The sequence below is a fragment of the Agelaius tricolor genome, unplaced genomic scaffold, assembly GCF_023055355.1.
Source record: "Agelaius tricolor isolate 1412-34295 unplaced genomic scaffold, bAgeTri1.0.p SCAF_23, whole genome shotgun sequence".
Classification (NCBI taxonomy): domain Eukaryota; kingdom Metazoa; phylum Chordata; class Aves; order Passeriformes; family Icteridae; genus Agelaius; species Agelaius tricolor.
The window spans coordinates 3374470-3446558 of NW_027269283.1; positions in this window are offsets into that span (position 1 = coordinate 3374470).

Here is a 72089-nt window from a genome sequence, read left to right on the forward strand (position 1 = left end):
GTTCCTGATGTCCTGCTTGGCCTTCTCTTCCATGGCTTTGCACTCTGGCTCCTCACAGGGAGCTTTGTGTCCAATTCCTCCTCAGCCCCCACTGCCTGGAGGGTCTGTGGAAGAGAACAGGCCCCAGGCTACAAACTGGTGGATACAGCCTGGTAGTTGCTGTCCTGCTTGGGTTGGGACCAGCTTTGCACATGGTGCACATGTCCAGCACTACTGAGGGACGCTGTTTGCATCTTCTGTGCTCCGAATATTCCCGTACTGGAAAACCATTTGCAAAACAACAAAAAGTGGAGAACTCTGAACGGGATCATTTACCCCATTGCTGCCCTCCCCATCCCCTTCAGACCCCCACAAGCTGCTGTGACTCTTTTTGGGGTAAGGAGAGAAGAAACAATATTGGAATGTGGGTGTGAAGTTCAGCAAGTGTCAGCAATCCTTGTTCTACTGCAGGGGTGTAGAGTTAACAGATAAACCAGCTCAGGCCCTGGGAGGAGGAACAGGACTGGGGCAGGCTGGAGCACCCAGGCCCTCGTGGAGCAGGACACAGTGGCTCTGTTCTGGCTGGCAGCAGGGGTGTCCTTGGGAGCTGTGGTGCTGCCATGGCATTGGTGACTCAGCCCATCTCTTGTGTTCAGCACCTCATCAGATCAGCCTTGGAATGGAACATTGCTGGTTGCTCACTGCTGCAGGTGCTGTGCTCTGCTCTGGAGAGCACATTATGGGAATTCCATGGCTCCCAAACCTGCTCCAGGGGATAAGTGGATGCTTGGCAGGGATCAGAGCACTGGGACTTAGATGCATATAAAGGATTCAATGTGTTTTTTTGTGAATCTGATCCTGAAAGTGAGGGATTGATGGCATTGGTTAGAAATGGTAAAACTTTGTTCCTCATCCTATCCTTCTGTAAGTTGATTTAATGTCCTGCTGGATTGCTGTGCCTCTGCTAGAAGGACTTTGACAGTTGTGCTGAATTGCAGGACTGCCAGGGGAATGTGGCTTTGGCCAAATGTCCACTAAGCACTAGGGCAAAATTGTCAGACTTGGTCTTGCTTTTATGAACTACTCTAAATTGTGGGTCCAGCTCAAAAGTCAGCAGTAGGAAATAGTGTGGCAGATCACAGAGCCATTCATTTTTCTGTTTAGAAAATGCTTACTGTTGATGAATTGTCTGTATTGAATGACCAGTTTGAGGTGGGTTTTGGCTGATTCCTGAGTAAATTTCCACCTACCTTTGGTACCTGCAGATCAATCTTGAACTTGCAGCTTTTCCTTGAAACTTGCCCAATCAGTTTTGCTATCTACTGTTGCATGTGGATCTACATGTATAGGGGAATATTCTCCTCCTCCAGGAGGAAATTTGGAATTGGTATGTTTGTTAAACCAAAGAATTTTAATAAGTGTGAAACTGCAGGCAAAAGGATTTGGCAAGATTACCTTGTACATCAAGAAAAAGGAAGATTAGGAGAGAATTGTGGGTGCCTTTTTTTCTGTGGATATTTTCCTTTCAAATGAATCTTTCCTGGGATGTAAATGTTTAGTGCAGGGCTCAGTTTTGTAACTTGCTACATGTCTTATTAAAGTATATATTGTGCCTTCATGAATATTTAACACAAGCACTTAGTAAAGGTTTCATAATAGCCTCTAGTATGCTTTTATGAACCATTAACAATGGCACAATGAACTAATTTGTGTGGTTTCAGGAGGGAACCAAATGCAAGATGGGAAGGTGCAGAATCCTGGTGGGATAAGCAAACAATTAATCGATTATTAATTGCCAGCAGGTTTGTAATGTCTGCTTCAGCTCAGTTTGATTTAGCAGCCATGTAAACCAGGGAGGGAGAACCCACCTAGTAAAGCCTTATTGCTGAGCCCATGGGAAGAAGATTGGGCCTTTGGGTGTTTTTAGGGCAGAGCTTAGAGGTGGCTTTATTAGCTGGCTGTGAATGCAGCTGCTCAGAGTGACTGACTCCCAGACAGAGCCTCCTTGCCTGGCTGGAGTCCTGCTCCTGTATGAGGAGGTGCAGAATTAGAAAGGAGGTGGCAAAAGGAGACTTTTAGCACCTTCTGCAGTGGAATTTGGAAATAAGAAAAAAAGTTTTTTTGGGTAACAGATGGACCAGAAATGGATGATGGGTTATTTTATTGCTTAACAAATAGATTCTTTGTAAAAGATTGGGGTCAGGAGGAAATGCACATGAACTGAACCAGCTTTCCACATTTTACAGGCTGGGTGTAATGTGCAGTCTATTTTCTTTATTAAAGGGGAGGAGTGTTTTGGCAATTGCTTTAAAGCAATCTATATAGAAATATTTATGTAAAGGTCTGTTTTGGATGGTGAAGACAACACATCTTACCTGCAGAGTGTTTGGCAACATGGTTTGTATTCTCAAACAAAATACAAGCCCTGATGAATGTTTCACTTGTTAACAACTCCTAAGAACATTTAACAAAACCTCTATTTCTTTTCTTTCTTCCAAAAGGATTTTTGGAATAGCTTTTCTGGGTTGGTTCGCTCTTGAAGCGAATCTGGTTGATGATTGTATTTAGGGATTATTCTCTGTGAATGCCTTGCAGAAGGTGAAACTCTTGTCTGAAAGGCAAATCAGCTGGGATAGACTTGTAAGTCTTCCAAAAAGTCCATCTGCATCATTATTACAGTGTAAGAAAAAAGCCAAGATGTGCAACACTGGATACGTACATGAGATCCTGCTTTGATGAGCCAGTGGGACGTTCAGAATTTTTAAAGTATGTTTTTAAACAAAGTAGTATTAACACTTTTGGGGGTTTTTCCTATCCTTGCTTTCTCCAGCCTTATGGAACAAGGTGCTCAGCATTAAAGCTGACAAGACAAGAAGTGTAGGCAGGATTGTTTCCTTCAGAAATAAAATGTATATTTATTGTGCCTTGCCATCACATTAGTCACTTTAGATGGCCACAAACCAATGACTGAAAGTTGAACATACAGAAAATTACAGTCAACCAGCACCAAAACCAGGTTTTCTTCAGGTGGTTGTTGCAGGGGAGTCAGAAGCTCCTCTCTGATACAGACCTGGTGGGTGGCAATGTGGAGGGAGGGAGACTGGAAAGAGGTAATGGAGGGAAAAGAAATCTTACCTTGGCTTCACCAGTGGCAACATGAGCATATGCAATTATAAGATAGCTGGCAGATGACAGAGTTAGTTAATGTAACAAGCCCTGTAAAGCATTTAGCCACATTCTAGTGTTTAATCAGCTGTGTAAAGTGCAATATCTATCTTTCAATTTTATGCCATTAAGGGAGACAAGATTTTGATTAGGTACTTAATCTGGGCAAGAGGAAAACAGGCCCAGAGCAAGCCCACAATAGGCAGCAAAAGGGACATTCGACGAAGGATTCGATAAAGGAGAAAGACAGAAATTTAACATAAAAGAGAATTAGTGCAGCTCCTTTCAATTTAGTGCACAGATTTTTATGGACTAATCAATTAGAGGCTGTGGCTGTGCTGCTGGGAAGTGGTGCTGTGTTAGAGGCTTTGCCATATTAATTCTGTTCATTACCCCGGGGTCAGACGGAGTGCTTCGGAGAAGCCCCTGCTCCCAGCAGGTCACGCTGTGGCTTCCTCCCTTTGTTCACAGGGGTAAATGGGCAAAGCCAGAGAGGCAGCTGTTCGTGTGGCAGCTCTGTGTGAGTGCCTTTCTCCCAGTGTTGCCTCTGAATGCTGATTTCTTGAGATCTCCCTCTTTTGAGGAAGCGCTCTTCGTGCAGAGAAAATAAGATCTCGTGGTAGGATGCTAGAGGAGCACTGGAAGGGCATGGGTGCACTTTGCAGATGGCTGAAGTCTTCCCTCTGACCTTGAACAAATTGTCCCAGCTGCTAACTTGAACATTAGCTCAGCTAAAAGCAATGAAGTTAACTCCATGTCCCAGTGGAGATGGGAAAGGAAAGCACCTGTGAGTTACAGGTAACCCAGAGCTGGGCACCCATTCCACCTTGCAATTAAGGTGCATTCAGGTGTGCCAGAGGCACTGCTTTTATTGCAGACTCGAGTCTAGGGCTGGAAACCTGTGGGTTTGGGTCAGGATGGTACCAGTGTGGGCTTTCTGTAAAAATGGAATTATAATCAGAGTGGGATCTCGCATACTTTATTTCTCTCGAGGAGGATGTGTCACACTTTGGGGTAGGGATGGCAGAGATGTGTTTTTCCAAGGAGAGAGCACTTGGATAACTCAAGGATTTGGGTACCTGTAGCAATTTGAGACCTGACCTGTGATAGTTTAGAGCAAGTCCCAGTAAAGGGGAATTTGTCCCATAGGAGCATGGGCAGAGCAAACAGAGCCAATAAAGGCAGAGAGCAGCTCTGGCACCAGGTCAGCTCTGACTTCCTTCTCAGGGTTTCCCAGTACAGACCTGCTTTCTTCATGGGAGAGCTTTTCATAGTGTAATACAGTGGAAAAATAGAGAAGTATTTTTGGCCTGAGAATGGGTAACAAACCTCCAGTTGCCAGTTTGGGGGTTCTTCAGTGTTTCTCTTGCTCTGCACTTTTCCAGGCAGGTGCTGCCAATCCATAATCCAGCCTGTGTCCCTGGCAGAGCTTGTGCTTTTGATTCACCCATGAGCAGTTCAGAGAGCAGCATTTGGGACAGTATCAACTCCACAGTGTTTGTATGGTCCTGATGAGGCTGGAGGACAGAGAATATCTTAGGAAAAATACTTATTTTGTTCAGCTGAGTCTTGTTTGTGGAGTAGCCTCCAGGACTTGCACCTTACTGTGCTTTCTGCATTGATTTCAGACCAGCAGAAGCCTATAAAGATCAAGGGGGAAGAGACTGCAGATGTAAGAAGAGAATCTTGCCTGATCTGTTCAATGCAGATTTTAAAGTAGTTCATTTCTTCCTCAAGAGCTTTTTTTCCCTGCTCCCCCCCTTTCAGAAGGCAGTGCATGCTCTGGGGCTGACCCACCACACTGAGAGACTCCCAGTGTGATGCTCTCTGTTTCATGTGGAAATCTATCAGTTATTCTGGGTACCACTATGTAAAACAGGTGAATTCTTGTAGGGTATGAGCTGATGAGTCCATGGTCTCTAGAAGAGTTTAAAATAGAATTACCTCTTAGCTCTCTGTCTTTAGTGTGGCGTGTGGTTTGGGAATTTTTTCGTCACCTTCCATCTAATCTCCATCTGTGTTTGGCTGCTGATGGCTCCCTCTAATTCTATTAAACCCTAGAATCACTTTTGCTGTTCTAAATACAGTGGCTCCTTCAAATCCCTGTCTTCTGAGGATGATATGACTGAGCACATTAGTTTATGGTAAGCTGCAAAAAACTTGAACTCCCTGACTGTTCAATTCCTGCAGAGCTATGACAGGTTATGCCTCCAGGCTACAAGTTAGGGAAATTATTTTCTGTTCAAACATTTCATTTCTCTGCAACTCTATAATTCTATTTCTCTTTTCTTTTTCTCTTTTTTTTTTTTTTTTTTTTTTGTTTCTTTGCAAGGGAAGTGCTGTGATAAAAAACACTTTGGCTCTGGCTGCTCCTTCCCCCATCTAGAGGTGGGGATGAGGAAAATAAGATGCATTTATTTCTTTAATCATATAGCCATCTTGTTTGCTAACCAAAATGATTTTATGGAAGTCACAGCTGAAAATATAACATGCAAAGGGAAAGGAACATGTTTTTTTGTTAATCTCACTAAGTCTGTAAAAACCTGACTATTGGAAAATACTGCTGTGAAATGGGATAAAAGAGGGTGAATTTTAAATTATCAGGAACCCTCAGTCTTGTACAACTGGGATCAATAGTTGTTTTTTCATGGGGTATGGTGAGAGAGAAGTCAGATTTTATTTCATAAAAAAGGGGGAGAAGGGAGAACAAAAATACAAGGATAACCTTTTTAAACTCTCCATTAGGAATAAAATGGGCAAATCCACCTGCTTGCACTTGTTCTTCTGCTGACAGTCTTTTAGCTCTTCTAAAACTGTGAGCAAGGGTTTGGACCAGCAGCTCAAATGCTGTGGCCATGCACTGGGAATGATTCCCTGGTAGGGGAATAAAAAGCTGAAAGGAAAAGCTGTCCTGAGAGTAAGGGACAAGTCAAAACAGAGGCACAGGTACCTGGAGCAAGGCTCTAAGCATCCCATCACAGCCAGAACTTGTTTTGTCCTTGAGGAGCTGCAGGTTTCCTGGCTTATCCTCTCTGTGGCCATGAACTAAGCCAGGATCTGATTTGAACTAGGATATAAATGTACTTCAGGCAGAAAAATCCCTGTTGGCAGTTCCCATAAAACAATAAAATCATGTCAAATTTGACTAATTCTTGGGATGCATTGCCAGCAGAAAGCTGACAGTCTGAATTTGTCATCACTGGAGAGAAAAGTGTGTGTGTTTGTCTGTGTCTGTGCATGGGAGTGGGGAATGGACTGGGGGAGAACAAGGCAACTATTAACAAAATGGAGACAGCATGGTACTCCATTAATGTTATTAATAACCCTATCAGATTTTATTGAAAAGATGCTCTCTGTATCTGAATTTGCCTCTATTTCAGCCCATTTATTAAAGCTGAAATAGCTGGAGTCGCTTCAGACCATATTTATTATTATTATTTGCTGAATGAATGCTGTGATTATGGGTCCCATGAGAATTAGAAGAGATAAAGTGTCATCTTTCAGTCTTTTCTCACCTTCCCCAGGGAGCAGTGGAGAGAATGTCTTCCTCTCTGTCTTTTTCTATTAGACTTCCCTCTAATTTCTATTAATAGGGTTCTGAGACCTGCTGTAATGCTTGGAAATTTATCTCTTACATTTGGAATGGTGATATTTAACAATAATGGTATGCTCAGAGGAGTATTTTTCTTTTATGTTTCCTCCTTTGCCTTCCTGAGCTGGCCATTGATTCCTAGAATTTTACTGATGGTTCAGGGATCTTTCTGGATGTCTCCAAAATAACCTGTGGGCTCATTCTTGCATAATTTTAATAGGAGATTAAAAGCAGTTTCTGCTTTTAGACACAAAGCTGTGGTGGGATGGGGGAAAGGCCCCTGACCAACAGAGGTCTCCTATGAAGTCATCCAGAGATGTGGGTCCCCTTCTGTGGTTTCAGGCTCCAGGTTATTCATGCTCAAACCTTGCTCTGACCATATGGAATTAGGTATGGAAATTATATCACTGTGGAAAACAGTTGGAATTGGTCTGAGATGAGGTCATCCCTTGTGAGAACAAAGGACATGGATGATGCTCAGGGAAATGGTGGGGTGTGAATATCAGCTCTGGTGCAGCTGGGACAGGCAGCAGCTCTGTGAGAGGGGAGATGGTGGTGCCAGCCCTTTCCTTGAGGGGAAACTGGGGGAGGAAAGGTCTGCTGGGGATCCATCCAGTGCTGGGGGCTCAGGTCAGCTGCACTTGGGCTCTGGGTGCGAGCCCCAGGAGAGAGGCTGAGAATTGCTGAGCCTTGGCACAGCAGAGGGCACAGGGACCTGGGGCACAGCACAGGAGGGACACCCAGGGACACAGAACTGTGACATTGCCACAAGGAGGGATGCTCAAGGACTCCAGAATTTGGTACCCTTGGACTGTAAGGGTGTAAAAGCCTATGGTACCACAGACCTGTGGCACTGCCACAAGGAGGGATACTCAGGGACACAGACCTGTGGCATTGTCAGGGGAGGGACACCCAGGGATACAGAACTGTGACATTGCCACAAGGAGGGACACCCAGGGACACAGACCTGTGACACTGCCAGGGGAGGGACACCCAGGGATACAGAACTGTGACATTGCCACAAGGAGGGACACTCAGGGACACAGACCTGTGGCACAGCCAGGGGAGGTACATGGCAGGAGCTGCGGACTCCAGAATTTGGTACCCTTGGGCTGTGAAGCTGTAAAAGCCCATGGTCTCCTTTGTGTGGGGTTCCTGCTCAGAGGCACCTCCAGCTGTTATTTTGCTGTTGCACCATGATTAAATTATTTTAAGGATCAAGATCTCTGAGCCTGTGCTCTGTGGTCAAGCTGGCTGTTGCCTGTGAGTGCTGGGCTTTGTAGGTGTGCAGGGGCCTCAGTCCCAGTGCAGATAGTCTGAGTGTGGCTGCAAATTGCTCCTGGATGGTCAGGGAAGTTTCCTTGGAACTCCTTTTCTGTGAAAAAAAACCAAGAGTGCTAGCTTGAAGGTTGAGGCTTCAAGGCTTTCACTGAGAGGGGTGATGTGGCAAGGATTTTTGAGGATTAGGAGCCTTCAGGTCTACTTAGTTTATTCCCATTTTTATGTATGTATGAACTCCTTTATTTGATTTCAAAAGAAAACCTGGAAGAAGACTCTTCTTTCTATCAGAAAAGTTGACTTGTTTGTAGTTAGCTAGTTGGAAGCCATTCTGGCCCTTTTTTGGGAAGCTGCAGGTTTCTTTTATTTGATTGCACACAGCACCTAAACCTCTATGTTAGTTGGCATACCTCTCCTTGGAGGTAGAACCTCTCCTGGTTAGAACTTTGCTCCTGGAAATATCCCCATCATTTGCATATACAAATTATTGCATCACCAAGTTAATACTGGAAATGTGGATAAAAGCTGAGTAACTACAGATCTAGAAATGTATCTACACACAGCTATAGTCACACACAGATAATGGCTGCTTTCACCACCCTGCAGGAAATTGTGTTTTTTAATGTCAGACCCCATGAGTAATTTTGACTCTGAGGCAGAGGGTGGTGAATTAGGAATTCCCTGATTTCTCTGAGTTATCCATATATTTGAAGTGTGTGTTGGAGCTGGGCTGGAGCAGCAATCACAGGGAACAGCTGAAGGACTCCTGAGCAGAGCTGTTCTGATGTGATTTAATGGCACTGGAGTGATTGCAGCACAGTGTTTGGGGTGCACTGACTTCTCTGAACCACATCTGTCCCCTCATTCACTAATGTGGAAATAGAACAAAAACAAGGGCACTTGGGCTTAATCCAAAAGTGCACATGTTACACCTGCAACTTGTTTGGGCATCTTGGGGTCAAGGTTGACTCCTCAAGAGTGCTGAAAGCAAAGCCTCTGTTTGCTCCATTACGCTGTCTTTGTATTTTCCACTCCCTGAAATCTCTCTCCTCTTAGGGGAGAGTTTAAATTTCATCATCAGAGATGAGGGAAAACAACCACTGTGCAAACAGAATGAACAACGGTAAGGGAAAACAAATATATAGTAGGAGCCTGGAAAAGTGTTTTCCTGCCTTCCTGTGCAGGAACAATACCAAAAGGAATAAAGACAGCAACCTGATGCCAAAACAGGGTTGAAAAACAAGTGTACAGTCAGCTGGATGTCCTGAGAACATATCAGAGAAAACTGAACTGAGGCAAGAGACAGCACGGAGAAAACACGAGAGCAGCACCTTGTTTCCCCTGCCTAAAGAAAAAGGCTCTCTCCATCTCAATCTCTGTTCTCACATTCAGCAGCCTTGCTGTTTGCAGAAATGTTTTTCATGCCCACAAAGCAGAGAATGCCCTCTGAAATCACCAGTGCTGTTGGATGCTTTAATGGGACACCATTAACTGCATCTTCTTGGGGTCTGCTTTTCCCAAAACCATCTGGAGAGACAGGGTGAGGAAGAGCTCTTTAAATGTACTGCCTCTCTTCCCCCACATCTCAAAAAGCTTGGCTTGATTAAATTTTGGCATTACATTTGTTGCATGAAAGACAGGAACTCCTCTGATTATTTGGATTGTAGAGTCAGGTAAATCAAAGGAACAGATCAAAAGAAGAGGAAATATTAATGAAAATCTATATTCTTTGGTCAGCATTTTTAATAGCTCTTGTAGAAAATCAAAAAGGAGAATCAGCTGTACCTCAGGAACTTGTCTGATAAGGATGATATAATGCAGGGCATTAATGCAAACTTCAGTACTACATACAGCTGGAAACAAAACCCAAAAATGATGTTCTAAATAATAAAGCAATATTTGACTGTTTAAAAGCCTCACAGTATGAAATTTGTCAAATTTTGACTCTTAGGATTGGCCTGGGGAGGCAGAGCATAGTAATAAAGCCCAAATCTGAGAGGCTGATGCTCTTGCATCAGAATAAGTGGAAGAATTAATCACTCCACTTGCATTTTCTTTATGACAGCTGCTGAGTGGAATATGGGGAAAGTGGTTTTTAATTTTTAGATTCTTTTGGCTTCTCCCCTTTAAGCTGTGCCTGAAATTGCACAGCAAAGTGGAGAACTGGGATCAGCAGTGCTGGGTGGATTGGACTGCAAAAATTCATCTGGAAATTCTGCTTGGCATAAACCAAGCTCCATGATGTGATTTGACTTTGGGCTTTCTGCACTGGGGGATTTCCTCATCTCAAGGATGGTCATGAATGGCAGGGGACAAAAAAGTTGAATCTGTGGGCTAAAACTGAACTCCTGGCAAGTTTTGCATCTTGGGATGAGGTGGTGTCAGCTCTGCACCCCTCTTAGAAGCCCTATAACAGGAAAGACAGTTTGTCTATGCCAAGCTGAAGGAGTCAATCCTCTGGAAATGTGAACCGAGTCTCGTGACTGATTTGTGTGACACAGCCTGAGCATCCCTAATTTGCTTTCAGTTTGGAAGCTGCAGAGTGTGCTCAGCCTGTGTCTGCACCTCCTGTGCACAGCTAGGGGAGTCCAGGACACTTGAAAATGAACATGTTTCTCGTGTTACTGGGTTTAGGTGAGGGGGTGTTTTGGCCTCAGTTGGGAGCATCCAGGAAAAATTGCTGATTGTTGTAGGAATCTAAATGGTATGATGCCAATTCCTTTGCTTACCTGTGCTACTCTGAGGAATGAGGTTGGAAGAAGAGGCTTTGAGCCCTTCACTGTGGCCCCTGAGCTGAGAACCTCCAGCTCTTTAAATGCTTTGTTAACAAAGATGAAGAGGCAGCAAAAGACCTGTAGGGGAGAACCAAAATGGGACTAGATGTGCTTAAACACTGCTTTGAAAAGATGCAAAAGAAATATTTGGACTTGGAAGATAACCTTCAATCTTTAAGAAGAACCTCAGCTCCTTCCCACTGGTCACCCAAATTTTTGAATCGTTTTACTGGATTTTAATAGGGTGGGTTTTGGAGGCTGGTTCAGTTAGACATGGAACTATAAAACATTTTCAGCAATAGTATGTGGAATTTGGACAATCTGGGACCTCGGAGCACAGGATTGTGAAAGCAAGTTTCCAAAACAGTGGGTTTGGAGTGAATGGTTTCCTGAAATGTACTTCAAAAAGAAGCACCCACCAGCTATCTTTTGGGATCATTGTCCCATTCTGGTCTTCAAGCCTTTTTTTTCCTTCTGCAACTCCAAGAACAAAAGAAAGCTGTCAGGATGAGCTCATGTGACTGTCAGCACCACGGTCCCAAGCTCAGGCCTAGTTTGCTTTTATGAGGTAAAGCTGGACTGAAGCAACAACAGCAGCAAAGCACCAGAGCACTTGAATTTCCCCCAAGGCCCTGCCTGGGCTGGATTAGGCAGTGGTGGGGCTCATTAACTTCCACAACAGCTCTGTGCTCAATGTTGAGAGCAGTTTCTGACCTACTGGGACTGATTTATTTTTTGCAGACCAAACTGGTTGTCCACCCAAACTCCAGAGAAATCTCTTGCCCCGTGGTGCCCATGGGTGGCTGGCATCTCTGTCCATACCTCAGCTTTGTGTGTGGATGGCAGTGGAAGGTGGCTCTGGTGGACATCTGACACCATGATGTGAAACCCAGTGGGGATAAGAACTTGTTCCAGGCATTTATCTACAGCTGGTAACTTTTGGCTGAAGGGAAGAGTGTTGGTGGTGCCAAAAATTGGATTTGGCCCCACTGGTGCTCTGACCTGGGCTAACCACCAGGTTTATTTGTGCTTTCACCCTCATAGTTACTCTTGTTTACAAATTGCTGGTGGAGTTTCCAGTGCAGAGAGGAAAGAGGTGCTTGTAGCAGCTGCATTCCTGCTGGATCCGTGCAGAGTGCTGAATTCAACAAAGGAACAGAAAATGAGTGTGTTACAAGGTGGAGCTCGCTGTGGGGCTGGAGGCTCCATCCTCTTGCAAGAGCCAATTTAAACACCTTTATGGGGTAGAGCATTGCTCCAGTTTTGGTTTAAAACTGTGATCAGACGTGGAGGTGCCAGAAATCTCAGAGCATTTCCATGCTAGCCCTGCAGCTGTTAGAGGGCACAGACTTGGGATAAGGCTCAAATAAACATCCAATTTTTTTTTTCCCCTATTGAATGTTTAAATGAATGAAGGGTGAGCTCCTAACCTTCTGAGATTTCCACCTTATTAAACCTAGGAAATGCAATAGAGTGCTTCACTCACTGTTTTTCTGTGTTTTGCCTCCCAAATTTCCCTGGATTGCCATGTCTCCTTCCCATCTCTGCTGTGTGATCCTGCCTGCCTATTACTACTGGAGACAAACTGGAGAAAGATTCTTTCTTCATAAGAGAGCCCAATATTAGACATATAAATAATGCATCCCTCAGCATTATTTATAATGCAGTAGCATCACTGTGCTGTATCATATGCAATTTCATGTTGCTGCTTTTTAACTGCTTTCCTGCCAGGCCCACCCTTCAGAAAGTTCTAAAGCAGCACCAGCTGCTTGTTTGATATTTCCCTTTCTGGTATTGCTGCTAGTTATGCTGAGGAGTTTTCATACACAGGGCATAGACAAGGTTTAAATTACAATACCAGTCAGTACAATGCTGTGTAAAATACCATTGATGTGATAGTGAAAAACGATGTGCATAAGAAAAATGGCCAGCATGCCTCTAGTAGGGTGAAATAACTGTTTTAGCCTTGTTTTTTGGTGTTAATTCTGTGCTTGGAGTGACTTTTAAGTTATTACAGAGTGATAATAGCAGAATATACTGTTCCATTGCTCAATTGCCCATGTAGGCCTGTTTGCTTTGGTTTTATTTTCTTTTTTCATTTGTGAGAGAGAATGCTTTTGTGTCCTGCACACACACACAAAATCCGGAATAACAATACTGAGCCTTATCTCTGCAAGATCAAATGAAAGCCGTGGTTGAATGTTCCATTTGTTTCTTAATGAGTAGTGTCAGGCTGTGCCCCATGCTTAACAAAAGCATATGTGCAGATATTGTTCTGTTATGATTACAGTACAATTATATCGTGTCTGTAATAGATTACTACATCTGGCCTTTTCTTGGTGTAGGAAATCGAGAAGGAGATTAGTTGATTAACTTCTGAGAATGCACCTAAATAATTAAAGAAAAAAAAATCCTTTCTGTGTTAGCCACATTCCTGTACAGTCAGGCTTGGGAGAACAGTTCTTTAAGGTTTTGAATGGGAAGTTGGTTCTGGTTTTATATTTAATTTTTTTTCCCCTCAGGGAAATGGGGTATTTCACGGCTTTTTTTTTTCCTTTAATGAAGACAACACTTAATTATTCAGCTGTGTATAATCCTGTTTTTATTTTGGAACAAATCTAACAACAGTGACAAAATAAAATAGGAGTTTAGGAAAATACAGTAGTTTATTTCATATTTGGCAATATGCTATATTACAATAATTTCATCTTTCACTATCATCTCTGTGTGCAGCAGTTGTTCTTTTCTACCCAATAATTTAATGCAAGAGCTTCCCCTTGAGAGGAAAATGGGGCATGTGAAATGCAACAGTGGCTTTTCAGACATAAATTTGTCTTTATTTAATACACCAAAATCTCAAAGCCTTGTGTGGGTAGGAGGGATCAGCTTTATTTGCTGCTCAGCTCACTTCACAACATACATCTGTTTTCTCTAACCACATGAAGACACATCCCATTTTCCCAGAGATGGGGCAGTCAAAATGGGGGTTAGGAATGAGTGGCTGCTCCTAGCCTGTGCTGGAACTGAGCTCTGGGGCTGCTGTAGGAGCTGGAGATGTGGGAAGAGCTCACCTGCTGTATCAGTGAGTATTCACCATCTCAGCAGGCTCTGAGCTTTTATTTTTGGTTTCAGCTCCATTTTATGACCAGAAGCTGGTATTTGTTTATTTCTGGGGTTTAACTTTGGCAGGAGATAATGATGTTGAGGAATGCTGAAGCTTTGCTTTGTTGCCTGGGGGCTGTCATGGGTGAAGTGCAGTTCCCAACACATTTGTGCCCTGGCTTCTCAGAGCGAGGGGATGATGTTGGTGTTCTAATGAAACATTGAAAGTTTGGGCCTCTTTAACAAACTTGGTGTTAGAACTTTCCTGCCTGTTTTAAAATTATTTTAACTGTTGTAAAGTCAAAGGACTGTGCTGGAAAGGACCTTCCAGGAGTCCTCTTGATCCATATCTTGACTCAAACTGGACCTGGCTGCTCAGTGTTGTCTCTGCGGGCTCTGCACCACAACAGCTGCAAGTTGTCCACTTTCTTTCACATCTTCTCCTTGGGTTTGGCTCCCAATATTCTGATCACTTATTACTGACTCTTAATCCTCACCCAGCCTCTCTTAAAAACCTTCCTCATCTGAGCTGTGCAGGTAATTTGATGGCAGAGGACTAAAGCCATCACCCCATGCATTCTTTTATTTCTGTGCAGTTGTTTCCTTTTCATTGCCCTGGATTTTGATTTTGGGCAGACCATGTTCTGGCAGTGTTTGCTGAACTATGTCTTGATGTGTGATTAATGCCCTTAGGTGCTATGGTAATACAAATAATTAATGAGGGGCTCTTTAATTATTTTTCATAATAAATGTTATGTGGCATGTTTGAAATACAGCTAAGATGGAGCCATGTGCACCAAAGTAGGCATATCTGTAGTTATTCTGGTGTATTAAAATGCACCCTTTTATTATCAGTAACCTTCTATGCCCTGCAGGCTTTTAAAATCCTACCATCCTGAGCAGGAATGAGAAAATAAGAGTTGCCAAAAATAAGCTTCCTTCATGCCAAAAACCTGAATTGTAGTATGGGGAGGCCTCCACAGAGCTTCTCTGTTCTTCTGGCCCCCACTCTGAAGTTAACATGAGAGTTCTCCAACCTTCTGCAGAAGCTGAGTGTGGAGCTCCTGTGTGTCCCCTCCCCTGTGCTGGACCAGCAAGGGGGGATTTAGTTCATGGCTCTGGCTTGGAGCTGCATTTCAGCAGCTTGTTCTGAGGCACAGAGCACCAGAGCTCATAACAAAACCCAGGGCCCAGGAGTTCAGGTGCTCTTTTCTGTCTGCTTTCAAGCTCTTATGATAAAAGCTTGTGTACAAGGTACAGTTCCAGGCTAGGGCTTAAAGGGGATTTTGTGGAGTGCCAAACCTAGTGAGGATACTTGATTTATACATTTTTATGTGTAAAGCTGGGGAAGGTTTTTGCAGCTACAGGTTTCTCAAGCCTTACTTCTCCTCTGAGTGTGAGCAGGTGATAACAAACTGTTTGGCTTGCACAGATAAGAGATTATTTCCCTCTCTGTTAAGGAACATTTCAATTCCAGCAATGCTGGTGTGATGTGATGCTCTGCACTGACTTTAGTTTGTGCTGAGCAAGAGCACTGGGCTGTTTCAGAGTGTTTTAGAGCAGGGTAGCTGCTGGGGTGTGATTCTGGCAGTCACTGGAGTAGGGAAGAGGAAGCAAAATCACATTGCAAAGCCTTGTTACCTTCATGAGGAGGGCTGGTTGGTGTGACCTGAAAGGTACCTCCAGAGACAGAGAGAAAAAGCAGAATTGTCTTTCACTTGAGGTATCTTAACTCAATTTCTCCTTGAATGTACCCACAATTTTGTTGATTTTAGCTGCTAACTACCTTAAAAAAAAAAATAGACACATCATTTGACACAAGAGACTGTTGTATTTCTTGGCTTGTGGCGTGACCTGGAGGATCTCACCATTGCCCTGTGGGATGGGACTGGGCCATGGTTTCTCTTGTTCCTGAGGAGGGTGAAGGCATCACCCTGGGTAGGGAGCAGCACAGGCTGCAGCAGGTTCCTGCTGAGCCCTTAACATCATTCTTTCCCTTGTCCTTCAACTCAGCTACACGGCATGCATTTGTTTTTCTTTGGTTCCTGGAGAAAACAAACAGCAGAGTCCAAAAAAGACAGGATTTTCTAATCTCCCATAAAAGGGCTCTGGAAATTTGGAAGGAAAGGAAGGCGATACTATCGCCTGCACTGAGATGGCAATTATGGGTCGTGGGAGGAAGTGTATAAAGCCTTATTGAGTGGAGATAGCTGAGGTGGCTGCAGGGGCCTGCATGGTGCGAGGAAAAGGCTGGAGGAAACCCTTATCAGACCTGTTATCCTGTCTCTGTCATTCCCATACAGATTAATGAGCTCCAGGATGCCCTCCGCCATGTTCAGACCGGGGTCTGTTTATCCCAAAATAGAAGGTTCTGTCTTGTGCCAGAGTGTCATATTCCCAGGCCAGCAGCAGCATTGTGTTTTATTACCCCATTGTATTCAGGGGTTATGTCCAAACTTGTCCTCTTAGCTCCTTAATCACTGTTTTGATGGATGAGCTCCATGAGAAAAGCTACTGCAGGGCTGCAGTCTCTGCCGAGGACTCAGCACAGATCAAAATGGTGCTTGGCACTTGTTGGGGCTTGGCTTCCTAATTGCTCCTGCACCAGCTCTAGGCCAAGCAAGGTGGAGGTCTCACCCTTTGCTGCACAAGCCCCTGAGGAAGGAGTGGGCTGGGGAGCAGAGGAGCAGCAGCTGCCTTTGCTCTGCCCCTCGCGGGGCTGTGCTGCCCTGCCAGACCATCCTCAAGGACATTTATGGGATGGCACTGGGGAGGGTGGCAGCCAGATTGGTGTGTTTGGGATCATCCCCTGCCCTGCTGAACCCCAGCTGTCCTTCCCAGGCTGGTGTGGGGCCTGACAGCAGCTCCATGACCCCGCAGTCGTTAACGCCGCGGGACGCGCGCCTCCCGCCCAGGGCTCTGCCATTCCCCCCGTGCAATCCCGGGGAATTATCCATATCTCTGACAAGAGAATAGGTTACTAATGCACCAACACAGCTGTTTTGACACTTTTGATGAATAACATTCAATACTATTAATTGGAACAATTGCTTTTCATTTAACTAAATCACTAGAATTGCTAAACTAAATTGAAACGGAATGTAATTTTGCCTCGCTCTCCTTTAATATGGGCCTCTAAATGTCTTCTCCCTGAAGAATTAGTAACTTAATCACCTACCAGTGATAACTGTTTCATAGCCCTCAGCTGGAAGGCTTTCCTGCTAAGCAGTATTGCCTGGGAGTAGAGTGTTACAGCAGGGAACAAATCCCATCTCTTTCCTTTCTCCCCCTCTCTGCTGCAATATTAATCATATTAAAAATGATTCTCTTCCTCTTTCTCTGTTCCAGAAAGATCTTTATGGATCATCATAATTTCACCCCACTCCTTTTTGCATTGTATCAATCACTTGGCATGTCTAACAGGGTGCACAACAATTATATCTGTCTGTTATGTTAGAGATGGATTTTTGCTGTCAGTGGCTGGGAGAGGGGCTCTTGTTCATTTTCCAATAAACTTGTCATCCAGAGCACACAACACCAACACCATAGGATAATGCAGGCACCACCCTGACCAAAACCCTTGGAAAATATGGCTACAAAGCAAGTGTTTAGCTGCCTTTATTTATTTATTAAAATAACCCTCAACCAATCAGAGCAGAAATAAAACCAGCCTGAAATGCATTTGCATTACCTTAAATTTATAAGCTAAAGAGCAGGTCCTCTGGCCAGGAGCTTCTGCACTCTCCAGACAAAAGAGAGTGGGGAAAACTAAGGCAAATTAAATCAAAGTCAAATAGATATAATTCAGAGCACGCTAGATCCCCAATTAGGCTTTGCTTTTTTTGCATCTGGTGGAACAAAGTGGTCTTGGTTGCAGATTAATTCACCCACCTGTTTTTCAGGTTACAGAATGAACTCAAATCTGCTGCTGGGGTTTTGCCAACATTTCCCTTCAACACTTTTAAGCTATTAATGACAAAAGGCCTTTCCTAAAAGCAGAGCTGTGCAGATTCCTGCAGGGTTCAAGGCTGTTGTCTGAGGATGAGATTCTCTGTGTGTGTTCCCTCTGCAATTGAACCTGTGTATGTCACAGTCACATTCCACTGAATCAAAGAGTTGTTTTTTGGTTAATGAGTCTGGCAAATTTACATGTCTCTAATGCATGATGCACGGAACTGTGATGTTTCTGTGGTGCTTGAACACTATTTTCTGTTTGTCTCAAAAAATTTAGGGTTCTATAGCAAAATGGCTTGCTATAATTAGTTGTCTCTTGTTCTTATTTTTCCATGTACACATCTGAAAAATCATCTGCATCTGTAGTCTTTTGGTTTTAAGGCATGTGAGTAGTTAATTTACTTCTCTGGGTGTTGGTTCTGTTTCCTGTCAGAAAAAATGCTTCCAGAAAATTAACATGGACTCTGTTCACAAATTGCTGGTGAATACCTGCAGTTGTACTAACTGTGAATAATTAAAAAGGGTACTTCAAAGTGGAGTGGGAGTAAATATTCATTGACATCAGAGAATGAATGTTAGACTAAGGCACCTAACAGGAAAAAAATGTGAAGAAGCAGCTACTTTATTAGGTGTTTGCTTTAATCAAACTGCTGGAATTTCTGGTGCTGCTCCTGCTTTCCTCTTAGCAGAGTTGGATGAGCAGATCATCCTTGCTGTGGAGTGGAGACTGAAATACTGATTTACTGCCTGCAGGACAGAGCTGCACCTTAGCTGTCCAGCTGGGCATCCAGTTCATCTAAAATAGTATTTCTGCCCTGTTTTGAATGCTCTTTTTCTTATACCCCACTCCCATAGCCTGATTATACCTGTGCTGGGTTTCCTCCATGCTGTACAGCATGCCACAGTCCTGAGGGTTATTTGAGAGAGGGAATCATGGCTAGAAGTGGCCTAAGAAGAAAGCTCACTAAAGCCTGAAATTCTTCTGCATATGGCAGTGATTTACAGAGATTCATTGACTCACAGTCTGGCCACTCACAAGGTATTTCTAAACATAACTGAGTTTAGACCAGCATCTGGGAGGGGAAAGGGAAGTGTGATAAAGCAAATGATGGAAACTTGCAGCTAGAAGTGTTTTGGCAGCTGAGGCTGGAGCAGTGCTGCTTGAAAGATGAGCACTCTGTGAATTGAGGGCATCTCAGGAGAAGTAAATCTGCCTTCTCCAACACAGACTGAGCACTGGCCCAAAGACCCCGGGTAAATAAGAATCAAACTTCACTACAGGACATTTATGTGGTCATGATTTATTGGTGCTCTCAAAGCCTTTGAACCTTTGCAGCCCTTTGGGGGAAATGGTGTGTTACAGGGGCTTAAATAAATAAATAAAAAATAAGAAGAAATACATGCCTATAGCTACAGGAAAAACCTATTGTGCCATTTGTTCCAAAAGCCTTGACACGTTCAGGGCTTTTTCCTGAATTTGACTTTTTTTCTTTTCTATTTTTTTTATAGGATTTTGGTCAGTCAGCCAGTGCTGTAGGAAATAAAACAACTCTTTGACAGATTCTTGTTTCTCAGTCCCTTTCCCAGCAACTTCCCCCTCTGGTAAAGTGAACTGAGCTGCAGGATTCTGATGGAAAAATCAAACAAACTGGCCGAGCATGGCTGAGAAGTAATAGAAAACTACTTGGATCTCAAGGCCCTGCCAGTACAAGTTTAACCTAGTGTTGTTCCTTCAGCAAATGTCAAAAATCCTCTTCCATTTTCTGCAATGCATCGTGTCCTTGGCTCATCCTCCTGTGAGCAGCATTTGCTCAGGATGTGGCAGTCACCTCTGAGCAGAGGCTTCCTCTGTACAGCCCACCTTGCTGCCATGGAATCACAGACTGCTTTAGGCTGGAAGGGACCTTAAAACTCCCCCAATCCCACCCCTGCCACGGCAGGGACACCTTCCACTGTCCCAGGCTGCTCCAAGCCCTGTCCAGCCTGGCCTTGGGCCCTTCCAGTGATGGGGCAGCCACAGCTGCTCTGGGCACCAGGGCCTCAGCACCCTCACAGGGAAGGACTTCCTTCTAACATCCAATCTAAATCTCTTCTCCCTTCTTTTAGTCCTTTAAACACTCTCCCCTTGTCCTATCACTATCTGCCTCTGTAGAAAGTTCCCCTCCAGATCTCTTGTGGCCTCTTTAAGCACTGAAAAGGCTTCAAGGTCTCTCTGAAGCTTTGTCTTCTCCAAGTAACCCATTGCTCTCAGCCTGTCTCCAAGGCAGAGGTGCTCCAGCTCTCTGATCACCTTTGTGGCTTCCTCTGGACTCGCTCCTGTGCTCCAGGAGGGCACAAAGGCACTTGGCATAAAATGAAAAATATTAATATTACTGTGGGAGTATTTTAGATCTATTTTTAACATCATTTTGACATCAGCTGAAGTTTGCAAACTTCTGAGAGAAATGTTGGAACAGTTGAGGCAGAGGAAGAAGTTTCTTGTGTAAGGGGCTCAGCATGGCTCCTATATCCACCCTTCTGTGCCTCTGCCAGGAGTCTTCCTCTCCATGTTTTCTCAGTCCTTGGTGTGTTCTGCCTCCTCTAGTTGTTCTGAGGAGCTGACAGTGGATGTGAGCAGGGCTGGCTTGCCTCTCCCTGGGGATGCAGAGCTGGCTGAGCACTCTGCAGATGGGGTGTAGCTGGCTCAGAGCAGTGTGTGTGTGTGTCTGTATGGGGCTGGGAGCTTGCTGTGAGTCTTTCCTTTTGGATCCTCAGAGAGCCTCCCCCGTGTGCAGCTCTGGAGCACATCCCCCTGCCCTCAGAACACCAGTGTGTGCAGGCAGTTAATGAGAAACGCTGCAAGCTGAGTCCCAGGGGATGATTAAACCCCACGAGCCAATTAAAAGAAGTGTAATTACACAGCAGGGACAAGTTGTTAAACAAGCTAGAGGTTATTGTCCTACAAGTCAACATACTGGAACAGCAAAGAAAAGCCTACCAGGAAAAACTGGCAGGGCAGTTTTGCTTGGCCTAAGGCTTCATTTGGGGAGGAATGGGCTAATAGAGCATTTTGCCTTTTGTCTGTGCTCCTGTGTGATAAATGCTCAGGGCAGAGTCAGCCAGCTGAGCTGCCCCTAGACTGGTGTAGGGAAAGCTAAGCTGAAATGCTTCCCTGGGTATGAATTCCCTCTGCTGGGGGAAAGGTGTGGGCAGATCAGCCAGCCCAGAGTGTGGCTGGCACAAGCTGGAGTGAGGCTGAGGCTGTGGAGTTGTTCCCAGCTGTGCTCTGAGAGGAATTTCTCAGAGAGAGCACACTTGGGGATAATTTATGGAGTCTGATGAGTTCTGTGCTTTTCTCAGCTCCTGAGTGTCTGCAGAACTTGCAGCATGATGATAGCACTGCTGGTGGTTGAAAAAGGTTGGTTTAACTTTTTTGGCTTGACTTGAGTACAGAGAAGAAGGAGTTTGGAGTTAGCAGTTGCTGGTGTTGGAGGAAATGAGTCACATCCCACTGTTTCTGCCCAAATCCCATCACAGGAGTGTGTAAAGCTAAATTTACCTCATCCTGGCATGGAATGGTCCTTATTTGATAAGGACCTTGGGAAGTATCAGCAGGTACCTCCAGCTCGTGGAGGAATTAGCAGAAAATGTTAAATGCCTGTCAGTCCCTTGTGTCCTGACCACTAGGTGACATCGCACACTCAGAGTATTTTGTGAGCACTTGCAGTGGGAATGTTCACACCTGACTTGCAAGCTTGCTTTTGCTCATGCAAGGCACGAGTCCATTTTTTCAGCCATGTTTTCACTTGAACTCTGTGTGATAATAAAAAACCCTGAAAAGTGTGCGGATTTTAGCATAGAGCAAATGAAAGTTCTGAAGACGAGATGGTTTGCTCAGTTCTGGTCCACTATTGGTCAAATTGGTGGAAAACCACAGAAATGCTGCACGGATTTGGCCAAGTTCTGTTCTCAAATGCTCATCTATGATGACTAAAATCCTCTTTTTGTCAAGATGATTTCGTCAAGATTGTAAGCAACAGTTTTTGAAATGCCCATTGGAGGGAAAGGGTGAGGCTGAGCCTCACAGCTCCTCTTACAAAATCAGGGTGGCTAAAGGATTTTGCAATTAATTTTTTACCATGCCACAGGGCATGTTTGTTTGCCTGTGTATTCAGGCCTCAGCCTGTAGTTAAGGAAACAAATGCAAACTTATCAATAGGGCAAATGTCTCCAGAGGACAAAAGTTTCCCTCAGCTGTGAGAAGTGACAGCTGGGGACCCAAACTCAGCTGGGGAAATCACTTGTAACCTGCTAATGTCCAGGGGCGGGCTGGGCCCACTGTGGGGTTTTAGTCCCAGCATCCTGACTGAAAAACCAGCTGCCCCTGTTGGAAAATCCCCATGGATCAGCTTCTCAGTCAAGGTCAAATCCCCATCTCTTGTACTTTTCTTGGCCGTTATTTCAGGTGATAGATGCGCTATTGACTGGCAGCAGTGACAGAGCTTGGAATGATGGGGGAACTGAGGCATATTCAACACACTGGCACACAGCTAACTCATGCTAATGTTCAATAATCCTATCCTGCTGCTACACTCTAATGGCTGTGGGCTTGATAGAGCCCCCTCATTGAACTGGTGTATTTCTTATGGGCCTGCCCGCCCATCCTTCATGAATTTTTATTAAACAAAACTGTAAGCGGATTGATTTTGTACTCCTTTATTGCATTTTTATTTAATTCCTTTCAATGGTGGAGGCTCCATCATGTTATCTCGACGTAAATCATGCTGGGGCAGCATGCCAAAAAAATAAAAAGACTACAGGATCATACTTGCATCCAGCGTAAATTTTACTCCTATAACCTTTATTAGTGTAGATTCATTGATTTTTCCCAACTCTCCCCTTCTCCTCCCCATCCCTCCTTTTGGTTAGACTTAGGTCAGAACCTGACAGCTCTCTTTTTAAATAGGGGAGGACGGACTCTAATTTTTAATGTTAAATAATAAAAAAAGTAGTTTGAGTTGATTAAGCAAGACCAATTTTTTTTTCCCTCCTTCCATTTTATGCTCAACCAAGAAAGTAATCATGATGCCAGTAGGATCATGGGCAGTCCTGGCTGTGGGATTGCAGGAGGAGCTGTGTTCTGGAGAGCAGCATGCAGAGATTTGCTCTCACATAATCTCTTGAGGGGTGTGTGTGAGGTGGTTTGGCTTCCCTGCCCTTCCTGTGGCAGATTTGCATTAGTACTGAGCAGCATTTTCTGTCCTGAATTCCTTCGTGTTGCTTCTCACTGTCTTTGTGGGGTCTTGAAGCTGTCAGCAGTAATAATTAATTATCTTTTAAGGTTTTATTTTGTTAAACAGGGAGATCCTGTGTTATGGACTGAACCTCGTGTCTTTCCACTTAAGTCTACCAAAAAATGAGTTTGAACAGTATCCATAAATGCTCCACATTTATGTGGCCTTCTATAAAATACAGTTGGTAGATAAAGAAGGCACCAGTAGGTGGCATGGGAGAATTTACAGCGTAGTTCCAGCTGCAATTTTGGTAGACTATAAATTGCTAACTTTAATTTTTAAACCATGACAGTGTCTCCCATAATGCCTTTTTGATTCACTGGCACTCCTAAGCACTGCAGGAAGGGACTCCACCATCCATTGACTTGTTTGACTATGGATAACAAAGCAGAATGTGAAAGCTGGCCCCTGTGTCTCGTGTTGCAGGGGAACATCTCTTGCTGCCCCTTGTTTCTGGTTAGTTGTTGCCATGCACATTTCAGATCTAGAAGCAGTTCTAGGTGGGATTCATGTTGCTTCTTTAAGCTATAGGTGCTTCACATAGTTGCAAACATAAAATATGGTCAAAAGGAGATGATGTTCCAGAGGAAAACCAGTTGAAATGGAAACAGGAGGTCCCTGGCTTTTCTGAGTTAATGTCACTTGGTTGGTTTGGGTTAAGGCTCACTAGCCTAGAGAGGGGTTTCTGACCTAAACTGTCCTGTAGCCCAGAGGCTTTGTCCATGAAAACAAGGCACAATCAGCAGAGAAGCATTTTATTGCTTCATTTCTTCCCGCTAAGATTAAACAAATAAACAAACAAAAATATTTGAAAGCTAGTAATCTTTGTGTCTTAGTTCTTCACTAGCACTTATTAGTGCTAATAATTGCTAGTCATGGTGGGACTTGCTCAGAAACAAAACAAGAAATGTGTTCTCACCCCAAAAGATACAAAGAGTTCAAATATAGGATAAGAACCAGAAGGAGATTCACTGGGGAAGAAACACTGAGTGAGAACAATTTAGTGATGTTATAGCTAAACACACGATTTTCAGAGATCATTGAACATCCACTAAGCAGGCAGCTCTTTTTACCATAGCTAAAGTAGAGTCTAAAAGTGTTTGGCCACTTTCTTAATTCAGTTATGTATTAGTCCTTTATGGTTCTCTAGCTCTCAGTGCGACCAGTTTATTTTCCCATACAAACTTAATAGAAGTATTCAGGTTAAAGAGGGTCTGAAATGGGTAAACAGTGCAGCTTGCTTGGTGTTCTGAGCTGTCTAAAAGACAAATATTCAGAAATAAGCCAGGGGCTCTTCAGTTGACAGTTTTGTCTTTGTATTGTCTAGTCCTTGCAACAGATACATTCCAGATCTTTGTGCAAACAGATCAATTTGTGGCTGAATCTGCAGGGGGCTTTTCATTTTAAAATGTAAAATGACCAATAGTTTGCAAATATTTCTGGGTCAATTTATTGACAGGGAGAAAGACAGAACATTTTTGAGCAGGTAGGGGAGAAATGGTGAGACCTCTCCTTTGGTTAGTAAATAGTACAGGGAAGAAATTGTCAGTCTGCATGGGGTTAATGTACTGGTTGTTTATAGTGGTTAAGAAAAGGGTGTTTCTTACAGGAATCACAATATTAATCAGAAAAGAAAAATGGCAATTGGGAAAGCTAATGACATTCCTGTTGATTTGATTATAACATTAAGATTGTTTAAAGCTGTCATTTCTAATTTTGTTAAAGGAAATAACACAAGTTAGATCCATAGCTTAGTGATTTAGAAAGAATATTTGAAACATCAAGGAGAAAACTCTTGGGCCATTAGAGATGCTCTGCATTTAATGCATGTTTGGGAAGGGGAAATGGATTGCCTCCTTCATGTTAAATTAGCATAGAGGGACTTGGACTGTCTTGACCTTTTCTTAACCTTGTATACTCAAATTTTAGAATGAATTTGCAGGGTTTACACCATGAGGGAGGAACAATAAATTGCTGGCTTGGGAATGAAACAGGAATATATATAAAAGTCAAAGTGGTGGCTGGAGAGAAAATGTGATGTGGCTGTTTTCTGCTCTGACTCTGTTCACCTTTGCTAAGTCACATCAGGTGTTCAAGCACTTTTTTCTTTAAAAAGCCCACAAATGAAACAGTTTTGTTCCTCAGTCTTAAGAGATTTAGTAATGTTTTGAAGTAGTCTTGTGATGTTGAAGACAATATATAATAAGAAAACAAAGCTACTGTTACCCAAAATATTATGTTTAAAATGAGTCCTTTTGATGTGAATGGCTTTTTAAATTATGTTAGACTTTTGCTTTTGTCCTTCTCTGTATTCCAGGGCAGCAGGAATCCCCACAGGGACTACTGTTTGTCTAATGTGAACCATCTAATTGGCATTGAAGTCTGTGATTATTTTGGGATGCAGACCGATGTGGCCATACTGACAGAAGTTCAGAAAACTTTGTGGGCATCCTTTAGTGGAGGTGGAGCTGTTGCCTTGGCAGCAAGGCTGGAAAGAGGCAGACAGGTGAAGGCAGAGCTGTTATTTCTGTAGAGGAAAAGCAGCATTTTGCACAGTGCAAGGTCACATACACCTCCAAACCTCTGTGAGCCATTTTGCTACACATGAGATTCAGACCTTATCGCAAATCAAAGGCGATGAAGGGGAGGGAATGATGCATCTGACTCCATGGGTATCAGAAGGCTAATTAATTACTTTATTACACTATACTATTCTGTACATCTAAAACTGAATCTGCCAAACACTTAGCCCTGTACACACTCTGCACTGAATCCTGTGACTGTCACCCAACAGTCCACACACACAAACACACACACACACTCACTCTTGGTCCTGACAGGCCAAGGAAACAAAACATCCTCACTGTGGGTAAACAATCTCCATATTGCATTCTACTTTGGCACAGCACAGGCACAGCAAGTGATAAGAATTGTGTTTTCCCTTTCTCTGAGGTTCAGAGAATGTGAATCTCAGAAGTCCCTCGGAAGAATTGTGCCTTGCTTTTCTCTGTGAAGAGAAATGTGGCAACAGGACCTCCCAGACCCCAGTCTCTCATGTAATGTGGAAATCTCAGTGGGCTGAGCGGAGTTTTGAAGCTCTTTGCCTGTATCTTGTCTCTCTGTGCCCTAGACTCCTTCTTGCAGTGTAATCCCAGAGTCTGGCAAGCTCCATAATAAGTGCAGATAGATGAGTGTGTGTACATCTCCATTAACATGACTGTGCAGGCTAATGATGGGGACCTCCTGCTGCTCTCCGCTTGTTTTCTGTTGATTGTTATGTAATGTTCGGCAGCGGGAGGTAAATTCCTCTCCAATTTTGAGGCCCGTTGCAGCATGCAAACCCCACTGTGAGAAGTCACGGTGATTGAGCTTTCGAATCAAGTCCCATGCTGGTAACTATAAATCAGACCTATTATACACTGGGCCCGACAGCCGGAAACCTTGTGCACTGCCTGTGGCACAGCAGAGCCTCCGAGCTTGTTCTGTAACTGCCAACGCTTTGAAAGCCTCTGATTGGAATTTGGTGGGATGTTTTTTCTCCTTCAGATAAAGCCTGAGGCTGCTCGGGGGTGCTGAAGGTCAAGCTGATGCTCAGGATGTGCCTTTGAAGAGCTGCTCCTGCTCTGCACTGTGCAGGGTAGGGATGGGAGGAGTGTGGGAGCTGTTTGGGTTTGGGTGGTGGGGTTTGCTCCAGCTGCTCTTCACTCATCTCTCCAGGCAGGATCTGTGGCCTAGGAGGATGCTCTGAATAAGCTGCCTTTTCCACTTTAGGCAGGATAAAGTGATGCATGAGGAAGGGAGTACTACAGTGGGGTAATTTGGGCGAGGCTGAAGATGTGCAAAGGCAGGAGAGAATGCCAGGAGCCTTCCCAAGCCCTCTCAGCACAGGCTGTAGAGCCCCTTTGCAAGTCCAGCAAAACTGGAAGTTATTAATGTTACTGCTCCTTCCTCCAGTGCAATGAGTTGGGTTAAGGCTGAGTGGGCACAGGGCAATAAAACACAGTTTGGAATAGCTGAGCTATTGGATGATTTATCCAAGAAATAAATTGGATTACTTATTATAATTATTTAATATTTATTTATTTATTATAAATTGGGTGAAATTCCATGGTTTTTGCTCATGCAGGGAGAGAACTTAGTAGTTTCATAGGTTTCCAACCTTCCATTGTAAGCTTGTTTTCACTTGTTCTTAGTCTCAGTGTTTTTGTCAGTGTTACTGAATAAGAACAAACCATTTCAGTACAGTGTGTGGAAAAGAGGTATTTCTGTGAGTTTCAAAACTTCTGGATGTCAAGCTGCCTTCTGCAAGCACATGGGGGAAGCAGGAGGATTTCTACTGACTCTGCCCTGTTCTTTTAAATGCTAGGAAAAACAACATAATAATGTAAGCATTTAATTTCTAATATTGCAGTTATTGTCCTCAATAGCAGATAATTCTTTGACTGTTGTAATGAATATAAAGCAACTCAGCATCTCTCTGTGGCCAGGCTGAGCAGATGGGTGAACTTAACACAACCTGAGCTGCCCAACTTGATCTCTTAGCTCCTGCACAATCTCACACACGGGTACAGAGCCCACAGGTTTAATTCCTAATGCTGCAGCCTGATGTTTCAACTATTTTTGGCTTTATGGAGCTTAGAGAGGGGTTTTGACTCAGGAAGGATGGAATGTACAGTTAAAAAGCAAGGCAGTCAAGACATTTGCCCTTTGGGAAGCTGCATTTCCTTGTGCGCCGTTGGCTTGGAGTTCTTGCACTTTTCCCACTTCACTTTGTACTGCTGAACCTTGCAAGGTTGTTATAAAGCTTAATTAATTGATGGAGTATCTTGAAAATGTGTGGCCAGATCCTCAGCTGGTACGATCTGGCATGACTCCATTGGAGTGAGCAGATCCATGCTGGTGTATAAAACCTGGGAATTTGCCTTGTGAGTGCTCTTGCTGAGCAGCATTTTGTGCCCAGAACAAGCCCTAGGTGAATGCTACATTCAGCTTCCTTACAAAAGGAGCTGGCCACAAAGTAGATCCAAATAGTTGAGTGACAAGCCCTCAGTATAAAATTTGTGTTTTATCCCTGTTTAATAGTCAAAGATTAGCGAGCATCCAGGTAGAGATATATGGTCTAGTCAGCATCTGATGGGCTAATGATGAATGGGAGCTTGAGAGAGGCTTCAGATTAGCCTCACATGCATAAATATCACATGTCAGTGACAAGGACAGTGGAGGTCACTGGATTGTATTTGTGCTCATTCCTGGCCTCTATAAACTCTGCACTACTTGAGTGTGTTCCCTCCAGGACAAAGGGAAGCATGGTCAGATGTCATTGTAGCTGGAAACCTTGTAATATGTGGTAGCTCTGTGGAGTGCATGGTATACAAATAGGTATTTAAAATATTTATGTGGTCCCATTATTCCCTTTGCCTTCCCCTTTTCATGTTCCTTTCAACTCTTTCCTTACTTCACACTATTTTTAGTAAATTCTCACTTCTTGAAGTAACAGGGGAAAAAAGCTGTCAGATCATTCTGACTTCCCCTTTACAAATGCTAATAAATTCACTTTATAGTGCATTTTCTAGTCTAATTGCAGGTTACACACCCAAACCTTACTTAAGAAGACTTGTAAAATGAATGTTGTAGTCTTGAGTGTATTTTAACTTTCAACAGTATCAGCTAATGAAAACAGCAGTCAAGCAATGATGAAAACTTCAGCTATTAGAAAGCCCAAACCTGAAAAATTAAGGCTGACTCATTCAGATAAAAGAATCTAACTTAAGTGAAATTCTTTAGTTTCTAACATTAAGTGTTAATGGTAACTTTAGAGGTAAAACTGTTAACTCTAAAGGCTGGGAGGATGTTAATAATTGCTAATAATAACTAAGTTGTCATCTTTGGGATACTGGGAGAGAAGCTTTGGTTAGCAGGCAGGCTCAGGGTACTCCAAGCCTTGTCCTTGTATTAGGACATGTGGATAATTGAAACCTTTCCACTCTGATCTCAAGCTTCATTAATTTGGCTGTCATTGTGTAAGCTGTTGTCAATTAGCATTGGGGTTTTCCATGTTGTTTATTTCAGAAGCATAAGAATAACAGTAAAAGCAAGTGCTGGCCCATGAAGCATTTGGAAGTGCTGGGAGAAGCCTCAGTTGTTGTGTTCTGCTCTTTGATGTTAGGGGCACAGAGTGGGTGCACATTTGCTGTTTTCCCAGATAGAGAGCACTCTGAGTTTGTGTGGCTTCATCCCTAATCCCCAGAAACTGGTGTCACTTGTTTTATCTCAGGGCTTTGAGAGACTTGGGGCTGAAAGTTTGCCTCATGGAGCCAATAATTACACCTTGGTATGAACTAAGAAAAGAGACCAAAAAAATGGAAAATTCAGCAACCCTGTCCTCAACACCTAAGACAACACCAAGCTTTGGGGAAGAGCTATGAGAGGAAAGCTGAGCTGAGGACTGGCTGGGATGGAAAGGAGACCTTCAGCTCCTCAGAGGGAGCCTGGCCTGGGAGGAGGCCAGCAAAGGAGTGAGCTGCTGCTTGTTTGCCTCCGAGCAGGAAGGCAGGGCTGGCAAAACACAGCTGCCAGATGTGACTGACCTCGACCAACCTAGGCTTGCCTGAGGCCATCTGCAACTGGAGTATCTGCTTTCTCAGCACCCTTATGGAGCTGCAGAAGGGCAGAGGATTAGGCAAGGAGACACTGCAAATGTAGGACTTGTGAAATGGTGAATCGTGCTTCTGCCCAGCAGATATTTTGAAGTTCAGATAATTTGAAAGTGGAGGCAAAATTGCTCAAGCTCTGGTGAAGTTTAAGGAAGAATTGGAGGTTGAAAGGAGCTGATTCAGCATGAGGAGAGTGAGGAGGCTCTGCAGGGCAGTGAGGGGGAGATGCTGTGATCTGCTGTCCCCAGCCATGGGATGAGCAGGGCTCAGTGCTAGCCCAGCCTGGCACAACGCTGGGATGGCATCGCCCTCCTCCTCTCCCTCTCAGCTCTGGCTTGTACAAAACACTCCCAGTGTAGCTGCTCTGTTTCAGCCCCTCAGGCTCAGGCAAGCCTGGCTGAATCTAATAGATTACTGTAGTACAAATTGTATTGGCAGCAGTCCTAGTTAGAGTTGGGTGCAGAGTGTGTGCTGGAAAGGCTCGTACGGCACACAGCGAGCGGCTCTGATAAACCCAGGGCGTATTTCTATGGAAATAGGAGTACACTGTTGTTCTGCAAGGAGGAAATATATTAATACTTTACTGCTGTGACATCTTGTAAATATTACAAGCATTTGTCATGGGTTTTTTTTCTGAGCACATTTTGCAGCAGTAGGAAGAACAATATTTGAATGAAAATATGCTTCTGGTTGGAAACATCACTGGGTGTTAATATCCAGGATTTTTATATTTTTCCCTTTTTGGGGTGCGTGGAAAGTATTTCCCTTTGAAATAATTGTTGTTTTGCTGCCTCTTTTGCAATGCTGTCTGCAGTGCAGAGTGGTCCTGAAAGAGGGAATGCCTGTTAACAGCATTTCAATATCATTGGGATAACATTTAATTGATCAGTTTATCATCAGTAATCAAGTAAACATATTAAATATTGATATGAGAAGAGCTAAGACAACTTTTTCAATAAAAGAATGGCATACCTGAAAAAAAAATTAAAATTTTCTTCTTCTTTCTCCTGGATCAGATAGCTGAGGCCCTTTATGAAATAAAGGGAGATACTTTGAATATTCATAGTTACAATCTGCCCATATCAACATGGTTTTGTTTCTGGACTTAGGAGATTTGAATTTATCACAGGCTGGTTTATATCACAGGGAGGTTGAAGAGGTTTGAAACTGCCAAGTGAGCTTTGGGGGCCAGGGCCACCCAACACAGGTGGGAGAGCGCAGGGATTTTCTTTGAGAGCAGAGGTGGAGATGGTGCCCAGCAGTGGGCAAGGGCTGCCCTCAGCAGTGCCCCAGCTATCACTGCCTGCTTGCCCTCCCAGTCACTTCCCAGTGAAAGCTGGGTGAACAGTTTGTGATTTCAAAGTGATTTTATTGTCTGGTTCTGAGGTATTCTATACTTGTGGTGTCCGGGCAGGATTTCTGACAGCACTGACTTTTTGTGCCCAGAAATGGTTTTACACAGACTGTGTGGCAGGAAGTAGGGGCACTTCTTACTCTGAAAGGGGCTCCTTTAAAGGCATTCCTAATTCTGCCTCATGGACAGCACCAATCAAAAAGGAAAAACTTTCATCAAATTTAATAACAGAACATAATTTGATGTGTAGTTATCACTGCAGGATGATGCCTTAATCATGGGCATTACTTAATTTGGAATGTAAATTTATTGTAAAATACAAGCTTTTAAAATCAGAGGCCTTTTGATTGAACAGAATATGGAGATATGCAGCTTGATTCCTATTTTACTTCTGACTGTAGAGAATAACTCTCATGGTGGTCAGGGGTTGATAGATGCAGAGGATGCTGTAAAGAAGATATTTGAAGATAAAATACAAACTTGTTGCAAGCTTTGGTAGACGTCCACCTGAATTCAGTTCTGTCAAATCAGAATAAATTGCTGAATTATCATTGTTCTCATGATATCTCAGTTTGAAAGCAAAGTACAAAGATTTATTTGTGATTTTTTCAAGTGAAACATTCTTGATTTTTCTTTTGAAACTACATTCTGGTTTTACTTTCACTCTTTTTCATTAAGTATTAGAGCAGAATACATAGGAATCACAATCATTTCAGGTTTATTTTTGTTTTAAATAACCAGATAACTTAGATTAATTTTATTTATTTATTTTAGCTGTGCTCTAACTGGTGCAGAGCCAAGTTTGGGCATTTCAAAGTCGAACTTCTTTTTGTTTTGGCACAATTCTTGATGGGTTAGTCAGGTCCACGATAGCCTAAATATTGGTGTAATGCATTTTATGCACCATCCAACATACAGAATAATGCAATTATTGAGCATTGAGCTCTCTGTTGTGAGCTCAAGGCTATTAAGTCTGTTGAACTTGAGGTATGGCAGCTTCCTTCAGCAGCTGAAATGAATTTGGCATCCCACCAGTTCCTGCGGAAATTATAAGAATGTGCAGGACCCTTCTGCTTCAGACCTGTGGATCAGAACAGAAGGTCACCACTCATTTACACTGCGGGTGAAAAGGCACTTCAGGAAGCACAAAAACTCTCAAATGTAGCCATCTCCACCCTTCTAGCTGGCAAAAACCACCTTTTGTGAAAGGTCTCCATGCTGAGTGTTCTCTGGCTGCGTTTCAAATGCAGCAAAGCAGTCCTGTGTCTAGAGGAAAACTCTAAATAATGAAAATTTTGTCAGCCAAGTGATATAGGCCAGGGGAAGATAAGGGCCAACCAAAAGTGAAAAATGTAATGATTAATAAAAGAAAGAGACATGTGTTTTTTGAACCATAAAATAGATTCTGTTTGGTTCCTCAAACTGTGATTAGGACAGAACATAGCTTGCACTGCTAATTGCTGGACTTAGTTTTAGTGCCTGCGTGCAGGAAGACTTCTTGAATGTAAAAGTTTTTCTCAGTGCTAACTGTTAAGGCTCAAATGCTGTGTGTGTACATTACAGATCAGTTCCTAACTATCTGCAAAAGATCTCCCCACCTCAATAAATAAGGAAATTCCACTTATGGCAATGAAGATAAATAGCAGGAAGATGTGAGCTCTGTTGCCTCAGAAGGACAGTGCTGTTCATGATGTGTGTGCCTTTGCTGTCAGAATCCAGCATCTTCTTGAAACCTCTTCAGGTACTTTAATGAGGGTGTTGTAAAACAAAAATCCTCTTTTCTCCAGCTTCAGAGCAGGACTGGTTTGCATGCTAGTGTCACCATGCATGTTAGTGTCACCACTCACATCTGGCTGTGTCTCATCATTGCACAGATTTGAGCCTGAGCCTGGTGCTGGCTCACAACTGGACCTGGTCTAAAGCTCTGGCCCATGCACTGAAAGGCTGCAGAAGTGTGCCTGCTGAATTCTAAGTTGGATTTTTCTTTATTGTTTTGGCAACAGTAGTTTTTTATAGCTTCAAAAAGTGAGGATTTTTTTTTTTTTTGCTAGTGGAACAGGCATATATAATGTTCTACCTCATTTATCTGAATTCAAACTATGCATTATAGATGGAAAATATGTTGTATTTCCTCAAGTTACTTGAAACAGGAATGGAAAATTTATGTCCTCTCTTAGTGCTAATATGTAACATTTCCTGTGCTTAAATGAGTTGTCTTGATGTCTAGAGAGGTAAGAGTTGATTGTAGTACTAAATTCAGGAAAGCAGAGCATAGCGGGGTCTGTTCTTCAGAAGAATTGAGGGGATATGGAGCTGTAAAAAAGTCAGCCTGGTGCAGAGCTCCCAGGCCTGGAGCACTGAACTGGACTGATTCCATTGTGTTTTGATGATGGCTGAAGGAATCATTAAACTGCTAAAAGCAGCTGAAAATTAAAAACATGTTAACACCCCCCCCCCCCCCCCCCCCCCCCCCGCCCTGCTTCAAACCAGCAAAATACTAACCCCAAAGATATAAGGTAGATTAGACACCTATTTTGGGGCCTACTGAGAAGAATGGGAGTTTTTTACTTGCTCTCATGAGGCCCAGCCCAAGTCCACAGGGGTGGGATTCATTTAAACTGCAGGCTTGGAGCTGGTGCTGCCTTCACAGCCAGAGTGAAGCACTGTGAAGCAGGCACTTGTGGAATATTGGGGTTTACTCTGTTCCTCATTGGAAGAAAATAACTGCTCTGGAAACACCATTTTCCCCTACTGATCATGAAGGGGAACTCAATGATGTACCTGCATGTAGGTGTCCCTATTTTATTTGTTTCAGTCAGATGAGATGAATTCTGTGCTCAGCAACTGGGTCAGGATTCCAATGGGAAGCGGGGATGGGACACAGCAAAGAGGCTGGAGATCCTTATGGCTTGGACACCAGGTTGTACGTGTGTCTCCTGATTTCTTTCATGTATTTTATGTGCATGCTGGTTTTGAGGAGTAATATGGAGCAAAGCCTGGCAGGATGTGCTGCCAGGGGTTCCTTCAGGGAGTGCCCAAGCACATCTGGCCTGTGGTGTGTACCTGAGGCTGATCCTAGTGGCTCAGTTGAGCTGCACGTGCATAAATTGTGGGTTAGAACTTGCTCCCAATGCAGAGGCAGGGATCAGTGTTTCAGGTGCTGAACTTTCCTTTGAAATCCCTACAAGAAGGATGCATGCAATTAAGGGCAAGAGCAACCAAGCTGAGACAGATCACAAACCTGTGCACTATCTTTGAATTACCTTTGTTTTACTCAACTCCCCAAGGCGGTGTAACCAAAGCCTTTTAAAATATCATCAGACAATTCTTTAAATAGTCTGATTTTGCCACCACCCAACAAAAGGAAAAAGGATAACTTTGAAATGCAGAATTTTAGAGATGCCTGTCTCCCTCTCTTATTTCAAAGGAAAGAATAAGGGGGGGCATTGAAGCTTTTTGTCAATTGGCCCTTATTGAATCATTGCTGTATTTGTAGGACTCATATTAGGTACAGTCCAGGTACTTTACAGGTAGAGACATGGTGCTAAAAGGTTTAACATTTTTAAATAGAAGGGTCAGTCTCTTTCACCCCCTGGATATGGTGCTCAATTCCTTTTTAGGAGGGAAAAGCTGACTGACAGGAAAGGGTTATCTGTCTCAAATTATCACACAAATATCTTTAAGTCTGAGCTTCGTTCTAAAGCATTCCCTGACCTCTCATTTCACTGGAGCCCTGTACAAGTGCTCTTGTGAGCCAGTGTTGCAGGATCAAGTTGTTCTCAGTTGCAATGAAGCTGAAAGGAAGATGAACACCTTCCCTTGTGTGTACTGCTGGCAAAGTGTTTGTGGGTGTAGGCAGAGGGCTGGGAGCAATGCCTGCAGTACAGGAACCTTTATTTATTGCCAGTGCTGGAACTACAACCAAGCCTTCCTAAAGGTGACTAAATTTTTTGTATTTAATACATGATGCTTCAATTGAATAGTTGTGATCTTAAATGTGTGCTTTGCTAAACTGGGGCCTTTTTTCTGGAGAGGGAACTATTGTTAAGCTTTTGGTACATGAAGAGTATTTCCCATTCGATCATAAATTATTTACATTCAGGTCTAGCAAAATCCCCTCTGATTTAGAGTGATGTATGGGAGAGTCAGACCTATAAACTTATTTTGAATAATTCTTCTGGTAGATCTGGAAATATTTAAACTTTTTTTTTATAGTACTGTAAATGTAAAGAATTTAATTTTTAAAAACTTGTTCTTTCTGCTCTGTCATATAACTTGACTGTCAGGGATTGGACTTATAAGCAACATTTGCATGGTACATGTTCATCATCTGAGATGGATCAGTTTGGCATGGATCTTATAGCGAGCCACAAAGAAATTGCAAGGGGACAGAGCCAAGTGATGGCTTTGGCATGGTCAAAGTACAACCTGGATGCATGACTGTGAGGACAAGGTCATTTGTCATTAATTCATTCCAGTCTGTGTTGTTTGGCTCCATCCTGTCAAGTGCTGTGGGTATAAACCCTTCTAGACCAAAGGGTTTTTGTCTCTGAGCCTCAGTTTCTCTCAAATGAAATCAGCATGTCCTTGACCCCACCATTATTAGAGCTCTGAAACTGTTAAAAGGAAAAAGTCACACCCTAAAGCAAACTTGCACAACCCCTCAGAGCCCCAGCACTGACGGGAGGTGCCCTGGGCATCACCAACCTCTGGAATTGCTCCTGCCTTCCCCCGGTCCCTCACAGCTGGATGCCACATCTTTGGAAGGAGGCAGCACTGCCTCTCCCAGGCTGTTGGCTGAACCTGGCACAGACAGACAGGATGGGAGGTGTCGGGCTGGAAGACCTTGAAAAGAAGCGGGGATGAAAGGTGCTGCGGTTTGCTCCTGTGTGCACACACGGATCGCTCTCGGTGCGACTCCTGGGCTCCAAGGGCGTGTGAGCTCTGCAGCTTCCAGGTTATTTGTGGTGTGAGGGCTGTGCCAAGAGTCAAAATAGGCTTTGCTCCTTGGAAAGCATCCCAATGTGGCAATACCAACAGAAGGAGATGAATAATACAGTAATTCTTTATCTTGAAGGCTGAGAGGGAATTGTAAATAAAGACAGAAGTGGGAATTGATGTAGAGAGATCAAATCTAACTCACTGGAGTGTCAGTACCTCAGTTATAGAACAAGGTGATGAAACAAAGACATTTTTTGGTTAAAGATTTCTTTTATCATGACTATTCCAACAGAAGTTAAAAATAGAGAAAACTTTAAAAAATGGTTTTGTGCATGTCTATACAATAATTAAGCACATATATGAGCTAAGTCTGGGTTTTGAACAGTGTTGAGTGACTTTCTGTGTGATCTGCCTGTTTTGGGAATGTAATTTAGGCTTCTAAATCACTCCAATAGTTTTAATATCTATTCTTTCTCTGTAGAGCTAAATGAGACATGAACTGCACATTCCTTTTTTTTTTCTGGGGAACTTTCTGAGTTTTTACTCCTTACAACATTTACTGTAGCAACACCAGGAAGTAGACAAGGCTGCAGGAGCCCCAAAAGAGACAGATAAATTGCAGTCTCTTGTTTCTAAGTGGTGTTTTTCTATCTAGAAAATCTATCCCTAGATTTTCTAAATCTATCCCTAGATTTTGCATGGCTCATCAATAAATTGTGTTGCCCCTTCACTTGAAGGGCAAAAAGTTGCCTTTCCCAGGACCTGGCAATCTGTTTTGGCTTTCTCTCTGTTTTGGCTTTTCCTCCCAGTACAGTGAGAGGAAGGCAGGTGCACTGAACTTCTTCAGTGGAGAAGCAGAGGATGCTGCAGCATAAAATTTCCCCTTGACCCACCTTTGAGATCCCAAGTTCGGACCTGAGCTGCTTCCCATCCTCCCAGTGGCACAGATGGCAGGATGGAGCCAATCGGAAGCACTTGATAACAAAATGGCAATTCATTTTGCAATTCCTTCAGCATTCATGCTAACAATACTGGTCCTGATGGGCTCCTTGGGTATGAATGTAGCTTTCAATATGCAATTCTACAGGAATTACACCACTGCTCGGCTCTCATTAAGTCTGCTTTATTGTAAAGTGTTGCTGAGAAATCCTCCCATTACTGATACAGGACAACTGCTTTGCTTCAAAGAACTGCCTGATTTCCAAAAGCTCCTGTGTGTGTATCTGCAGGGTTTTTTTAATAGTCTCTTTACAGTGCATTATCTCACTTTGTTTATATATTGGACGATAATGTGATGTGTTTAAGTATGTAAATTGCCATAATGTGAGGAAATGAGATGTTAAAAATAGCTATGGAGTGCTGGAGAGAGCAGGGTGGGGTAAGGTGGCCAGTGCGGGAGGAGATGCTTTTGGATCCAGGATTTTACTCTTCATCTTTTTAAGGAAGGTAAATCCTCCTTGGAGTTAACAAAAAAAAAAAAAAAAGCCCAAACAAACAAACACAAGAACAACAAAAAAACCCAATAAAAACCCCATCAAAAAAACCCAAAACAAAACAAAAAACCCCTTCAAAACAAACAAAAAAACTGGTTACAAGGCACCACCTTCTGCAGGTAGAACAGGTTTTATCTGCTTACTGTAGGGGAAAAGCTCATGTTTTTAAAAACACTCCATGCCTGCTGGTCTGCAATAAGGATAAACCACTGCCCCACCCTCAGCATCACTCTAACCCACTCTCTAGAGAAGTCACTGGCATCCATTTTCTCTGTCCATATGATTTAAGCCAGAAGTTAGCAATCCTCAGCTCAGCCATGGAGAGAGGCACTGATTTACCAGATACCCACATTTTGTCCATTGTTGATAGCACCAAGCCTTAAAGCCCTGGACCTGTGGCTGAACTACATTCAATGCAGCTTGGAGAGACCAAGCTCAGCTCCTAACTGTGTTGAATCCCACTGTTATGGTCTATGTCCACTCTTTCCATCCACTCCTTTCAAAAGCTCTGGGCAAAAGCAGCTGTATCAGAGTAATGAGGTGGTTTAAATAACCTGATTCTTGCAGAAGGAATTAGAGGAGGACTTAGAAAAGGCAGAGAATTCATTCAACTCTGTTTGGGTGGATAACAGTTTGATGCCAAACTAGTGAAAACAGCAACAAAAATAATTTTCCCAACTGCTGTTTCTAGGCAGCCTGTCCTCACTGTGATGGGACCTTTTATGCCTGTCCACGCCTCATTTCCAGCACCTAAACCCGCCAGTTTGTTAACTTGACTCTGTCTCATTAGTCACTTTCCCTGTAGTTGCCTGTGAAGTTTTATTGTCTTTTAGTCATGTGCTGAAACTCCTTTTCACAAGGATGATCTCCAAAACTGGTGCAGAAAGTGGCCACCACCCTCAGCTCCCTGGCCCCTTCCTCTTTTCCTGGGTTCCTTTATCTCATGGCAGGGTAGCAAGGGACATGCAGGGCCCAGCAGGAGGGCTGGTCAGTGCTGGCAGGCTCTCATGCAGAGGCAGTCCCCTTCCAGGACCCCAAAGCCATCACCAGGGGGCTCAGAGGGATGCTGGTGGTGGCTGTGAATGTCCCTTAGGGCTCTCAGCCATGGGGCTGTGCTGTCCCATGATTTCACAGAAGAGCAAAGCTGTTCCCATAAGACAGACCCTCCCAGCTGCAGATTTGGCAGTGACATGGTGGTAATTGATGGGTATTGAAGCCATGAGGCTGTGTTTGGACTCTTGTGTGCTTGTTTTGGGGTGGGCAGCATCTGCACCCAGCCTGCAGCCCCAGAGGATTGGTGTGAGAGCCCTGATCACCAAAATCCATTGCCAACTGGCAGTGTGGCATTAAAATCAGTTCTTATGAAGGGTTCTCTCTCACCTCTTGGGATTTGCCTGTCACACCAAACCCTGCTCCATCCAGCAGGGAGGAAGCCTGGGGATGGCCATGGCAGAGACAGTGATGTCCCTGTGTCCCACTGCTGGGCTGCTGATTGCCATATTAATGTGCAGTGTCCCAACTGAGTGCTGGGCAAAGGACAGGACATCTTTAATTGGAAATATAAAGGGCTGCTCCTGGCCCAGCTTGAACTGGGAGGATTTATGTCTCTCCCTCTAGATGGGATTGAAGGGAATGGTGTGATTCACTGAGCAGTGTGCAGGTCTCCTGATTTACTGCCCATCATTTACATTCCACTAAAGTCAATCAGTGCAGAAGGTCATTCCCAACCTGAATTTTTTCACGTTAAATCTTCTCTGTCCCAGACTTACAGTAAAGCCAGGAAAGACTCTTGGCAACTCAAGCTGGTTTTGAGGTTATTAATTTTAGTTCTCTGATTTGGAGAAAGGAGACTGTAAAAACAAAAGAAAACCAGAAAACGCATGTGTGTCCATTGATGGAGTCTGTACACGTGATAAACCCAGCAGACTCAACAAATGGCTGGTTCCCTTCTATTAAATCTGTACTTGCATATTTCTCATGATGCTGATTAATTCCTTATGCTCTGGGTCAGCAAAGATAGTTCTGCCAACCCTGCCTGAATCGTGTTTTTGGTTGTTTGCCTGAAAGTCTCGAAGTGGTGGGAAGTATCTAAACTTCCCACCCCCCAAATGGTGCTTTGAACACCAGTAACCTGAACATACTCCTCAGCACACTGAAGCTATTCTAACATTTCCATTATGAATCATGTGCCAATGAGTTATGAATCTACTCTCATTATACTGGCAAATTGTAATAGAAAATTAGGACCAGACTTATGTATTGCATGTGCAGGCTGATTCCCAAATCACAAGTGCAACTCAACCTGCAGGCTTGGAAATGGCTTTAAAATAGTTTTATGCAACTAAACATGGTGCTTGTTGATTTGCTCATGCAATAGGCTGATATCACATGGGTTTTGAGAAGCCTGTGTTTAGCCCTGCATTCTTACTCAAACAATTTCTTATAAAATGTTTCTAATATACAGTGGTTGGTTTAGTAAGATTTTTGAATAAATAGGAGCTGAATTTGTAGAATCATAGAACTATTTAGGTTGGAAAAGATGTTTGAGAGTCCATCAAGTCCAACCATCAATGGAGCATTGCCAAGGTCACCACTTTTCAGTACCTCCAGGGATGGTGACTCAACCACTTTGCTGGGCAGCCTGTTCCAGTGTTTGAATTGTGATCCATTGACTTGATTCTACTTATAATCTGGCTCTGAACAAATAACACAAAATAATATGAAAATTAGTCTGAATTAGAAAGTGAAATTTCAATTGAAGTTGAACAATATATAGATTAAAGTACTCTTGTGGTGCAAAAAAGTACTCAATGGTGGATCATTGTTATAGCAGAAGAGCAGTTTGAAACTTAGGCTTTATAAAGTAGTTTGTGATATGTAAAGAAGGATTTTTTATTAAAAAAAATCTCAAATTCTTTAGCTGTTCTATTCTTTTTAAGTTTTGAAATTTTGATGAATTATTAATAAAATCTATGGCTGATGATTTCTCATTAAAGGAAGCAATCAGTCTGGGCAATCCTGGTCAGTGTGGTGGTGTAGAGCCTGTGCTGCATTCTGAAAAAAAACCCTGATGAAGCCATGTGATTCACACACAGAATGCAAGATCAGAAATTGTGTGTAAAATGCAGCACTAAATAACAGTTTTAAACATAAACTACACTAGGCTTGTGTAGGTTAGTTGGGGTGTGTCTGGTTTATTTAGCAAATGCTATGGTTTGACTTCTTGGGATTATAGAAGTTTGTGACTTTTAAGAGTATAATTGGCTTTCCTCATTGGGATGTGCTGGTGAAGAGCTCATTGTCCTAATTAGACAGCCTTCCTGATTAACTCCTGAGAGCAGCTTATTGCTGACCCAAGGCACTTAAACACTTCAGGGGATTATTGCAGCTTAACTGTGTTAGGGTCATCTTAGAGCCTTTACTGACATCTCTAAACTGTTTAGAGCTCCAGAGCTCACCTGCTCCTTAGAATTGTACCTGGACAGTAAACAGCCATTGAGCAGACCATGGAATGTGAGCAAATCAGGAAGGGTGCAGCTACCTAGGATGGCAGGTTGCTCTTGGAAGTGGTGTATCTGCAAGATTAATGAGAAGTCTCATTCTCATTCTCATTAGAATCCTTTCTATCTCTTAATCAAAAATTGAGTTAAAGTCTTATTGGTCCATGTTCCATCTGATGTTGACGTTGCTGCTGCTCCAGAAGCATCTCTGGTTCTTCTGTTAGGCTGGCTGTAACATCCTGACTTCCCAGCTTTCTCTACAAGTACCTCTGGGTTTGTGGCAGCAGCTGAAATGTCTTGAAGCCCATTTAGAATGGGCTCTGTGGTGTCTGAATGTCTCCACCAAACTGCTCAAATTCTGAGCATCTCTTAACAGCAGCAAAAAAGGTGATGTTCCTCCACAATAAATCCCTGACAATCTTTTTCTGATGACTCTTTGTTTTTTTAGTTTTCTCTAAAGGATTTCATGGTGGTGGGATAAGGGTCTCCTGGGATGGAGGGAGGAGGTTATGTTGGCCATAGGGAGTGCAGACCACATCTACCCACGGGTGAGGTTCCTGAGGGCTCCCTTCCAGGCCTGTTCTCAGCTACTTGTTCCACTTTTCTGTTGGATTCTGGGTATTCTCAAGGTCTTAGCAGATCACTAATAATTAAACTTCCCTGGCCAAACTTTATGCATATTTTATATATGAAATTGAACTATTTGTACTTTTTTAATGTGAGTATAATTATGTGTCTTGGCTGTGGGGAGGGTTGCCCTTTTTCTCTCTTCTGTGCAGGGATTATTCACATTTGCATAGAATCTCTTAGTCAAGTAAAAGCCAATTTATCAGGCCACTGTTATGTGCTGCACTAATGCAATTTGTCTCTTTGAGGAGACTGAAGACAAGACTGGTCTCATTGCTGGGGGTCACTAGAGATCTTGTACAGTTAGCATAAAAATCCATTCAGAACAAAACTCAAACGTAGATTTTATTTAATTTTTATCCCCCCAGATTGCCTAGGACTATCTAGTTTTCATTTATAGAATAAAATAAACAAATCCCACTGCCTGATGTTTACACGATGCACAGAGTGCCTGGGTCTTGCTGGCCTAAGCATAATTATAACCAAGCTATGCTTGTGTTTTGTCTATTTTGAGCCCAATCTGTTTTTGTCAGGGGCTGTGCTCTCTCATTTATTTGTACATATAAAAATACTATTGCACAGTAGTCTTAACTATTTGGGTAGCACTACCCTGTTTCTTCTCCATACAAATTTTTCTTTGGACCATCCTGGTCCAGGTTCCATCAGTTTCTTTGCAGATAACATAAATATTATTTTCTAATTACATGTAACTATGATCTAAAAGCTTTTAGTCCATTTGGATAATGACTGTAACCCAGGCCAATCTACATCTTAGGTGTTTTTTGTCATCTTTGCATATGAAAGATGAGATAAATATAAAGATTAGGAAATATTAAAACTGGAAGGTAAAGTAGTAAAAGGAATCTTAAACTTTTATTTCAGTGAAGCTCTAACACTATTTTATTTTTCAACCTATTGTAATAGGCCTATATAAAGAATTTGAAAGTAAAAGCAGATCAGCAGAGTAGTTGCCTGTAATTTACCTAAACTCAGGTTTGCAGAGACTACAAATCCTTTGGTGTTTTTCAAAGCTGTAAAGTTATTAAGAAACATGTTAGCCTTTCCTGTCAAAATTAAGTAGTTATGGGTTGCAATTTCTATTTTTACTCTTGTGCTGTGTTTCATTTTGATTCTGTGCCAACGGGCTTCCAAAAATCTGAAAGTGTTGTAGAGATCTTCATTATTTGGTAATTTCTGCTGCATAAACAATACTCACAGCTTTCACACCCAGTAAAATTAATGCAGCTGAAGGACTGAAAAGACAAATTACAAACCAGATTTTCCCCAGGATGAATGTGGAGGTGCAGAAGACATTTTCAATCTCACCTATTTGCCTTGAGTGGCTGTGGTGCTGCAGGGGCTGCATGGCCACTTAGCTGAAGTGTTGGAGTGGATTAAGGTCCTGATGTCAGCTGGGAATGGTGACTTCAGGCACCAAATGGCTGTGCCTAAATTCTCTTGGCTCTGCACACATCAGGAGCCACAAAGACTGTGAGCCATCCACAGTCAAGGACATGATCACAAATCTTTTCTAGAAAATTGTTTCTCCAATGATTTAGTCTACAGGGCAAACTAAAAAGGAAACTTCTGTGAAATATGCATTCACATGAGAACTATTATTTGATCCTGAATTACTTCATAATGTCAATTTTTGACTACTATTTTAAGGAGAAAAGTGTAATCTTTAAGAATCAGTGTTAATTCACCGTTATTAACATGAGCCCCTTTTAAAGATGATTCTGGAATGAAGCACCTCCTTTTCTCCTCATCAAAAGTGCAAAGTGTGTATGGAGTGAGCTATTTTGGGGTTGGCTATGGATTAAAATTCAGAAGGATGGTTATTAGCTTTTGATATTTTCTTGGAAGTTGATGCTATTCTTCCCTATTCCCCTTCCCTGAAGGTTGTAGAGAATGCTGTGCTTAGCAGAATAATAAAAATAAAATAAACACCTGCCCTCAGATTGGTTCTATGATTGGTACCACAGCAAAAAACAGGGGGAAAAATCCTATCAAAGTGCTCTTTAAACTGTCAGATGTGCAAGTTTGAGACAAAAAGCAGAAGTGTGGTCTGTAGGGTCACCTTACACAGGGTGTCTGTTATGGAACTCAAGTTCTTTTTGAGAAACACTGGACAGCCATTAGTTCTCAAAGGATTTGCCAGCTCATGGATGCAAACTTGCAAAAGGTCTTCTGTATGTCATATATATGGAAAGAGAGATCCACAATGCTGTGGACTTGTATATCTGCTCTTCAGCTCTGCAAAGTGGGAACAATGACATATTCCTGTTCCACAGAACAATGGTATTTTTTGAGGCACTTATAAGTATTGAGGACAAAAAATTCCCTTTAATCAAAACAAAGGCAAAATGATTGTAAACATTAATGAGACCAAATATACTTTAAAAGTATTGTTCAGCTAAGAAAGGGCAAATATGTTGCTGTGGAGTGCTGGATGCTGGAATTGCTGTGTAAGAGTATTAGCTGTGTCTTTGGTGTATGGCTCAAGACCACCCAGTGAGCTACTGGTAAGTGGGGAATGAGTTGCAGAAGCCTCATTTCTGAAGGCTGTATTATATCTTGCCTTGTCTCTGTGTGGTCACCTCTACTTGTGTAAATAGAGTAATGACCTACATCCTCTTTGCAGAGGAGTAACGGGACAGGATGCAAGCAGCAAAGAACTGGTCCCTCTATGTCCCATTCCAGACAACTCCCAACATCCTTCTGGCCATGCCCACTCCACAAGGACAATGTTTTCCTTTATTTGCCTTTCCTTGTGTCAGTCTCTCGTGTTTCTCCATTTTCTGTGTGTTGCAGCAGACCAGGGTGAACAGCTGTAACCACAGGGAAAGTATAAAGCCAGCTATTACTGTCAGCTGAAATCTCAGATCTGACCACATCACTTTCCTAGGTATGTAAGGAAATCCACCTTGGGTTTAAACAGAGCTCTGGGGTTGGGATTCCAGTGCATTCAGCTCAGATATTTCTCAGGGCATGGCAGCTGCATGAGAAGAGCATGTGCTGTGTTTTGTCTGCAGTAGAGAGTGCCAAAAAAGTTCAATTAGACCATCTTACTGGCACAGGAAGCCATTGCAGTTTGAGTAATGATTTCTCTTATTGAGTTAGAAAAGATACTATTATGGATGCATCCAATAAGGGATAAAACCTAAGGCAAATTGTCTAAAACCAGTGTATTTTTTTCCTTTGGAGTCAGCTCCATTTTTGTTTAGTACATGATTTCTTGAGATCAGTTTAATCCTTTGATTGTGTATCATGCACCTACTGAGTTATACAGAAAAAAACCAGAACTGTTAAGAATCTCCTCCCCAAATTTCCTCTCTCCTTTCTCATGTAGGTTCATATCCCTGCCCACTTAAAATTTGTGAGCAATCTTTCCTAGTGTAGTCTCCACTCTGACAGTAAATGAATTTGCTGTTTATTCAATTTCTTTCAAACCACTTTGGTTCTCTGTGTTTTACCCATCCTCTCTCCTGTTCTGCACTTCTACATCCTCCTTAAACTGATGACTTCCATTTGGCCATGCCAAGGGGGAAGTTTAATTTGTGTCACGCTCCTGTGTGTGCCAAATACTTGTCAAACTCTTGAAGCAGAATTGTCCTAATGGCATGTTTCAACTATGTGTTTGAATAATGTCATGTGTTCTCGAGTGAGCAGCACTGACTCTGTCATACAGGCTTTTTTGCTTATTTTCCTCTTTCTCTCTTTTTATTTTCTTTAGATGGGGGCCACTTTATATTTTATGTGGTGCAAGCACTCAGTAGTCAGCTAATCCCATTATTTGAGGGCTGTTTTTCTGTGCACCATTTTGATCCTTTCTAGTCTCAGTGCAAACACGTCAAATGGAAGAGTCCTTAGCAGTGAAAAATCACAGTTTCGATTGGAGCTGAGTCATATAGATCAGCCATCAGTATCCAGGGAGGATGAGGTGCTGGAGCTCAATAAGCACTGCAGGGACACATGACCCTGGCATGGGATGCCCATCCATCACTGGGTGATTGATACCAGACCCAGAGCTGCCTTGTAGAGTAAAACACCCCCTGAGTAAAAAGATTGGAGCTCTTTATGGGATAGCTCAGAATGAAAGAGTCATCTCTGCTGTTTGCAAACAGCATTTCAAATTATGGTATTGACATAAAATAGAACATACCAGGGAGAAGAGATCCCTCCGTGAGCCATCCTAACAGCAGCTTTAAGCTGTGCATTTCATGAGCTTGAGGTTAAAATTACAAATAGTGTTTGTAGATACTGTTCCATGTCACTCTCCTTGGCTCATCTTTGTTTTTGACTAAAGAACCTGAGAATGTGGTGAAATATGCAAAACATGAGAGTACAAAAACAGCACGATGTTCTCTTGGTGTGAAAAAAGCCAGAAACTGATGGATCTGGTTATAAAGAACTTTTGACTGAAATGCAGTTAAAAAACATGAGGGGTGGACAGCCTGGTGAGGAGTGCAAGTCTAGGGATATAAATTCTCATCTTGGCCAGAGGGGCAGGCATTTTCTCTATAAAATATGTAAAAGAATAGTGTATTTCTTTAGACTTCATCCCCTTGTTGACTGCAGAATTTAAAGCAATAAAATTACCTGGGGGGCGAAATCTTTGCAATGCTATTCAAGTCGAAACGCCAGTTTTTGCTTTATTCTGTAAATAATGAAAATGGTGATGTGTGTGTGTGTGTACATGTCCAGTTACACCTAGTTAACTGTCTCTAAATCCAATGGGCTGAATTAGTCACTGATGGAGATTTGCCTCTTCTTGGGCTTGGAATTTTGTTCTTGGAATTAATTGGCCAATGTAGTGCTTTTGCCAAATCTTCTATTTCCTGTCCTACCAAAACTGTGGGGGGCCCAAGTGTTTTTGCTGTGAATATCAAACAGAGGTGCGCTGCCAGAAAAGACATCATGGGAGGTTAATATTTGTGGGAATTAGGGTACATTTCATCATTTGAGGTCAGAGGGCTGATTTCATGGTCTTGTCTTGTTTTATTTGCCATAGGATCATGGCTTTGGGCACACTCCTTACAGATAATAACCAGCAATTATAAACCTTTAAATGTTGTGGGCATGAGATTTTTTTTTCCTATTTTATTTTCCTTTTTTTTTTTTTTTTTCATTTCCTATATAATTTACTTACCCAGAAAAGCTTAGCTCAAATCTCATTTACCATCTGGAAATCTGTGTGGTCCAGCTCTTCATTGCATTACTGAATCCAAGAATGCAGAAGGTAACAATAAATTCCTTGAAAGCAGTATGTGCAACACAGGGCAGGGCTACAGTCAGATAAAATTGGTTGCCCACCTTTGCAGGCCTTCCTCAAGGAAATTAATTTTCTTTCTCTTGCCAGTTCAGAGAACTTCTAAATTGTGAAGCAACTGCATAATTTTGTAAGAGGTTTGAGCCTCAGGGTTACTGAGGCTCTAGTCTGAACTTCAGGACTTCATGTGATCTGTCCTTTTCAGTCTCTTGGGGGCAACAAAAGCTGCTGGAAACTGGTGCTCTTGTTCAGCCTGAGGAAAAACTTGACTCAAATGCCCTGCACTTGTGGTATCACCCTTGATCAAGCCCCTCCTGATGCTCAGAGTGAGGCGAGGAGGGGGTTCAGTGAAACTGGTTGTATTTATCTGTCTTTGTGCCCACGTTGATGAATGGCCAGATCAGCCTGGGTGTGTGGCTCCTGCAGCTATGTGGGAGTTTGTTCAGCTGTAGCTTCTAGACTCTTCCTGTTTCCTTGATAAAATCAAGGATAAAACCGGCTTATGCTTTTCCTCTCTGTCCACCTTGTCCTTGCACGACCATGAAAGATGAAGGAGGAGTTAAAAAGCATAACTTGGTATTGATTTATTTATTTTAAAATATGACCAGGGAAGCGGATGTCCTCTTGTAGTTTATAAAAATATATTAATTAGCAATCTTGACTCATGCAGAGCGTGAATGGGAAATTCACCTGTCAGCAAAGTTTGAAGGGTGCTTTAGGAACCAGCATGCCTGCAGGATAGAAAGGAAAAACAGAGCTTTTCATCAATCTGCAGGGCTTAGGCTGAGCTGTGACAGTCCTTCCACTCCCTCCTCCCCTGGGGGTCTCACCCTTCACAAACAGAGGGTTTATTGCTTCAAAACCCACCCAGCCAAACCCTTCTGTGGGGGTGCTGGGCACGGGGAGCACTGCCTGGGTGACACAGAGCTCTGCAGCTGCTCCTGGATGAAGATCCATCACCAGCTGACTGATATGTGACCCACAGGTACCACATATGTTACCTAATGACCAGTCACTTAATTATAGGCGAGGTGACACGTTTATAAGGGTGAACTTTAGAGTGCTATTAGGGAATGGACAGATGAACTATACCAGCTCCCCTCCGGGTAGATTTCACCCAGACTCTTCTGCCTCTGTGGACCCATTACACAGTAATTAGGGTGGTTTTTAAGTAGGATGCAAGGAGTTAAATGACTAACCTTATTATTGCTTCATTTGTCACTGTGTAAGTGCTGCTTTGGGGGAGGTGGATTGGAAATGGAGAGAGAGAGAAAGGAAGAACAGAGAACATGAGGTGTAAGGTCTCTTCGTTCCTAAGTCCACATGTGAAGAGCAAGTTGAAGTAGAAAAGTGTGGATTTTCCAAAGCTAAGACTGGATAATCTTTGGACAATCTGATTTTTTGTTTTAACAATTGAAATGCCCATGAAGTGGTGTCCTTTTCACGATGGTGTATTGTTATAAGGGTGTTTTTGTACTAATAATTTATTTTATACTCTTAAGAACAAAATCTGTCTCTTGCGGAGATGTTTTGATTCACTGAGGTCTTTTCAGAATATTTTTTGGGCTTTTGTTTTTAGTTTTTCTGATAGAAAGAAGTAGATGAGCACAGAGCTCAGGACTCTCCATCTCCTCTGGGCTGGAACATAATCACACCTCTAAAGCAAGTTGCCTGGCCCTCTGTCCCATGTGGGACTGGTAGGGCTGTCTGGTGTCCCTCTTCACCGATGTTGTGGCAGCTGCTGGAGTTGTTTTCTTGCTGGAGTGTAGCAAAACTCCAGCCCTGGCCTTCTCGTGTGCCTTTGATTTAGCAACAGGGTGAGCATGAGCTGATTTACTGGCTTTTCTCACGCACACTCAAGTCAAGGACTCAAATATCCACAATTACAGCCTGTCATTTGCTTCTGGGTTACTGGGGAAGAATTCACCTTCTCTGCAGTCTTTGTGTTGGATGTGTCAGTTTGGGGAAAATGTTTTTCTAATTAATTGCATGGGGATTTTGTTGCAGAGGGGAAATGAATGGTCGTCTTTATTAATCTGGGTTTAAAATCCAATTGTTCTTGAAATCTTAAATGTAGCCTTGAAGCATGGAGGCATGTGAGTCACTTGTTGGTTAACAAGGCCAGCTGGTTCTTTGCAGTGTTTATATGTGAAGTGGATTTTTACCAGTGCCCTCAGTTTCCTTTCATTTACTCAGCTGAGTCTCTCTTCAAGTAGGAATAGTTGGAGGAAAAAGCTGCAGGGAAGATTTGCCTTGTTCTTTAGGAGATAATAATTGCTGAAGGGTATTGCTAATTGAAGGGAAGGAGATAAGTTTGAACTTCTCAACCTGTGCTTTGCCCCAGCTGGCTGGGAGCCAGTTCTGATCCAGGAGCAATGGAGGTGGTTTAACCAGTGATGTGTAAGAGCTAATGTGTCCTGCTAGGATAAATGCAAGTGAGCTGGATGTAAAGATAATTTTTTGTAGAGCTTTATATGCTCCAGTTGATTGATCAAGGGGAACACAGTTATGCCCCTACTGTACCTATGCTGCAATGTACCTAATTTTCCTGAAAAGCTGAGACCTTGGAGGTATTAAATGTTTCATTAAATTGGCCACAACCTTAATTCAGTGCAGGGGGGGTTCTTGTCTCTTCAGCATCAGCCTTATGGCTCAGAAAAATGTGATCATCGATACCAAAACCCCTGAAAGTTGGCATTATTTCTTCACTTAATTGTGGCGGTGATTACTGCCAGCATTTAAAGGCTTTAGAAACATTTGAAGATTCTTTGCCCTTTACTGCCTCTAACCTTTGTTTATGAAAATGGTAATGGGAAGGAATTAAATGTTAAAAAAATGTGTTAGGAGTTCTTCCCTCCCTCAAAAAAAACCCCTCTGAAAACCAAACCATGCAGAAATACCTAGCTCAGCCTGGGCAGATGGAAAACACGTGGGGATTTCAAGAAGATTTTGTTCACCAGGACATCAAGGCAGACATGGATTCTGACCCTCCTCCACCCTTTAATGGGCAGTTATTAGGTACAGTATATTTTGCTTTAAATTGTCTTTTCAGCCCTTCTAAAGGAGCAGGGAGGTACTTAGGAGCTCCAGCTGTTCAAAGTATTTTGTGATGACTACCAAAGTGTTGCTTTATTTCAACTTACCTTTTTTCTTTCCTTGGGGTATTTAGGGTAGGATTTAGACCCAACCATACGTGCCTGCTGCTGTTTTTGTCAGCTGATGCCAGGCTGACAGCTTTTACATCAAAGCACCATGAGTTTGCTGTGGGTTCCATTTCATCTGTACATCCCACAGCCCACGTTTGTCAAGTGGAAATGGTGGATCCCTTATTGGAAAGCAGAGTTTACCACAAAACATCACCATGAAATAGCCAGGCTGTGCATGCCTGGGCTGCCACAGCAGCTGAATATGCAGCTGGCAGGGTGAAATTTCAGTTTGTTTAAATAAATGCAATAGAAACAGTTTAAGGAAGGTTGAAATGTACCTCACCTTCCAGCTTTTTTTTCAGTATAGTTTTATTTTTATAATTTAATGTGCTGGTGGCAAAGCAGAGCTGCTGAGAGTTTCATGAAGCTCCTGTGTTCAGCTGAGTTCTGAGGACCCAGCTCTGCAATGATGAACATCAGCAGCTCAGCTTTATGGAGGGGTGGTTTTGCAGCCACCTTCAACCTCTGTGCTTGATTTTTAGCTGGCCTCCTCTGAATAGGTTTCGTATTTTATTTCTGTTTCCTTAAAAAATATGAATGTTTTTGCCCTGTAAAAGAATGCTTATGGAACATGGACCTAATTCTGAGCTCAGGTAGTTGCACTTTAAATTAATTTTAAGATTTTCACTGTGTCCTTACTAGAACCTTTGGCAGCTTTTTCCATTTTGGCTTCTTAGGGTTCAGCTTCTAACTTTTATACTGGGAAATCTGCAGAGAGAGAGAGAGAGAGAGAGAGAGAGAGAGATAGAAATCCTTCCAGGGCAGAGATCAAAGGGAACACAGTCTGAATGCCATTGTTTTCTACCTCCAAACAAAAAAACAGCACATGACCCTACCCAAACAAACCAACCAACCTCTTATGGCAGTGTAACTCAATTAAATCACTTTATCCACAGGGAAATGCTGTAAGATCTTTGACCAGCTGCCTCTCCTGCAATGTGTAGCTGGACCTGGTGTTACCCTCTACCCCTGCTCTCTCATCCATCGTGCCTATCTTGCCACTCCTTTCCCAGAGCAGTCTGACCCTGGAGATTCCAGGCAGCTCTTTTAGCAGCTCCTGACCTCAGAATACCAATATTTCCAGCTCTAGGGTGAGGATCCAGCACAGCAGGGTCATTTATGGGCAGCACAGTGCACGTGGGGCAGGGTATTGGAGGTGAATGGGCCATATTGGAGGTCTGGTGATGAACTCTTTTTTGCTTTTGCTGCTCACAGTGACCCCGAGATGTGTCAGAAAGTCTCTTTTCCCAGCCCAGCAGTCAAAGAAGGAGTCAGAGCTCTTCAGTTCTCATTCTCAAGGTTGTTTATTGTTTCTTATCTAGAACATTCTTTCTCCTGGCCTGCTGAGGTCCATTCAGCAGGTCAGACAGAGGCACTCTGGTGTTATCTTTTTATATTAAAAACTACGTATACATTATTTACCATAACTTCCCAATACCTATCACCTGTGTTAGACAGTGAGCTTCTACTCTAAACCAATCTAAAAGTGCCAACATCACAGAGAAGATGGAGGCCAAGAAGAAGAAGGAGAAAGGCTGGACATGTCCAGATTCCTCCATCTTGCCCCCTGAACCCCCATTCTAAAAACCTCAAAAATCTATTTTTTCACCCTGTGACAAACTAATTATTATTCTACTTAGACTTTCATGGCTTGCAGATCCTCATATAAGGTTGGTAATTGTTTCCATGGGTCATAATCAAAGTCACAGATGTCTTGGGCTCTGTGCCAGGGTCTCTGAGTCTCCTGGCAGGGGTTTGGGCAATCCAGGACAGCCAGAGGGATGTCCTGAATTCCAACAATGAACCTGCACTCTGTGGGTCTCTTATGGTCAAGACATCAGCGCTTTAGAGCACAGTGGGACCACTTCCAGTGACCCATTTGTAGGGAGATTCCTTTCTCTGGGAGAAGGGGGACAAGGCTGTGGTGTGGTCTGGGTGCAGCTGGGGCACATCTGTCCCACCCTGAGTCCCCCTGGAGCAGTGGAGCAGGGTGTCAGCAGAGGAAAAAGCCCTAAAATTAGCTGATTTCCCAGATTGCTGTCACTGACAGGGGATTTGGGGGTTCCAGGCTGCAGTCAGTGTCTCTAAGGGTGTTACAGCAGTATTGCATTGCACCATTGGCAGGTGTGCATCAAACAGGTAATGTCAGGTTGCTGATGAATATCCTGTAGCATTACATGATTGATTTCAGCTGTCAGCTGTGATTAGGTGCCTCTTGGGAGCTTTGCCTTCAGTCTTAGATGTATAAAAGCTTCTTTCTTAAGTACTGTAATGTAACTTTTATTATTTTTTGACATTTATTTATTTTTTTCATCCTGAAGTGATTTCAGGACCAGATTAGAGTAATTTTCTTACAGAAAACACTGAAAAATCAATAATTAAAAAGTTGTTGGAAAACTTCAGTTTCTGGTTGAAAAAGTAAAACCTCTTTCAGTCACAGTAAAATACCAGGAAATGTTTATGTGTTGGTCTGATATTGCAAAATCATTGTATTCCCCATCCTTATTCCCAAAATAACATTGAGCTTTCCAACAAGTTATAGGTGGAAATATTTACAAAAGTCTTACAAGCTTTTGAGGTAACTGTCATTGAAGGTTTTTTTCCAAAAAAAAAAAAAAGAATTATGGCATTTTTTTAATTTCAAGTGTCCATCTTGAAATTAAAAGCATGTTAAACTTGATGTCATAGATGATTTAACATGAACAAATGATTTTAAAGAAAAATAATTTTGCCTGAAAAGATTTTGAGCATTTAAAAGCCATAACTTCTCTTACACTTGAAACTTGTTTTGATATACTTAACAAAACAGCAGGGAATTTCAAATTTCTGCCATCAGATTGGACTCTTTACAGACATGCAAAATAAAATTCAAGATTTCTCATGGCAGAAAGTTTTCATTTTGTGTTTGGAATGTGTGAAATGTTTTTACTTTTGTCCATAGCCCTAACATTAGAGATGGTGAGGGTGCCCAAAGTCCAGGTGAAACCACCTGGGATAATTCCAAAACTTGTGTTGCTGGACATCCAGGGAAGCTGATGCCCATTAATGAACTTGGCAAAACAATTAGTAACAACCCTCCAGGCTGAATTTTATGCTGAGTGCTGCATATCCCTCAGCTCTTTGAAACACTTTCACATCCCAAGATTGGATTCAACCTTTAAAATTATATAGCTTACCTTATACTAACATCTCCAAATGAGTTAAAGTAGATTTTATTTTGCTGCTGGAAAGGAGAGTGGGACAGGAGGAGAAGCAGGAGGGAGGGCACCCTGCAGCCCCACAGCCGCTGGGGTGGCTCTCTGGAGGTGTGGAGAAACCCAAACCAGGCAGCACCACCAGGAAATTCCATGGCTGAGCTGGAAGCTGGTACCCAGGATCTTTGGGGTTGGGAAATTAATTTCAGATGACTCTGAAATTTGCCTCCGAGATAAATAGTCCAAGTATTCTGAAATGAGCGTGTAATTTAAAACAGTGCAGGGTATTCAGGGAATTAGAAGCCAAAAAAATAGTTGGGGTGTGGGTGGAGAAAAAACACAATTCAGAACTGTGATTGAACGAAGAAAATCTGGGACTAAAGTGTTGACAGGAAAATTCAGGCAGTTATCAAGTCCAAGGGTGTCAATGGAATAATTAAAAGCATACAAAATGAAATGGCCTCTGACTGCTGTGACGGATGTGGGGCTGCCCTACCTGCTCTTTGCTGCTTTTAAATAACAACACCAACATCAGGGTTTGGGCTGGGCCAGGACTCACAGGAGCTCTGCACTGGCCTTTCTTTGATTATTTCAGCCAGAGCACTCCTCTGCTGAGGCTGGTGTTTAGTGATGGCCTGGGAAGGAAAGCCATGTTCAGCCTCCTGCTCCTGTTGCCTCCTAACCAGGACTGCTCCCTCGGGGGATGGAGATGAGGGTGGGTGAGAAGCTGCACTGAGCTGGAAAGGGAAGCCTGTTGCTCATGGGGAGGTGTGTTCCTGTCCCTGCTCTGCTCTATTCCTTGGAGAAAGTGCCTTTCCCATCTGGTGTTTTTGAGCCCAAGTCCTGTGTGTATCCCCAGCTCTACAGGAAGCTGGTGGCTCCTGTTTTCCATGTTTATTTTTATGTGCTTCAGGAATGTATCAAATCTTGTTGTCTCATCATGAACCTCCTGAAATGGGACCTGAGATGGGAAGGCTGCTGGACCTCAGTTCCATCTCAGCACTTCCCAGGCTCCTGGTGGGGAGTGAGCCAGGACAAACACCAGAGCCAGTGCAGGAGGGTGTGGAACAAACTCCAGCCAGGAGTGAGGGGAATGGGACAACCTGGCCCTAAGGATGGGTTTGGGAGATGCTGGCAGTAAGATCCAGCTCCATGATTCTTGCACCTGTCATACAAAGGAAGTTGTCTTGTGTGCTGTTACCTGCTTGATACATACTCTCAGCAAAATTAATTTCTACTCTGTGAATTCCAAGAAGGAAAATTAATTTGTATTCAAACTTAAAGGCATTTAAGGAAAAAACAGATATTTGGAAGCATCTAGAAAACCCTTGCTTTTGAGAAAAGTCGAATGAGTAGCTTTAACCTCTGCTGTAAATCATCTCACCCCTCTGGGGTTTGAACTTTTATCAATTTCTGAAAATGAGCTTCAAGTCTGCTCTGTATTGATCATCTACCCCATGTCAATAATAGCTGTTGTGAAGGTGAGCCTTGCTTGAAATTCACGTTAATGGTATTCATGGAGGAAGGAGAGAGGGAACGTGTGTGTACAGTTAGAGATTTATTTCAAATTCTCCAGTTAAAATCTTTAAAGAGTAGTAGGTTGAACATTATTTATGGTGTTGATGTTCCATAGGCCTTTGATCCTCCAGATCTGTTACTCAAAAGCAATTTTAGTTTTTATTTTAAATCAAAATATCCCTAAGAGTTATTTCTTATATCATATTCATAATTCTGTTGAGCATCCCAAAAGAAAAAGGATAAAGTCATCTGGAGCCTGGTTAAAATCTCTTAAAAAACAATTTAAATCTACCACTTCTTTCAAGACCTTTAAAAGGCCCTGTCACAGGACTTTAAACACAGAGAATTGACTATTTGGTTTTAAGGAAAAAGGTTTATTTTACTTAAACAAGAAAGAACTATCCACTTCTGGAGTTCTTATTGCTGAAAATTAAATACTTGCATTATAAAAAACAATTCATCCATTTTTCTTATTTCCCAAACAATTGTTTTTCAACCAGAACAAAAAAAGCTTGGAAAGACAATATCCACAGAATTTCTTTCCTTAATTTCCTTACAAATTTTAAGGGAAAACGATCTTTAACCAGCCTTTGTTGGAATTCCAATTGAAAATATAACATTTGCTGCCCTTGTGAGCTACTTTTTTTGCCACTTCCAATATTGACTAATAAACCATTTATGAAGCTGTTCTGCTGCTCTGTTTTGAGCCCTTTACAGAAGGGTTCCCACTAATGAGGGGAAACCCATCTTTGTGACAGAATTTCATGTAGTGATCAACCAGGCAGCAGTCCTGGACTGAGGATCTGTTAGGCATGGGATAAATGAGATTAAACCCCCTTGATATGGGATGTCTGGTTTTTCATGTCTCTGCCATATAGTCCATGTACAGCAAAAACAATCTATGGGGTATGTGCAATTATTTTTTAACCAAAAGAGAATTTTTCAATTATTTTCCCCCTTTTTATTTTCTGAAAGCATATAAACAAAATCCCTGAGTATTTTTATTTAAATATTTATTTTATCTCTCCCCCCAAATAGGTTTATTGTTGTTTTTGCTGCTGTTATTATTATTAAGGGATGAGTGCCAGTCTCTTTTCCGTGCCTGAGAAAAGCCATTAAAGTGGTGGTTTGGAAAGTGGGGAGCAATGTTTGTTAGCATGTTATCAAACCAGGGTGCTGGTTTGATATTAACTTGTGGGAAGAAGGAGATTAGGTGAGTTGGTCAGGAATTGTCCTGAAGTGCTGGAAGTTTGGGAAATCTCCCATGGGATTGCTGAGCTGCTGGCAGAAAATTATGTATGAGTTTACAGAAAAGGAATTATATGGCTACAAATGTGCATTTGGTATGCTATATATAATCTATTTTTATATGTTATATTTAATGCATGATAGCTTTGTGTATATATAAAAGTTTGCAATACATCTTTATATATATATTTATGCTCATTGATCTGCATATTACTAACAAAACCAACATTATCACAAAGTGGGGTTGAGCCCAAGTTAGATTTTAGATAATCTGTGAAAGGAGTTAATTAATTGTGAATCGTTTCTCCTGGAAGTCCACGCTGGAGAGCCCTGTGGTAAGAGACATCACCCCAGCAAATCAATGTTTCATTAGCATGTCTATGGGAGATGTCTGTTCTGTTTTGCACATAAAATGAAACAAGAGCTTTCATCTCCCTCCCTGCCTCACTCTGCCTTTGAGAGGGAATAAGTGGCTTTGTTCATTAAACTCCAAACTTTCGCTGCTGTACATCCCCCTGTGCTTTTTTCCTCTCACTCTAAAGCTCTCAATCAATTTAAAAGGAGAGAACCTCTATTAATGACAAGTGTCAGGTAAATGTTTATTTCCATAATCCATTTATTAAGGTATAAATAGAGGGAAATGTTGCTGCAAGGACTGGAATTTACTTTCCATATTTGTGCTCATGAACTTCTGCATTGAAGTTTCTGCAGAAAAGTCAGGCTATTTGCAGTACTGATTTTCAGTATCAGGCAGACTATTGAAGGCACAATTATTTGCATCTTTTAGTCTGAAGTCTGGATTTTGACAGTGCTATTTCCTACACTTTCCAAGTTTAGTCAATAATTTCAGGGAGGAGGGCAGATGGCAGCAGTGTTTATACAGGTCAGGTGATGCATCTAATGAAAATAGACTTGAAATATGTCAGATATGTTCCAAACATGAAGAAGATATTGCAAGAAGGGAGTTTCACTCTGTTCCTGCTCAGCACTGGTTTGTTTTGAAGCCTTGCCAAATGCAGTTTATAACATGCTTGTCTATCTTTTAGCTGTTGGAATCTTAGCAGCCTAACTCTAACACCACCTAGATTTTGGATATGATGGAATGATAACTGTCAATAGCATTATTTGTAATTATCCCACTAAACAATAAGTAGTGGTTTGGTGTACAATCTTAAGAACACATCTTACTTAGCTTAACTACAGAAGTGTCCATTTAATCTCCTTTCTGCTTGGTTATGTAGCAGATTATACAGCATTTACCCACCTTAAAGTACTCCTTGGGACATTGGAATGAGGCCAGTCCACCATCATGGAAGTAAACTGGCTGTGACTCTGAATAATTTGATATAATTCTTTGCAGTCACATTTCTGATCCTTTTTTTCCCATTATTCTTGTGGGCTTCAGCTCATTAACCAATTATGGGCCCATTAGCAAGATATTGATATTGTATGCACTGGTGCCACTTGTCATTACTTTAAATTTTGCATTACCTGTATATTTTCTTCAAAGCCCAATTCCTGGGTTCATGTTATTAATGAGATTCTTAGCTGCACCTTAAATAAATTCCAGACCTGCAGGCTCTCAAATATAGATATGTAACTCAAAAGCACCCTGGAAGATTAAAAAACAGAAAGCAAAGACAAGGAGTCTCAAATCTCATGATTTTCAGGGCATAACTCTATTATTCTCGAATCCATTGGTTTGGCAATATTTTTCTTCTAACTGAGCAAACATTAAATACCCGGGTTTGTGTCTTGGATCTGCTTTCTTTGTGCAGCATGTGTTCACTGTGCTGATAAGAGTGCTGAGGAAACCTAAGAGAACAGTTTTTTCCCCCTTTCCCTGTGTTCTGCTGCTGGGAAATAACTAAAAGCCTCAGCCCTAGCTAGAAATTTGGCTGATACACAGATATTTCATAGCGATTTTTCAGAATGAGGCCCCACGTATTCCCAAAAACAATTGCAAAAGAGTTTGTTCTTGCAATTGCTCCACTCCTTCTGCCTTTCCACACCAGGTTCATTTTGAGCTCTTTTGGCTGGGCCTAGGTAAGTCCTAGAGAGAGAGAGCTGTTCCTCATGGAGGCAGAGACATTTGAAATGCAGATGTTTACAATTCTTTGGCTTTGGTTTTTATAAAAGTTGGGGAACCTTCGACCTGTTTGTGCTTAGGTGTCTGCTTTGGCTGGATGTTTTTGCAGCAATGAACAGGGAAATCATTATAGTACTATGCCTCCTTCAGGAGTAACCTCTTCTTCTCCTGGAGCATGTCCATTAAGAGATTCTGTACCCAGACCTCACTGAATCTGTCTGCATAGGTTTAAATTGAGTAAGAGGGATCTTAATTCACTTGCTGGTATTTGCCTTCTCTTTGTATACAGTACTTTCATAGACTGGTTTCTTGGTTGCCTCTTTTCTCTGTTTTTTTTTTGTCAGCATAACCACTTTTGGAGTAGTTGCTCCTGATTTTGTGCGACTGAATTGAATTCCTTGGACTTATCAAAGAGATGCTGCATTGAGCCTGCTTCTGATCCAGGGGGAACTTTTCCAGTGCATTTTCCAGGCTGGGGAAGTGCAGAAAGTTTCTTCCTATCCCAAACAGTAACCTGTGGCTTGATGATTAGATAGAAAATTGAAGATCTTGGGCAAGATCAAAATCTCAGCACTAGGTTCTACTCCACCTAACCCAAAAAAGGCCACGTGCTTGTTTTCTGAAGCATCTCCTCAACTTGATGGTAACAATGTAAGTTTGGAAACAAGGACTGTAATTAACCACGACTGTATTATTGAATCTGTGTGTGAGTAATTAACAAAGCAGATATTTTTGTGTATGTGGCTCTAGTTATTTGCTCATGAAAACTCCCCACCATTTTCATCAGCATATTAAGGTTAATTAAAATGAATTCTGTTTGTATTGACTGCCTTTTCACGTATGCGAAGTTTGTGCGAATCAAGTGTGTGGCTGGGGCCTTCTTCCCTATAAAATCCATAATGTTTGCTTTCAGAGCTGGGGGAAAAAGGAATCCAAATTGCAGGCTGTTTGAAATTTAAATCAGAGCAATGCTGGTCAATAGTATCAAGGTTATGGTGCCCTGGAAGGTTTTGATTGGGTGCAGCCAGGTGCAATGACATTAAAGGTCAGGTGAATGGAGTTTTAGGATTTCGTTTTGGTTAATGTGGGATTCCTGGCTGACAAAAATTAATGGAGTAGAATCATAGAGTAGATTTGTACAGGTTTGTGGATGGTGTTTGGCCTGTGCCAAGGCAGAGCACAGGCCCAGTGTTTGCACTCTGATGTTGTGAGGGTTCCCCAGCTGGGATTACAGCTTTCTTATATCAAATTCTGAACAAATACATGACAAAACATAAATGCTGTCCTGGAGAGTTTGCAGCTGTAAGGAATGGGCCTGATAGGCTGTGTGAGAAGGGAAGCACAAGCACAGGAAGGTGGGGTGACCTGCCAGGGGTTGTGTGCAGGCTATTGTTAGGAAAATTCATCCACAAACATCAGAGGTTTATGTCCAAAAAGGAGACAGAGGAATCCTTTTACTTTATTCGAATAAAGGGAGAGGCCATGGGGCATTCCCCTGGGATCTTTTGAATTTTTGGAGGACACAGCCTCCTTTTTATCCCAATTTCCCAGCCACATTTCCCTTCTCTCCCCATTTGCTGAGGTACTTGAGAGGTACAGACTTCCTGGAATGCCTGATACTAAAGATTCCCCCATAATCTATAACCCTTCCTTTTGATTTTTAATTCTTATGGAATTTAGGGGTTTTTCTTCTCCATTGTTTCTTTTGTCTTTCAATGTCTAATTTCATTTATCAGTTTATTTGTAAAAGCAAATATCTTATTCCATTCATCAACCAGTGGAATCCTTCCCATTGTTTCTATTATCTACCAGTGCTTGTTTTGTGTACCAGCAGACCCACAGCTTGTTTGCAAAGACAAATCCACCATTCCTCTCACTGTGATCATGCAGTTGGCTCTCTGGAGAGCTGGAAGTGAACCCAATACCCCTAACACAGCACCATGACTCTCTGCCTGCACTCCTTGCAGTTTCTTACTGGAATTCTACCCGGTACTTAAATGGTTACAGGTTGAATAGACTGTTTTGGCTTTTGCTTGATCAAACAGTGTCTTCATGAAACTTTATCTGAAGCCCACACTAATGCAGCAGCCACTGGCAATGTGTGTTACTTGAACAGGACCCTAAGCTTGCCAGAGCTCTCAGGTGGGCCTGGCTTTATCTCTTCCTTAAAGTCAGCTCTTTAGAAAAATATTTTAAATTGCAAAAGATGTGTTTTATTGGAGCACAAGCTAAGAAAGTACATGGATGCTTTAAAACAGCATAAATTCAGATCAAGATCCAGATTTGACTTGGGTTAAAACAGATTAAATTAAGGACAGTATAAACAAATCCTCCTTTCTTTGCTCTCTCATGCAGACAGATCTCCAGATTTGCTCTGATTTCAGTAATTCATTTGCTGTCTGTGTGACAACAAGGTCAAGGCAGTCCTTTTTAAGTACCTATTTCAACTAATTCCATCCATCCTCCTTCAAGGACCCTGTTGTGGATCCCTCCCTGCTGCTCTCACTTTGTCCCTGTCTTTGCTCGTCTCTGGGTCCCATTCTGCCCACCCCTCCCTGTCTGCCCTCCAGGGACTGGGCACACTCCGTGTCTCATGGGCTGGGCTCCTCTCCCACCTGCCTGCCCTGGCCCAGCTCAGGGTTTTGTGGCACAAGGTGCCCAGCTCAGCTTTTCAGAGCAGCATCGCCCACAGGCAGCCCTAAACAAACAAAGCCAGTGCTGTCTGTCCCATTTCCCATTTAATTTGTGTTGAACTCCTGATTAGCACAGTGGGATGGGAGGGCTTGGGCTGATGGCAGCTCTCACAGCTATTGTTGCAGACTATCTGCAGGCTCAGGAGAGTACTTCTACATGGCCTTACTCTTGATTTATGTTCCTTTGCTTTATTCCCCAGGGAGGGAAATCTCTACAGGGTGTAAATCAGATTTTTTTTTTCCTTCCTTTTTTTTTGCAGAGACTCTGGCTCGTAATTCTTTCAAATGTAAATCTGAACATAATTCTGCAGCAAGAATGGGTTCTATGGCTAATCATGTGGCTTCAGGCTTTATATCTCTCTAAAGCTTCAGGCCATTTCTGTAGAAATATACAGAACATCTCCCAAAGAATAAGATAGTAATGGCCTGTATCATCCAATTGCTTTTTCAGAAGCCCTTGAAAAGGTGAACATATTTTAGTTTGTTTATGTAACAGTTTATGATCTAAAAAGCAGGAAAGCAAAATGTAGGAAGAAATTTTTCCCATTAAAGCTGGCTTTTAATCTGCTTCCTTGACAAATGCAGTTGGTACTGATGGTGTTTTTCCATTCCTGTCTATCCCAGTAAGACTGAACGATCTGCTTCTGTCTCTCTCTTGGCTCTCATAATGTTTTTGTACTAACATAACATAATGCCATACAATTAGAAATTATATGTTAGCTGTTAGTCATAGCCCAGTGAGTTTACATTAGACAAAAGAAATTAAATGGGAACCAGAGGAGACCTAGGAAGTGCAGTTTATGTTGCTTTTTTATACTTGGAAATATCACATTTCTATTGATGAGCATCATTTATGCCTGCATGGGGAAACTAACAGTGCTACAGGCAAAAGAATCCCTGGTCATTTCTTCAATTTCAAATCATGCAGAGTTTGTAAATGCAAAGTTAAGAGAATTTCTCTTCTGTCTTGGAATTGATGGGTTGCTTCAAAATTTGTGTTCACGCCCTGAAAGGAAATAGAATTATTTTTCAGTCTTGATTGTCTGTAACACTAAATGATCCCTTGTAACTTGTTTTGTTCTAGGGAGTGAGACTCTACTGTACTGAGGAATTGGATTCCTTGTGTGTCTGTCCTGGTGGAAGCCTTGCTTTAGAAGGCTTTGCTCAGTGGGACCCGTGGCATTGCTGGTCTGGTGGGGATTTTGGTTCAATTACTCTGTTTTATGATTATATGGATTTCTGCCTCCCTTGCTCCTGGATGTGTTCATAAAATGCTTTCTAAAGTTTGGAAGGTTAGATTTGATTGTTTATTGAGCATAGTCATGATGGCTTAAAGTAAAATAAATTACGCTTTTTGGCTGAGGTTTCCAAAGTTACCACGTAGTCCTAGATTAGCTCCACCTTCCAAGAGGACTCCCAAACTGATTGGCTTGGAGAATCTCTGCCCTTACATTTATTTTGTGTTTCATACTTCAGTGATATTTGTGTAGGAATAATTTGGATTGGTAGCAATTGCTGTCAGAGCTTTCTTAGACTGAGATAGGAAGAGTGAGTGAGAGACTTGGTTTTTTCCTTTTCTTCTATTTACTTACTCCTGCCTTGATTTTTTTTTTCTTGTTGCTTGCAGTTTTTATTGAATGGAGCTCTGACTAGGTTTTCTACAGGTGTATGTGGCCATTTGGCTCTGGGGTTGTGTAAATGCATCTGTGGCCTTTTGTGCAGGAATTGTTTTCTGAGAAGAAATAGAACAAGGAGGGTGTTCTGCTGTTAATTTGCTGCTTGTGTTTCACATTCTCATGTATGTACAGTAGCTTGTATTTAAAATGTAGAAAACCCTCTCCAGAACAAGAAACTGATCTTGGAGAGGAGGAATGGAGAAAACTGGGAAGAAAAAAGGTTTTAGGGGAAGGATTGTATTTTCAGCTACTTTGAAGATTCCAGAAATGGGCTTAGCTACTAACTATGAACTATTAATGATAAACTAACTATAAACTATTAACTATAAACTAACATATAGATCCTAAAAATGTTCAACTTGAAGAAGATAACCTGAAAAAGAGTGAACAGGACAACCTCTACTCCTAGGTGTAAGGGGAAGAAAAGTCTCAGATTTAGACTTCCCATTTAGGAATGTAGTAGATATTTCTATTGTCTTTCCTTATAATGTTTTTCATAGATACACAATTTTTTTAATGCTGTAAATAAACATTTGTAAATAGTACATATATTTATCCTAATTTTACTTCTGAATGTTTTCAGGATGGAGTAAACAGCAAATCATTTCTTTCTCAATGTCAAGGCAAACCTATAAAATGCCATGTTGTGACCCTTTAACAAGTGCTCCAAATCTACTTTAAAAAAATTCCAAGAGGATGAGGAAAATCCTCTGTAGTAATAAAATAACATGCACTGGTTTGCATGGTCATATTTTAGGAGTGAGAGGAGGAATCAAGTTTTCTCTAGAGCAGGTGATTGAATTTTTCCCATATGGCGCACATCAGAACCTGAAGGCTTTAGAAGAGCTGCCACACTCTGCTGTCAGAGTTCTGGGATGGAATCTTCAAAAGGATTTTTAGCTTGTCCTGCAGTGAGATCCTTTATTCTGATGGAAGGACAGGCAGAGTGCAATGAATAGATGGAACTAAAAGGACTCAGATGTTTTCCTTGAGACATGCCCAGAGAAGTTGCCATCATTAAGACAAAATCAGTTGGAATTGGGAGCTCATGAACTGGCTCCCCTCATGGGTTCCAAGTGTCTGTGTGTTCATGGATTAACAGGAGATCTCCAGGAAATCCCTTGAAAAGGTTTGAGCCAGTGGAAGGATTCAGGTGCAAATATTTGAGTCCAGCAAAGAAGAGAGACCAAACAGAACAGATCTTCTTGGCCACACTGTTCTTGTTAGGCTCTGAAGCTCATTGTCTTACCTTTAACAACATCTGCTCTGTGTCTGAGTCCTCTGAGCCTATAACCATAAATCACCAAATGGCAGCAGCAGGACAAGGCACAGCAACCATCCCCAAAGCAGGGTCCCAGAGCAGCCCTTCAGAAACATCAGGCACTGCAGAGAGGGACTTTGGAAAACCACTGCCACACTATCAAATGTGACTTGTAACAATTTGAATGGGGTGTTAGGTGGCTGTTTTTAGGTATGTAAAACTCCTTTTAAATTCTGCCTTAGGTTTTTTCACAATATGAAAAAAAGGATTTTAAAAATAGCAAAAGGGAATTAAGTGTAAACTTGGGGGCATTAATAATGGTAATTTTCTTGTTATAGAATTGCAACCCTTGAAAACATCAACTCCTTTTCTAAGAATTTCATGAAGATAGTTTAAATTTTGTCCTCTAATTAAGGCTGCTAACAAAACAGACCTTTCCAGCTCTATCTCTAAATGTTTTGTTACCTCCCTCTGATGTATTACAGAAGATTTTGCAACTGATTTGTTGAAAAATGTACACTTTGATCCTTCCCTGCATCTCTGCTAAGGGTTGTCCATCAGTGCACAGTGGCAGGAATAGTTTTACTCAGTGTTGGGTCGCTGCTTCCTGACTTTCTTTAGTCACTTTGCTTCCCATATTCCATGCAGACAGATGGGAAACTTGAAATACCTGTTCATCAAGGGGGTTGGTTTTTGTAGCAGTGAATTTTTAATGGCTTACAAATGTTCTTATCACTCCTGTGCTTCTCTTATGCTTGGCCATAGGATGTTGCAACCCTTTTCTTCTCTCTATTCCCAAGCAGGTGTGAAGGATTAGCCAACCTGTTTTGTTTGGGAGTGAAAGTTTGTAAAGAATAGAAAAAGGGGTGGATGGAGAATCCCACATTTACTTCTATAATTTTTAAAAATTCTGTTATTGTGGTAAATATTGAAGTCATTATATGGTGGTGGTGTAGACTGAGTTTCATCTTAGAAACAAGTTTAATCCCAGGAAAAAGCCCACCACAAAAACAAACCTGGTTTTGGGGTCTTTTGCTCATTAAATGTGTCACTTGTAACCACTGGAAGAAAAAGAGGCTTTGCCTACCCTGATCTTCTCCCTAAGATGTTTCCTGATTGCAGCTTTCAGCTTGGCAGCTTAGGAAGGGAGCTTTTTGTGGTGGTGTCATTTTAAAGACCATAAAGATTGATCTCTATATGGATCATTTATTAAAATATATGGATTTTTCTTACCTTTAATACCCGCATTTGGGAGCCAAGGTCACTGCAGAGATGTTGTGACTTGGTTGGTTCCCTGGCTCTGTAAATGGAGCTGTAGCTCAAGGCACAGAAGAGCCTCAGTGCAATGCAGAGCTGCTACAGGACAGACAGAAAATGACAAATGGCTCTTTCTAACTGCAGCTTCCTTGGTGCTCAGTGTGGCTTCCAGGTGCCCCATGGCGCATGGATCCAGCCCCTTCACTTTTTAAATTTCAACTTCATCAAAGATTGAATTTACACTTGGTTGCAGCTGTGGGTGAAGGTTCATGTTTGTTGTTTTCATCCAAAAATATGTTATGGTCTATATTTCAGACTTAAAATTTCCTGTTAAATCAGAACTCCAAGGTGACTCCTGACCTGAAGGAAATCCTTTGAGATCCACCACATCTTCCTTGCTTTTGTTCTCAATTTTTAAAAATCTTCCTCACTTTTTGCATAGATTTCAGTTTGGTAGGGTAGGAACAGGCTGTACTTTCTCTGAAAAGCACACACTGGGAATGCCAAAATGTATGTGACTTCTTCACTTGCAGAAGAATACTTATCTGTAACATTTCTCCTGGTTTTGATCTGGAATCCCTCCACACTCAATGTCTCTTGCAGTTTGTATCTGTGGATTTTATAACATTTTAAAGGCGTAACAGTACAGATCCGTTCAGTCAGATAAAGAATTATTCATATTTTATTTGGTATTGCAACAAGTATTATTTTATGGCTTTTATAAATACCTGAGAGGGAATTGAATCCCTGGAACTTACCTTGTCTCTGCATCCTGTCAGTGTTCAGGTGTATTTCTGGGGTACCTCTTGAACTCAGCTGGGTTTCTGCTAGCACTCAAACTCACATCCTTACACAGCCCTCATTTGGACACAACCCTCATGTTTTACTCGATGAAAATATTCTGGCAAAGTGGTTAAGACAATAAGTTTATGGATCTGGAATTTTTAAGTGTAAATCTCAGTCTGGGCCTTAAAATTGAAGGCTGTGTCCAGCTGTCCCCAGTTATGGTGGTTTAGAGCTGCCATCCCCACTGCTCTTTATTGAGGCTACAGAAGCTGCTCTTGCAGGCAAGGCTGATGTTTCTCTGGCTGTTGCTTGCCAATATGCCATTCTTGGCAGTCTTGCAAGAAAAGACCTTGCAGCAGCTCCTGCAAGAGTATTAGGATGAAATCCAGCGATCTGGCTAAGATCTGACTGGGTAAGCATTCTATCCATTTCAATTCACAATGAAATCTAAGATTAAAAATAAAAATGAACCCCTATTCCTAAGTGTTTGTGCCTTCCAAAAGGGTTGTTTCATGCTAGCAGTCAGCATGTTTTACTGTATGAAATTCACCCTTTGCAATATGTATTTCTCGTTTTCCCCAACTACCTGAACCCTCTGAATAAGATAATTTGCATTTTTAATTATACAGCATGTAAATGAGTGGCTTCCTTCTTGTGACAGGTTGGTGAGATACCAGATCTGTCAAGGTTGTAGATTTTGCACCAGACTGTCTCATGTACCAACCACAATTTCAGCCCCCAGGATGCCCCATGACAGCTCTTTAGTGGGTATTGACTGCAAACAGACTCCCTTGCCTTCACACCAAAGTATTCCCTGACCCCAAACGCCCTCTGAGCCCTGCTGAAGCACAGGCACAGCAGCTCAGGCTTCACAAGTTCTGTATTTTTCCCTGGAACATGGGGCTGAATTCCTGGCCCCCTTGCTGACAAATAAAAGCACAAACAAAACAACCCCTTCCCACACTTGTACCATGAATGAAAGTCTGCTGTGGTTATGCTTTTGGGGGGAGGTATGGAAACAGGCTCCTGAGCTGAGTGTTAAAAAGGGCTTTATGCCTTAAGTGGCAAATGCCACTCTGACAAAGGATTAGTCAAACTTTGAAGGTCGAATTGGGGTTCGGGAGCTCTGTCTGAAGCTCCTTTTTTCATCTGAAAAAGGGACCTTCAAAGAGAAATTTCAATACTTGACATGCAGCTTTCCCCCCTCTGTTCCAGCCTTGCAAACAACGAAACAACCAATGACAACAGAGGGAAGGAAGACAAGAAAAGCATGTAAAACAGCTTGCAATCCCTTTCATTCAGTGCTGAGCTGCTCCTCAGGGCTGGGGCTTTCTTCTGTTTATTATAATTTGATTTCTTTTGCATATTTTTTGTTTTCTGCCAGGGAGAAACTCTTGTTTTCTACAGAGAGCAGCTTGGAAGCAGGCTATCTGATATGGGAGCCTCTGTGTGTGTGTGTGTTAACCAAGAGCCAGATTTTCAGCAGTGCTCTCTATTCCACAGGCTGCATTTTCTCCCCTACCCACCCAGCTGCCACACAAAAATAACCAAGCCAGTCTGGTGTAGTTTCTCCTTGCATAAAAAGAACACGAGAAGGAACCAGTAACAGGCGGAGTGAAATTGCCAAATTATTTAGAAATCTTTTCTGGCTCAGCTCTCTCTGCAGGTTGAATCTTTCTGGACAGGCAGCCAAAGCTGCTGTGCTGCTGGCCAAGAACATGTCAGATTTCACCAACTAAGCAGTGCAGGCTATGGGCAGGACGTGGCTGGGAGAGCTCCAAGGAAAACTCAGGTGCTGTAGGATGTGGTAATTACTGATTCAGTAAATAGACTTCTCCAAGGCAGTGCAGCATCTGTGTCTGATCTGGGAGGATGTTTGAGCACTGCTGGCACAAAGCACCAGGTAAAGGTTGGTAAGATACGTTATGACCCCATAAAACATTTTGGAATTATAAAGAAATATATATTGTGTGTCAGAATGGCAGCAAGACCTTGTAAAATTTGTTACCCTCTTCCCCCCACACTCCCAAATTCCTCTGTAACCTGAGGTTGCATGGGCTAAAGGTGCTCTCCTTGCTTTTCAGAGATCCAAGTTTGAATTGCCCCTCTGGCATTATTTCTTCCTCCACACACATGCTCTGCCTGCCAAAGTGCATGCCACGGTGGCACAGGGCTCTTTCCTTCTTACTTGGACCAGTGATTTTTATCTCGAGACAAGAATTAGCATATAGGAATGGAAAAACTGTTTTATTAACATTTTCAGCTATGGCTGGAGCTGCAGGGCATAAGCTTATTTCTGGTGAAGGGAAAATGAGGCTGGAATTCAGAACCCCACATGGCTTGTGTCTGGGACTTTGTCTGGGTTTCAATTTTTGGACTTCCTTGGCTTTCAGTAAGCAAAACCTTAACTTCTAATAAGGTAATACCTTCTGTTCTACCTTTTACTGGGCAGAGTTTCTCTGTAAAACATCTGATGCTTGTCTGGCTCAGACCTTCCCAGCTCCTAGAATTAGCTGGAAAAGCAGATTAGACTCCTTGAGAATGAAAGCTCTGTCTGGTGAATAGTAAATCATGAGCAGCACTTTCCTGTGCAGAGGTAAAAACTGTTTATCTCCTTACCTGGGGGAAACTGTTATCAATGTGTCTGCACACCTGTTTAAACAGCCCTGCAGTGGGGAGGACATTGGTAAGAGAGATTTGAAACATGATTTAAACTTTAGAATAACCAGTTTTACACGTGTATGATGATGTAAAATCTATGGTTTCAACGTGAGAGGGTTTTACTTGAATAAAACTGTGAAGAGACCAAGAATTAATGTTCACTGTCTCGGCTAACACAGGATAAAATCTGATTCAGTTTTTTCAGTTCAGGTAGAGGTTTTAATCCCTGAGCCAGCTTATACATTGGAAAAATGTTTCTTTTGCATTTGTGGCACTTTCTTGTACTATTAGTACTGCAGCTTGGCCAAAAAAGCACAGTCCAAGCTAACAAAACAGAGTATCCTAATAGATAATTTTTGCCTGCTGTTACTCAGAAATCATTCCAAGATTCAAAGTGATAGGCTTAAGTTACTCCCTCTTCTGACCAGCCTTTGATAGGTTTTCAGCTGCTCTCTGTCTGAAATCAGCACAGATTTTCTCATCATGAATGGACAAAATATATTAATTGTTGAAGTTTAACTCCTAACTTAAACATAAATCTATATGGGAGAAGGGGAAGGAGTTAAGAAAAATGTAGTTTTTCCTGCTGGATTCCAAAAATATACAGTATTTCCAAAACTTATCGAGGCCAAGCAGCTATGAATTACCTTTCTTATGATTTTTTTTTTTTTTCATTAAAGATGCTCAGGAAGTTTTGCAAGTCGGAAATGGACTATTAGGATTTGCTGAAATGCAGTTTTGGCTGTGACCATTTACCTGTTTCAGCACTGAACTCTGTGCATCCAAGGTTGTTTGTTTTTATTTTGAAATAAAAATGTGTAAAGAATACACTTTCTGTAGGTACAAAAGTTCATATTCAGGGTAAAGAAGATGAACCTTTTCCTTGCTGAGATGTTATTTCTTGCCAAGTAGGCTGAGAGAGCAGCTGAGTTTCTGCTGTATAAGAAGGTCTTCAGTAGATTCTTCTTTTTTTTACTACAGTGATAATTGCCTCTTATAGCTGCATCTGAATTAACCACTATCTACAAAGCTCTTAAACCATGGAATTCCTTCAGTGCTTCTCCAGACAGTTATCTGGAGCTCTATAGATTTTGAATTCCTTATCTTTTTGACTTCTTCATTCTTCCATGCACAAACACCTGTACAGTCTTTGCACTGGGTTTGAGGTGCATCACAGTGCTTATTTTGTGCTGTATTGCTCTTTTGCTTTTGTATTCTTCCCACCAGTGCTAGCCCTTAAAGATGGAAGTAAATAGGAAAAGTCAGCCTTGTGGGTTGAAAATCTGTATTTATGATTTCAGAGTTCCCTCAGCAGAACTTCTCTCATGCCCTCAGAGAGCAGCAAAATGCTGCCCCTAACTTTTGAAAGGGGCCTTTGCAAAGGGCTTCCAGCCTGATGCAAACACATCAACAGAAAATGGAACGAGGCTTGAGCATCTGGAGAGAAACATTCCAGGCTGGGCTGCTGTGTTCAGGCTGCAGTGGCATCTCCTGTGCAGGGCGTGTGGAAGAGCTCAATCCATGATCCCTCTGCTCTCCTTCAGACTGGCCTGGGGAGTGAGCCACAGGAAAATCTCTGCTCTCTGCCTCTGCTTGTGTATCCAGGCAAAGTCCCCATCCCCTGCCATGTGCACAGCCTGTCTGAGGAGAGCTGGGTTGTGGCAGCCAGGTGAGGGACCCAGATGAGGCTCCAAGAAGGGAGGGGGATTATAAGTCTTGAAGGGTTTTTTAAAATGTAATAATTCTGAAGGGACAGTATAACTGCATTAAGTGCTTGTTGGGGGACAAGTGAATGAGAAGAAGTTGTTCTTTTCAGGCTACTTTGGGAAATTCCTGTGTCCAACCCAAACCTGGAGTGAGCAGCTGTTTATGAGTGCCTGATCTGTTGCCACAAACATCAATTTTGATATTTAGGTTTATTTTAATGAAGATTCTTTGTCTGCTGTGTGACTTTTCATTATATGTGATCTAGAAATGGCTGCATGAGTTGCCTGTTGTCATTTCTGCTCTGCAAGAAGATATTTAAAATTTATATTTTCCTTCCTGTCTTGAACTTCCCCTTCTCTCTTCTATAAATATGTGTTAGTTTGGCTTCTGGGGATATTCTGTAGGTCTTGCAGCCTTTCTGCTTTGCATGGCTGACACAAAGAAGAAAAAGTAGTGTGAATGCTAATGGAATATTTTTGGTAAGTGACTGAAATGAAGTTATGTTTGTAGATAAAAGCCACTTGTTTTTCTTCCAGGGCCTGTTCTCAGAGATCCCTAGCACTAAGATCTAAGGTTTTAGTAGTGGAACTGATTTGAACAAGGAAGTATAGAACTCATTTATATATTTCATATATTCTACTCATGAAATGGGTGAGGAGCCTTAGTCCCTAAAGCCCTCTATAGTATCCCAGCCTTCAAGATGTGTTTCTTCAGCCTTCCCCTGTCCCCCTGTATATTCTGTCATGAATAAAATAAATCCCTAATGGTCCTGGTTGCCCTCTTGGCTCTGTTCTTTAGGTGCCTTGACTGGGCTTTCAATCCCCAGAGTCACTTTATTGAAACACAGCAGGATCCTTCTGGGATGGCCTCCAAGATGTTCCTTTGAAAGATGAAATGTAGCCACTAATAAGCCATTCCATTTCTTTCTCCCTCCCTCTCTGTCTCTGTCAGGAAACTCTTTGGCTTCATATTTGCACTCCTATAAAAAGCTGGAGATCTACTGTCTCTTTTATTGGAAATAAATTAATAAATATAAAAAAATGTAGTGGAAGAGACCTGACCTGTGAAAATCCTTCCTTCCTTCCCTTTTTCCATGTTCCCATTGAGGCATGCTCCTGTAACTTCAGGCTCTAAAAATGGTTACCAAAAAAGGGGAAAAAGAAGGGTGGGAGAAATTTTGGGTTTTTTTTTCCCTGCCCAACACCTGGACCTCCCCAGAGGGATTTCCCGTCAGCTGCAGCCTTTGAGGTTGACCTAATCTGGGTTTGTTTTGCTTTGAACCAGAGCTGCCCCATTTGGACATGTATTTCACATGTCCCAGGAGCTCTTTTCCCCCACCCTCCCTCTCCCCAGTGTCCTGACGTCCGTTCAGTTCCTGTGCAGCCCCACTGGGAGATGTTTGAGCTGGGGAGCCCTGAGTGATCTTGTTTGAAGGGATGGGAATGCCAGGCATTCCTGACTGGGCTTCCATGGGAGCTCAGAGCTGGCCCTGAGGCTCCCTGCTGACATCTCCATCTCTGCATCCCTCTTGTCCTCTCATCTCTCCCATCACCGAGTGCCGGCTGCTGCCTCTGCCGGGAGTGCTCTGAAGAGTACCCAGGCAGCCAAAAATAACAGCAATAAAAATAAAGGCATTATTAAAGCCAGATACAACTGATCTGAAGTCACAGCGAGTGTAACATGACTCAGTCAAATCCCCAGGACAGTTGGAGACAGAAAGGGAAGGAGAGAGGAAAATCTCTATCTGTTTAAAGTTCTGGGCCCCAAACTCCTTACAAGTCGGCTTTGATAATTCATCAGACGACCACAAGAAAGAATGCCTCCCCCGCTCCAGAT